This window comes from Schistocerca gregaria, chromosome 3 (assembly GCF_023897955.1).
Source record: "Schistocerca gregaria isolate iqSchGreg1 chromosome 3, iqSchGreg1.2, whole genome shotgun sequence".
NCBI lineage: Eukaryota > Metazoa > Arthropoda > Insecta > Orthoptera > Acrididae > Schistocerca > Schistocerca gregaria.
The window spans coordinates 624,073,268-624,145,356 of record NC_064922.1 but is presented as its reverse complement, the minus strand read 5'-3'; positions in this window follow the sequence as shown (position 1 = coordinate 624,145,356).

The following is a 72,089-nucleotide window of genomic DNA, read 5'->3' as shown; positions in this document are numbered from 1 at the left end:
AATATATGCTTCTCAGCACCCTGTTCCTTGGAACTATATTTTTCGTTATGGAATAACAGAGTATAGATGCATGATAGTAGCGTAGTTTTTGGGTCACACCACGGATTCACATTTATGAAGTCAGATAAAGCGATTAGTTCCCATCACTTTGTTAACCCAAGACCGCATGTTATTAAAAGCGTTTGTCGAATAAAATAGTTTGTGTGGCGTTTCTTTAGCTATCTATTGTCATATGATGTTAAGAATGAGTAAATCAATTGTTATTTAGAACACAACTCCTCCCAGTGTTCTCATTTACATTACCTTTGCCATTTCATTAAAGTCATGATTGCTGAAAGAACCCAGGAGCTTGCAAAGTAACAATGAGGCCACATTAAATTTTGTTTCGGATGGGAATTCAAACCCAGAACCTAATCGGATTGCTAACTAAGCACAATCAAATGTTGGATATCGAATTTTCTTGGCTTAACAAAGGTGTATAGAGTCTGTTGGCGCCTACTAAAAGCCATTGCCTGGAGTGTGAATCGAACCCAGACCCTAAGTATTCCTACCATCAATCAACCAAACCACCCAACTCCACATGTGAGGTGGTAACGCTTTTGTTGTATTATAAGTGCTCCACACTGGAATGAAATTCTGACTCATCTTGGGTATTAATAACGGCTTCAGCTGTATTTAGTCCTTTATTACTGGATCACTACAGGTTTCGTGCTACTAAAAGCGGCATCTTCAGGTGAGCATATGATTTAAACATAAGAGCAGAAAAGGACTAAATACAGCTAAAGCGGTCATTAATGCCCAAGATGAATACCCATAGCTGTGCTTGCCCCACCTACAAGGTTGTATGCAGAAATTCTGAGTTCCTGGCTACCTGGATTGATTTACAGCTGTTCACAACATTCATTTCCTTGTTTTAGCTAGTTACCTCGGCTACCCAATGCTTCTATTCAAGTTCATTTTGTACTCACTGATATGAAATCACATATGGGCCGACTGGGTAGGATGCGGACGTTTTCGCAACAATTGTTACCTTCAACTTGAGCTTCTCTGCTGCGCTATCTGTTCGTGGTATGCGTCACTTGGTGCAAAGGATAATCTGTGTTATTGAATCCGATTTTTCTGTAATTTAGGCAACAACCACCACCTAGCGTGAACCAAGAGGATACCGAGACATGGCGCTTTGAGCCTATGACTTACAGCGAATGTTTCTGCACTCATACTGGCAAGCATAAGATTATTTAATATTGTAGTTTTGATTTCAGGCTGGAACACTTTCGATGAACTGAGAGTACACTATGCTGTAACAACAACATTGTAACCAATGGTCACACAACATCCGACGTGAAAAATATAATACTAACAGGACGACAAAGGTTACTCGTCATCACTGAGTTATCCTAATTTTTGTTATGTGCAGGGCTTGGCCAGGAAGGAAAGCGAGAGAAGTGGTAGCTGCAGATGTCCTGGTATTTAGAAGAAATAGTATTTTATGGCACGTGTCGCGCATGATATGACTCATTTTTACCAGCGTCGTTCCCAGGCAGTGGTTAGCCAATCGGAATGATTGCAGAACGAAAATGTGGGGATCATTCATTCGAGTCCCTATTTATAAAATTAATTTTACTTTTTTATTTTCAATTTTTACGTTACATGTAGAGCCACGCTCCACTTCTTTATATATCCCTCTATCATCAAGTTCTTCCGACCAAGTCAAGTCATCGTCTCACACAAAGATATACTCCTATGAAACTTCCACTACATTTTCGCGTATTTTATTTGCAATCTTAATGTGTTCTTCATTTACTAGTGAAAGATTTTCTGGAGATCAGATAGCTGTCGGCCAAAATATGTAAACTGTAATCCAGTGCTGTTTTTAATCTTTGCTTCATGCTTCACAGTCGATGCCCTCATCGTGTGGGATCAGTGGCTCTTCTACTGATGTTCCAGGCCTCTCAGTGTTTTCATTTGTGTATCAGACATTTTCAATCGACTCAGTATTTTTCACAATTTCGTACTGTGTTTTCACATTATTCCCGGTAAACGTCATGCTAATTGATCAAGGCCTAGCAACCGAATGAAGTTAACAGCCAGTGACTAGGTAGGCAGTGGGACAAAGGGCACTACCGTATGTCATTGATGACGTCATGGTATTTTCCTCTTTGCTCTTCCCCTTCCGCTCCCCCGTTTGACAATGGATATTGTCTTGTGTAGAAAATGGCTGGAAGTTCAAATGTTCAGTGAAAGCCGGCCGTTGTGACCGAGCGGTTCTAGGCGCTTCAGTCTGGAACCGCGCAACCACTACGGTCGCAGGTTCGAATCCTGACTCGGGCATGGATGTGTGTGATATCCTTAGGCTAGTTAGGTTTATGTCGTTCTAGGCTCAAGGGGACTGATGACCTCAGATGTTAAATCCCATAGTGCTCAGAGCCATTTGAGCCATTTTTTCCGTGAAAATAAAAAATGGTGTCAAATTAAAAAAAACCTGCCAAATCGCGCTAGTGTGTGTCTTCCCATTAATATGTGGTAGGACTGTTATCCTAAGTGTAAATTGGCGGGAAATTCAAAAACCCAAGATGGTGCATAGCCATACTGGCTGAGCTGGATTACTGGGACTGGCTCTATGACATACGAATCCAAGACAGTTGACCTAGGCTCTATGACGTCAGGAATCATTTTCTGTAATATTGGCCCTGGCTCTATGACGTCAGAGACATAAGGAGGTTTGTGCAGGTCCACGCCTTTGTTACACAAAGGTCGGCTTACCTACTTAACATATTATTCCCCACCCAGCTATAACTCACTCTGGGGTGTACGGTCACTGCCTACCGGTTATCCTGACTGTATGTTTGGATCTCTACACTTATGTCTTCATATAACCCTACATGAGGGGGGGGGGGGGGGGGGGGGAGGAGAGACAGGGCCTTCCAGATTTGCTCCCATGCTGCCTCCATGACTTATTCCCCAGCGTTACAGTTCAAGCTATATCAAACTAGATGCTGTGTAGCAGTAACACTTGCGTCTTTATTTAAACAAATATCTTGCCAGAGAGAGCTCTCTAGTCTGCGGTCCCAAACTTTATGATCACGACTGAAAAGCCCACAACCTATCTGCAGTACCCCTCTGGGAGCCAAGTCAGAGCGCGCAACTGACGCTCACAGAAGATTGGGCAGAGCCGAACTCTTGGCTGCTAGAGTCACAATAGTACGTAAGACATTCCAGTAGTGCTCGCCCTGCGGTTGCGACAGTATGCATCGGTGACCACTCCGTGCACGGAGATGTCAGACACATACCACTGATTTGATAACTTAAACCAGAGTGGAGCGTAGAAGACGAGATACCCAACGCTAGTTTGCTGTTGTGATGGCACTGCAGCCACATCCTGCATGATCTGAGTTAAAAGGATAGGAAACTACGAATATGAATGATACGCACTTGTACTTTAACCTAAATGACGGCAAGTCAAAATTAATGGAAGGTGAAAATAACATATAACCAGCACGTAAGTTCTGCAAGGAAATCGAAAAATCTAGTGATGCACATTTGTCGTCCTGGTGTTGGACACTTACGTTGTGGGTCTGAAGCCAAGAAGAAAAATATTCAGGTACTATGCTTCTAATGTTCACCTCAAAAACTTGTGTGTGGAATGGAGTGTGGGTATTTCATCAGCTGTAACATTACAGTCACAGGGCCATTAAACACACGAACGTGTATGTACCAGGCACGTAGCAGCAACATCTGATAAACATACACACTTTCACTGACTTTCAAGTCAATAATCCGGCAGATATATATATATATATATATATATATATATATATATATATATATATATATATATATATATATATATATATATGAAGGGATAGTATGATATTTTCTTCCAGAGGAGAGGTCAATGTTCTACTTCTGCTGCAGATTTCGAGACGAAAAGCTGTTGTGCCTTCTCCGGCAGATATTGTTGCCATCTAGTGGACGCAATATGTTGTCACGAGCCTTCCCCCAGCCCTCCTCCCCTCCCCCGCATGCCGTTTCACTTTGAGGGTTCAAAATGGTTCTGAGCACTATGGGACTTAATATCTGTGGTCATCAGTCACCTAGAACTTAGAAATAGTTAAACCTAACTAACCTAAGGACATCACACACATCCATGCCCGAGACAGGATTTGAACCTGCGACCGTAGTAGTCGTGCGGTTCCGGACTGTGCGCCTAGAATCGCTAGAGCACCTCGGCTGTCTCAGTTTGAGGGAAATCCATTAATGCAATATATTTATAGGTTCATACTCAGGTACCACCGCAGGCCGCATTACGACTCTCTGGGGCGGAGAGCTGTCGCCATTGACTCCCGTCACCACTCGCGGCTGCATAAAGGCCTGCAAATTATATACAGTCGCTCTTCTAATGCTTGTAGCTTAGCTGAAGCAGCGCTGAACTCTACAGCGTCCCACTTCACATCAGTTAGGAATACATCGAAATAATTTTGAAAGCATCGAATGTAGTACTGAAACCAATGAAGATCTACATCTACAAGGATACTCTGAAAATATTCAGAGATATGTACTTACAGAAGTATAAAGCCCCCCTCCCTCGCTCCCTCCCCCCCCCCCCCCTTTCCAGGTGAAGTCGTAAGCTTCCATGCTGCAACGATTATTGTACCGACAACATTAAATCTTGCTTAGAAATCATTGAAAATACTACAAAAATTATCAATTGTCCTCGCAAATCGGAAAACTTAACACGTAAAATCTCTCGTTCACCCGCTTGACCGAAGAATAAATTGTAATTACCCATCCAGCAAATGACACATGACAGCAACTACACAACAGAATTCCGAATCTAAGGGTCCCATCTCTCTATGTGCGAAAGCACACGCTATGCCACAACTCGTACGGGACTTGGTGGATTAATCTGCCACGAGTAATGAGTGTGATGGGCAATCATCTATTAGGCACACTACGAATGTAGTAGTGTCGACAATTTGGGACTGTGGGTCTCACGGGGAGCGTGCAAGGGATAAGTCCCTGCAGGCGCACTGTCCTCTGTGCCCTCCGTGGCTCAGATGTACACTGGCACGGTAGCTCAGCGCGTTCGATCAGAGGGTTAGCTACCCTCTATATTAAAAAAAAAAGAAAAAAAAACACTGAGTGGACGGATCAACGAACACACTAAACGGCTGTCATCGGAATTCCGCAAGGAACAAATCAACGAAGAATATGGAACAAGAATGTGTTACATAGTACTGTGACCCCAGCAGATGACGGTTTAGCTCAGACCAACCCTCTGTGAGCGGCAGTTGCGTGCTGTGACTTGGCTCTAACCGGGTTGTTGCAGATAGGCGGGGGGCCCTGTCGACCGGTCTGGTGATCGTGAACTCAGCGATCGTAGAGCAGTGAGCCCTCCCTAGCAAGGTATTTTTATTTTTAATGAAGACGCAGGTGTCCCAGGTACTCAGCATACAGTTTGGACTTAAGGGAACATGTCGGGGTAGCGTCTTTGGGTATGTGTGGAAGGCGCTTTCCGTCCCCGAGTGTGATGTTAAATAATGGCACAAATGGTGAGATCTAATCTTAGGAGGAGTCGTGCACAGTGACTATACACTATACACCTCTGAGAAGATGATATCTGGGGGGAGGGTGATGTTAAGTAGGTTAGCCGACCTTTGCCAAACAGACAGAGCCAGCTCCAATATTCCAGAACTTATCCTCTATCGTCTTATAACGAGGACCAGTATCCTAGATCAGCCATCTTGGATTGTGATGTCACGGAGTCTGCCCTATTATTCCAGGTTAGCCAGCATGGCACTACGCTATCTTGGATTACTAAATTTCCTGCCCGTTTGTTCTTTGAACAACTGTCCCACATTATAGGAATGGGGGGAAACACACTAGTGCAAATGGTCAATTTCTTGAATTTCCCATCGTTTTTTAACTTCCTGCCGATATTTGAATTTCCAGACATTTTATACATAGGAAAACTGACCTTAGACAGATGGGGTTTCAGAGATGTTTCAGTTGCTATCTCTCGATCTCATAACGTGAATTTTACGAGAATGTTATGAGAACATAGTGAGAACACTGTGAAAAATGTCGAGTCGACTAAATGACGGAAAATGTCTGATAGTACAAGTGAAACTACTGAGATGTGTGTAACATCAGTAGAAGAGTAACAGGACCCACACAATATGCCCACCCACAGGTAAGCGTCAAAGCACGACTTGAAATAAAGCTGGATTATAGTAAATATCTTTTGGCAGAAACTGTCTGACCTCTTCAGAAAATTCCGCGGTAATAACAGAAGAACACATTCAAATTGCAAGTAAAATATACGAGAAAGTAGTGGAACTTTCATCGGAGTATACATACTCTTGTGTGGACGGATGAGCTGATTTCGTCGGAAGAATATCATGATCACACGGACTACAAAGAAGGGGAGCACGGCTCTTCGTGAAACACGAGAATTAAAAATAAAAATAAGATTCTGGACAGGGACGCGAACCAACGGCCGTCGAATTTCCGTTCTACCGTCTCTCCGATGGCCAACCGCTGCCTAAAAAAAATGGATCATGCCACGTCTGGCAAGCGCAAAAAAGTCCTATTTTCTCTAAACGCTTGGCCAGTTTGAGAGTAGAAACGTCCGCTGTAGTTCATAGGCTCAAGGTACGATGCGTTTCCGTCACCTGGGTGATGTCAGCTAACGTCAGGCGGCCATAGTCCAGTGGAGCTGAAAATGTTCTGATACGGACGGACAACCGCTAGCTCCTTATCGGGAACTTTTTCTCAGCTTCGGCTATTACTGGTGGCTTAGTAAATGAAGTACATTTTCTTTGAGCTTCCAACAGATTGATACTGTTAGCAAATAGATGAGCTGTGGTTGACTAAACTGTGGAAAAATGGGATTCAGTCGCAACTTTTCCTTTGCAGTGACCCACGTTTATCACGAGCAGATAGTGCAGCAACGATACTCAAGCGGAAGGCAACAATCTCTGCAAAAGTTCCGCATCCTGCAGCGTCAGCTGGGTGTGTGAATACCCGTCATGTGATTTATTTCCGTGAACACAAAATCAAATCAAACATGGGTAGATGAGACAGCTGGATAAAAGAAAAAGGTACTGAATTGAAAATTTTTGGCAGGTGACAATTAATAGCCGTCAAGTAATGTATAAAATGCATCTTTGGCCATCATCTGCTTTTCTTAATCCAATATAATCCAGTCCAGGAGCCAGGGAATCAGAATACTCATCCAGTAGGCGCCTGCTTTACGGCAAAATCATTACGAACTTACATACGGTGTTGGGCAGTCTGGTAGGTTTATGATAAGATCGTATACTTGTGGTATGGGTTCGATTCACACTCCAGGATCTCTGACTTTCTCTTCAGTACTTCTCTGTTTGCACATGTAATTAGTATGGTTACCTTTCAACGTCCTCTGTGGTACACTGGGATTAATGGCGTGACGCCGACCACTATGGCCGAGCGGTTCTAGGGGCCTCAGTCCGGAACCGAGCTGCTGCTACGGTCACAGGTTCGAATCCTGCCTCGGGCATGGATGTGTGTGATGTCCTTAGGTTAGTTAGGTTTAAATAGTTCTAAGTCTAGGGGACTGATGACCTCATATGTTAAGTCCCATAGTGCTTAGAGCCATTTAAACCGTTTGAATGGCGTGATCTACATATGAAATGTGGCCATTATTTATGTAATGACAGATGTGCTGTTTGGCATAAATTTTTTTGACACTAATCCGTGAAGATGGTCTATGACCGAAACTGGTCGATATTTGGGTTTTAAATAAAATTGTAGCTGATAGTCAAACGTACATATTATACAAGACAGTGAATGTTTTGAACGGGGTGTAATCCACTCCAGGAGCCAGGGAGGCAGCATTCTCTTATAGTACGACTCCTGCATTACTACAAAATCATTACCAACTCACATATGGAGTTGGGTGGCCTGGTCGGTTGATGATAAGATTGTGTACTTGTAGTACTGGTTCGACTCACACTTCAGGTGACTGTTTCTAATAGCCACAAACAGACTCTTCATCTCTGGTAAGGCCAAGTGGTAAACATGAGATGAGCCGTTGTCTCATATTCAGATTAAACGTGTTACCCCTTCCCTGCCGACTAGCGTTTAAGTTGGGCCTCGATAGAGGAGGAATTGCTTGCATGTACAAATTTTGTCAGCAGTAACCTTTCTCAGAGGCGTAATTTTGACATCATTTAATGTAACAGGGCAGTTGTTCCATCTTTTATTTGAGCTTAAGATGTTGAGTATGTTAGTTCTGGACTGCGATTCGCAGGATTTTATCCCTTCGTGACAATACAGTTCCGTAAATTCTCTAAGTGCCGAAGATTCTAAACTCCTCAAGATCTATACTTAAGGCTCGTGTCTTCCTTGGAATCCCTGTCCAACATAAAAAAATTTCATGACTTCTTTTCAACTTTCAGCATGAGCACATCCCTCTGTTAGTGAAATATAATTTTGATTTGTAACGTTTCTTCTTTTGTTCTCAATAATAACAATATGTGACGTTTTTATCTTCCGGTGAGACACGGAGCTTCTCGTTACGTCAATTAAAGATGCTAGATACTGGTAAAAAAGATTTCGATAATTAGCGTCTCTTCTTATGCAGTCAACGGTGATATGTGTAGGGATCGATTTCCAGTCAGCCCTGAACCCTTGTCACTATTTCTAGTTCAAACATGCACATATCTTGCTATTGGGAGAGATGACGTCCACTTTCCTTAGGAAATAGCGGCGATAGGTGCAGCGTTCAAGTCCTAAGAAAGCAAAACTTATTCATTCATCTCGTCATTTCTGTTCCAAATATCTCACCACTACCGACAACATTTGGTATCTAACATTTGATTGTGCTTAGTTAACAATCCGAATCCTCGAATCCTAATCCAAAACAAAACTTTACGTGACATCTTTGCAAGTTAGTTACTTGTGAATGAAACAATATTCAACACCTTTCCCAGATCTTTAACAGGGAAAACACCGCCGGATGGGAATCCCGGTCCAGAACAAAGATTTTTCTGATGAAATTTCAGGTTCAGATTTATGCTATTAACCGATACTAGTTAAAGATGAGGTGCATCACTTCTCTGTATGAAGAGTCAACAATGAAGATTTGCCCTGCGTTCGAGTCTCGGTCTCTCGCGAAAATATTGCTTATTTTGCATTGCCTATAGAAAACTGGGTTTAAATCCATATCCAGAACAAAACAGAGGGTCACAACTTTTAAAGTACGAACATACGCACAACTAGCTGCTGAAGACTTTAGTGTTTCTTTGTATTAGATAATAAGTGCTATAGGTGGGTCTCGAACTGCACATAAATCCAAGTGCCAGCACAAGTTTACAGTAAAATTACCTGTGGTTCGTTGCTGGTAGTGAGGTTTCCGTAGAGCACTTGACGCTGTCAATCGCGGTTTTCTATCTGGTCAGTTCATTACCCAGTTTATGTAAATGATGGTTAACAGGTGGATGAAAAAGTTTTTAGAGAGTAAGAATGCTTTAAACTGTCATCCAGATACTCTCTTATTGACAAAGAAGTATAGTTTTGGGAAAGGATTAAGTGATGATCTATGTGGTTAGGTGCACGAGTTTTCACTAAGGCTAACGACAGTGATAAGATTTCAAAGAAATCACCTATTGTAATAAATCTGAGTTCACTAACGTTAAGAACTCTACCAGCTCTAAAAAGGTGTTTCCTAATATTTGTAGTATTGTTGTATCTATTAACATGTGGAATTATTCCATAAAGAGCAGTGTTCTGTACGGTCACTTGCGGCAACCATTTTGTATAGTCAAACGACTCCACCGAAAAGTGATTAGAGATCCTGCAAGACACTTACGTTACGTGGAGCGCATGCAGATCCGAAGGAACGCACATCTTGTCGTTCGAATACTTTTGATCATTATAGTATGTCTCCAAATCAGCCATTTCTAACCCATTTCTTTTAGCACCGTGGTTTATTTGATTGTGCAAAACCATTTCATTAAATTGATCTCGTACTGTTTTTTTTTTTTTTTTTTTTTGTATTTACCACTGGGAGTAAACGTACACAGGCTATGTAACACAGGTTAATTGTACAAGCGTGAGGCACTTCCTTCATGTGGATGATACTGTATTGTTTCCTAGTAGTGCTCATAATCTTCAAAAATGAAACAAAGAACCCAATATATCGAATTTGAATGTAAGCCTAAAAATCCATTACAATTAAATTAAAATATTGTACACTCAACGAATCTAGAGAAAGAAAGTTGTGTTAATTACCTCTGAAGTCGAAGAGGCAGTTGGTGAATTTTTGTGCAAGCATGTAAAGGCAGCTGAAGATCGCTTGAAACAACAAGTCTACTGTTACCAGAGATAATGTCTTTTATTAGAACTAAGAGGGTCAAAAATTTAAACCTCCATCACAAGATGGACTTATGTGAATTAATCGACGTGCATGTGTTAACTTACGACTTTTCGGTAACTTGTGGTACTTTGTCAACCGGTCACATGGTCGTTTTTATGGTGTATGACATTACTTAAAAGTTTACAAAATGCGGATGATGTTGAATTTGATTCATCACTATAAACAAAATCTGTCTGTGTCCAACGATGACCGCAGCTTACCCTAAAGTCGTAAACATGGCACAAACGTGTCGTATTAATTTAAAAAAAAGACCACCTGATAACAAACGCTCAAACCTCTGCAACGCTTAGGAGAAAAAAAAAAACTAATTGTAACTGGTTCCAGTGAGTTTGTTGTTCGATCGCTGTCAGCGACAGTCGTGGTAAAGCTTAATCCACAATATTCGTATTGATAGTTGAAGGCGATAACTGGATAAACAATGACATAAATAAACAGTATAGTAAAAATGGCCTGGAGTAAACTAGAAAGGAAAGTACAGTGTGTTTTACAGTTTTGCTTAATGTCTGTCATACCGAGGTTTTTAACCACTAAAACTGACGCTTGCTAAACTTTACGCCAGACAATCAGGTTTTGAATTACTGGGAGTAAGAGGATACCAAAATGTGGAAAATTGAGCAGACTGTAGTAGATGACAGCTAGGAGAGAGAGAGGTAAACCAGGGAAATTCCCTTGCTGATTTCCAGGAGTTCAGAAATGACTGCAATGATGACCTAATGGAAGTTGTGCAGGTGGCATTAGAAAACCTGACAGAGCAGCACAGATACGTTTGCAAGAAGATCTTAATGCATGGACACGTGCAGAGGAAGTCTTTATCCAGCTGTGGATACCAGATAGGTTATGATAATGATGCTGATTATGTTAATAGTGATGCATGTAGGAGTAAGCTGTCTGCAGACTTTATAGGATCGTGTCTTGTAATGTCCTCGGCATCCTTAAATGTTTACTTCTTTCATATTACTAGGCTGGCTTGCGAGTTATGTGTTCAGCGTCTTTCGTAATCTATTCCCGTCCAAGAACTACAAAAATAACATATTTTGAAACTACTGCCGTCTAATCCAAATCAGGTCAGTAAGATTTAAATGTTTTCTTTCCTAGATTAAACCATCATTATCGGAACGTCCTTGGTCTCATTTATTGTGAGGAATACTTTGGTGTATTCGAAAATGAATCAGAATCTCTCCAGTCGATCTCTGTAGTATAAACGAAACGCTGTCGAGTGTAGTTACATCTGTGCCCATGCTGCTCGAGGCTGCAAATGACCTAATGTGACGTAGGCGGTTCAGCAGGTTTCAAACCACGTGTGGATGTAACGCCTCTGCCACGTAACATAAACTACAACATGAGTCTGTAGCTAACGTCGCTACGAACTGACCAAGACGCTAAAAATGGGACAAAAAATTATAAGTGGAACAGGAACATGAGGCGGCGTCGGTATGTGACTATGTAGGAGCTAGTACCGGTACATACCCTAAATACCACAGAAAATCTTTTGCATTCATTTCATAATTCACTACACAGATTCTCGTCAAGATCTGAGCGCTCTTCACGCCTCGTTTATTATTATTATACGTACTGTGAAATCATTATTCACACTCGTACAGGGGCTTCTATGAACTTTGTGTTATCCTTCCATGTTTCATTACCAGTAGACTGCGCAGAAAAATTTACTATAAACACTGCTCTGAATATTTTAGAAAAGAGGCCTCCGCTACAGCAAAGTTAATAGTTGTATCGAAAGAATAAGCTAACGTTAAAGATAATGTTTTATGGCAGGAGTGAACAGCTGATTCCTCGCTGTTCAAGAAAGACTTTTTTTTTGTTGGCTTCTGAGGAAGTGACCGAAGATAGCACCAGCAATAATATGTAAGTGGTATTATGGAAGATAAGGCGGACACAAGGGGTACGCCGAGAGAGGTTTCGTGTTGCAACAATACTGCAGTCATTGCCCTTTTTACTGTGTTAGTGTTAGTCGAAATTAACGCTACAGAAAACATAAGTACGTAATCGTCCAAATTTACGTCTCCAAACTCTATTTAACTTAAGTTTACAATGTGCCAAAATAAAATACAGAGTGAAAGCTACTATTGCATTTGCATTGTTTCAGGTTGGGTGATCGTTGTTCCTGAACCTTAACTATTTACATACTGCTACTAATTATCAGTAACTACGATGTAGCAACTGTATCATTTCATTGTTTCAATCGAAAGAGTATATATACAAAAGCCAGTAGTTATTCTGACAGATAAATATGTTGTAAACGGAATTATAAGATTTTTTCAAGTAATTAATCGCTAACTGATTCGTGAAATTTCTTGTTAGTTTTGATCCGAGTAATTTAACTAATACGATTTTATTTATTACCTTTTAATCAATACTTACGTGACTTGTAGAAAGAAAATTACAGCGTCAGTTTTGGCAAATGTTCTAGAATTGTATCGATATTGTTTTAAAGACGATTTTTAAAGTTTTACTTAAACTTTATTAACTACTGAAACTGAATAAAACAAGGCAAAATTTACTCAGTACTTAATAAACAATGATAGTCCATGACACCAGCACCTTTACTATTTGAATAACTGTCGGAGCTACTTCAAATTGCGCTGTTAATGTTTCTATATTATTTCTGATGTGATGGTGTATGAGTAAGAGTATGACTTCAATACAAATTATTTCATTGGGATTTTATTCCTTATGGGCAGTCTCACTTCTAGAATATAACCCAATCCCACCTTGCCCCGGCTTGTATTTAATATATCAGTTGTTCTGCATGGAAGGATAGTCATCCCATCTATCACACCACATCAGTTATGAAAACCATCCTTAATTAGAAAAAAAATATCATTGCGGGCACCTTACCAGGCGCTTGCGACTCTTCAGGCTGTAAAAAACCAGCAGAGATCAGAAAAAGTGCAGAACTTTCTATTACTAACATGATAGTTGTGTATCCCACGGGCATCTCACCTGCTAGGCTCTTAGCTTTCTCTAACATCTGAACGAGATGTACTTAATGAATCTGAGTGTGGCGGCACAAAGATATTTTAAAGACTTATTGCCATCATCAAAATAATGAATCCAAAAACGGAAATTAATTTAACGGAAGTCGTTGTACTCAACAATAGCTCAGAAAGGAGTAATAATTATTTCTGTTTATCAGCCATGTTTATTTTAGAAGGAAGGCTGCGAAACCACTTAGGAACGAAGTGATTCTTGATACCCAATATTATTTAAGACTTAGCCTAACCAAGTAAATACATTTGAACAGTAGAAGACCGATACCCACCCGTTTATTAGTCCACATGGCTATCTCGTGTGCCGTGTTGCATTCTCGTATCCTATGAAGGGACTAGATTACGATTTTATCACGACAAAGAATTCGTTAATATCAGCAGAACCATAATACAGTTCAGTTTGTTAACTTTAGGCTAGTTTTCTAATATTCCATTAAAAAAAAGCAGTGTCTAATACCCTGAATTGCCAAAGAAACTGGTATAGGCATGCGTATTCAAGTACAGAGATATGTAAACAGGCAGAATACGGCGCTGCGATCGGCAACACCTATAAACGACAAGTGTTCGGCGCAGTTATTAGACCTGTTACTATTGCTACAATAGCAGTTATTAAGATTAAAGTGAGTTTGAACATGGTGCTACAGTCTGCACTCGAGCGATGGGATACAGCACGTCCGAGGTAGCAAATAAGTGCGGATTTTCCCGTACGATCATTTCACGAGTGTACCGCGAATATCAGGAATCAAGTAAAACATCAAATCTCCGACATCACTACGGACGGAAAAAGATCCTGCAAGAATCGGACCAACGACGACTTAAGAGAACTGTTCAAAGTGACAGAAGTGCAACCCTTCCGCATATTGCTGCAGATTTCAATCCTGGACCATCAACAAGTGTCAGCGTGCGAACCATTCAACGAAACATCATTGATAATGTCATAGAGTGACAATAAAAGGTTTCATGATGGCTCTGACAGAACTATTTGGAGCTACGAATGACATCTCTCTTTAAAAGTAGGCAAATATAATTTAACGTAGACTATTTGGAAAAACATTCTTATAATTTTTGAATGAATTTACACTGCTGGACTCATGCACGTCGATAGTGATACGACGTGAAGATTAACGAGACATTAGCTGTACGGAAAGTTACTTGTCGACTTCAGTTAATCGGAGGTTTATGAAAAAGAGTAGTGCACTTACCGCGTTCAGTGGGCTAGTATGACGCTGTATTGATATGTGCTTTGGTGTTTAGTATCCCCATTAACAAGGAACTCTACCTCATTTTGTTAAGTATAAAAAAGCACGCTTGCAAGATATAAGCCACAGCAATGCATCTCGCTCCAAAGTTTGGGCAATTACTCGTATTGTGACAGTACGCGGTAATGACCTGAATGCACAGCTTTTAAACGTCGCTCGCATCAGTTATCTGTCGCTCACTCCGCCCCACTGCAGCCGCTGAATGGCCGAGTACGAAGTATTGTACAGTAGGGTAACGAACGGAGCCCTCCTATTCGCGGTATGTTCGTGGAAAAGAATGAGGAGGGGCAGGGCGTCACTTCTGCAAAAAGGTTTTTTGAAATCTTGTTCAAGAACACGCCGTTTCATACGAAGAGAGTACTTAATATGTCTACGTCTTTAATGACACACTTCTTAATTTCATTAATTTACGCAGTAATTGTGAATCGCAACATTAACGTGTTCAAGGCCAAGTGAACTCTGGCATCAATTACAAATTAGAAACGACGCACATTAACACAATGAACTAAACACTATAGTTTGCTTATTTATCAACATTATGAACGCGAACGTCTTACAGTCTCTGCTGTACAGCACTTCACGCCTAGCCATAAGGTGGATACTGTGGGCGGACCGAGTGACAAGCAGCAAGTACGTGTGTTGTTTAAGAGCTGTGCACTCAATTTGTAACTGACTACTTTCAGAACTTTGGCCCAAATTTTATCGCGGAATCGATTGCCGGAGCTGATATCTTGCAAGTGTGCTTTTTTCTTCTTTATAAATAGAGATGGGTTGACAATGTTTCCTTATAAGTTATATTACAGCAAGACATCGAAGAAATTCAGAGGTATCTTTGATGGTTACGTTACCGGTCGATTAGACAATGCGACTGTGTCGTGGAACTGCTGCCTAAATATAAAAGGCAATCCTCATAGAGAAGAAGTTTATATCGCTAAACGCTATCGAGAACGTTTAGAGCACCATCATTTGTGAAAAACTGCAGAAAGATTCTTGTACCCCCAACATATGGCCTGAAAATCCAACGTACGATAAGACAGATTACAGTTCGAACGGAAATATTCAAGCAGTCGTTTCCCAACACTACATTTGCGAGTGGGTCAGAGAGGTAAAATCTCCATGGTAATTAAATAACATCATATTCATTTTCAACTTTTTGTCTAAGCTCGATGTTTCCTCCGTCTGTTGGAACTCTTAAGGAGCCTTCTAGTGTCTTCGAATCGATATGTTCAGTCATCTGTGGACACTGGAAGACACCTATGGACGATTCCAGAGGAGACAGCGAAATATCGAGCTCGGAGTAAAAGTTAAGGAGTTATAGTTGTATGACGCGTTCTAACCAGCCAGTAGCCAATGGCAATGCCCACGAAAGCCTAAGACTTAAAGAACTTTGTGAACTTGCTTTTCAGCTAGCTGAACGGAGCAACATCAAACATCCATTTAATACTGAAGCCAAATCTGCTGGAAGAGATTGGTTAAATGGGTTTATTGCACGAAATCCTACCTTAACAATACGAAAACCAGAGGTCACATCAATCGCACGAGTAATGGGGTTTAATCGAGTTGCTGTAGATCGGTTTCTCGATGTGTTAGAAAGTCAATTAGGCACAAGTTTACGGGAGACAAAATTTTCAGTTGCGATGAGACTGGTTTAACAGTCATTCCAAAAGGTCACACAAAAGGTGGTAGCTTTGAAAGGGCGCAGACAGGTGGGAGCAGTTTCTTCAGTAGAAAGAGGCCAGACTGTGACTGCAGAAATCTGTGTTTCAGCGTCGGGGTGCTACGTACCACCTATGTTAATTTATCCTCGAAAACGAATGCAACAAGGGTATGAGACTGGCCTGCCCCATGGTGCCTGGGCAGAAGTCCAAGATACTGGTTGGATGACGAAAGAACTATTTTTGACTTGGTTTAAGAAGTTTATTGCATTTACTGGAGCGTCGAAGAAAAGACCAATACGTATCATATTTGACGGCCACAAAACGCACACCAAGAATTTAGAGCTGGTAGATGTGGCCCGCGAAAATGAGGTTGTCTTGCTGTGTTCGCCACCACACTGCTCACACCGTCTTCAACCACTGGACTTGGCATTTATGAAACATCTCAGTAAATTTTACGAAAATGAAGTAAGATCATGGCTTCGCACCCATCCCGGAATAGTTGCTACTCTGCTTCAGATCGCACGCTTATTCGGCAAAGCCTTCATTCATTCAGCTACAGTGTTCACAGCAGTGAACGGGTTTCGGAAAACAGGCATTTGGCCTGTAAACAGAAATGTGTTTCAAGAAAGTGATTAACTTCCCTGTTCAACTACAGACATTCATCAAGCTCTGGAGTTACAGAAACGGAAGACCAGATACCAGAGATGTTGTCAAGACGTAAAACACCTCAACAATTAACGACTAACGATGAAGCCTCAGTTTCGTCTAAGTTTCAGGTTACCAGCCCTGAAATGGTGTTAGCTATTCCAAAGGTGGATAAAATACCAAAAGGAAACCATCTAACAGGCGTGGAAAACCCGTTGATTTAACCGAATCACCATATAGGAGTGAACAATCTGAAGAAATTAAACGAAAAGGAGTCCCCAAACGTGCTGAGTGTAAACGAAAACTCTTCTCAAAGACGTTTAATAAACCTGGGATACCACCAAAAAGACATAATGACAACGAAAAAGTGACGAACATTACGGACGTCTGAACCACCCCTGCTCAAGGGATAATAAACTGAGGTCGAATGACAGCGAGGAAGAGAGTTAAGACTGTTTATACTGCTATGACTTCTCTTAAGGAGGCTGGATACGGTGTATTAGCTGAGGACGCTGGGCCCGCGACACTTGTGTAGGGATAGAAAGTGATGATGATGAGGCTGTCCACACTTATGTACTATGTGAAAGTAAGAGCCATAAATAAAACGTAATACGTGACTCTACAATTTGCAGAACCATGTTTAGAAACCTTATTACCACATGATTTCCTTATTCCAGTCCTTATTTAAGCTTTAGAGATGAATTCATGCTAGTTCGCCATCTTACCCCGCATATGGGGCAAGACGGGGAATTGGTAGTTTATGTTTCAAATCGAGATATTTCTAACTAAATGTAATAAGTTTGCAGGTTTCTTTGGATGCTATTGTAATTCAATGGTTAAGTAAATAAATGATAATCAAAACTACTTGAATTTGTTTACTTTTGTCCCTTTTGTAAGGGTTTAGTTAGCTTCCCCATCTTGCCCCGCCTTCCCCTACTACCCTAGTTATGAGTGTACAAGTATTATAAATGTAGACATATCGATCAGGTCCTCAAGTAAGTGGGCTCAAATTTCTCCCCAAGGCCTATGATGTGGGGTTATGATGGACTACTGGCGTATTTTGTTGCTGATGTGAGACGAAGGTCCTTTGCACGGTGAGATATTTGGGCTGACTTGTCTGAACAGACAGTGTTTCCACAGACAAATCGTTGTGTGTGACTGAGTCGCCGTCTTAAAAACTTGCCTGATTCGCTGTCTGTGTTCGGCCTTTGCAAAGCCTGGTGACGCAGACAAGACTTCATGTATTGTACAACATGTTTCCAAAATGATGTTGGACGCTGAACGTGATGATCACAGCATCCTGCCGCAGGGCGGTCGGCGCGGCGCGCACTCCCTGCCACCAGAGCCACGGCTGCGCTCGGCGCTGTCTCTGCCAAGGACTCCGCTGTCCCGCCCTCCCGCCCGCTGCAGTAATTTACACCGGCAATAAACGCGTCTGCAAGCCGCGTTCGCCTGTGAACTAACTTTTAAATACATGTTTCTTTGTACTCCGGCGCGACCATTCACATAGCGAGATACGGAGACCTCTATCTGCGGAGCAAATTAAAGCTCTTTGGCTACCTGGCACTCAACAAGGACTCTTACAGGCCTGCGCGGTAATTGCCTTCTCCTTTCCAGCAAAGCGTACATTTGATTTGTACATATCTTCTGTGCTAATCAGCCTGTCTATTCTACAGGGGGTGTTCAGTAAGTAATGAAACACCCTTTTTTTGGCTCGGCGAATTTCACTTCAAACAAAAACCGGAATCTGTTGCAGCACATCGTGGAATATTCCCGCTTCATCCCTTGTAGTTCCATGAAGTTCCCACGGATGGCTGCGCTATACGTAGCCTTTGAAGTGGTGCGTTTCAAGAAGAGACCTGTCATGGAATTTATTTTGTCGGAAAACCAGAGAATCGTAGATGTTCACAGGCGCTTGTGGCATGTCTACGGAACCGTGGTACTGGACAGAAGCACGGTGAGTCGTTGGACGAGGCGTCTGTCATCATCACAAGAAGGTCGCACAAACCTGTCCGATCACCCACACACAGCTGTGATTCCAGTGATGTTGGAGCGTGCGGACACACTCGCTGCTCAACTGGACGTCTCTGGTGGCTGTGCTAACACACTCGTCCAGCCGTTCGGGTACTCACAGGTATGCGGCCTCTGGCTCCCTAGCCTCCTACCAGAATACCATAACGCGCAACGAAGGACCAACTGTGCGATGTGGCCGATCGTGACACATTTTTGTCTAACATCGTCACAGTCGATGAAACATGGGTTCATCACTTCGAATCTGAAACAAAACGGCACTCCATGTAGTACCCCCCCCCCCCCCCCCCCCACCATCTTTCCTAAGGAGAAAACGTTCAAAGCCGCAACCACAGCCGGTAAAGTTATGGTGACGGTTGTCTGGGAGTCAAAAGCGGTTACATAAACTCTACAGTCTTTTATACTACCCTCGGGAAACTGTAAAATAACATCAGCTTGGCCGAGATGTTCTAGGCGCTTCAGACTGGAACCGCGCGATCTCTACGGTCGCAGGTTCGAATCCTACCTCGTGCATGGATGTGTGTGGTGTCCTTAGGTTAGTTAGGGGACTGATGACCTCAGATGTTTAGTCTCATAGTGCTCAGAGCCATTTGAACCATTTTTGGAAGGGATGCCAGTGGCTGATAGTTGATCACCACTGTAGCTACAGAGACTCCATCCTGATGGTTCATTTGTGACGTGTTTGGAGATGAAGACATTGGAAAGAGCACGCCGAGAAACTGCTTTTATAGTTTTAAGGGCATTCGCTTCGACATTAGTGACTCTCCACCTTAGCCGGCCGCTGTGATCGAGCGGTTCTAGGCGCTTCAGTCCGAAACTGCGCTCCTGCTACGGTCGCAGATTCGAATCCTGCCTTGGGCGTGGATGAGTGTGATGTCCTTAGGTTAAAATGGCTCTGAGCACTATGAGACTTAACTTCATAAACCTAACTAACCTAAGGACATCACACACTCCCATTCCCGAGGCAGGATTCGATCCTGCAACCGTAGCGGTCGCTCGGCTCCAGACTGTAGCGCCTAGAACCTCACGTGCCACTCCATTAGTTAGGTTTAAGCAGTTCTAAGTTCTAGGGGACTGATGACCTCAGATGTTAAGTACCATAGTGCTCTGAGGCATTTTTTGAACATCAGCTTGTTTTTTGCCACAAAAATGCAAAATAACTTTTCCTCCCTCATGTCAACGCATGGAACGTAACAAGTCTGCGCACCCAGGAGGAGCTCACAAAACCTCATTCAACTGTTCTTCCTCATCTACTCCACAGTCCGATCTCGCACCTACCGACTTCCATCTGTTTCGCCCGATGGAGGATGCATTCCACGGGAAGCAGTACTTGGGTGACGGGGGGGTTACTAATGTGGCAAGTCGTTGCTCCGAAGTCGACTAGTACAGGGCTATTACAAATGATTGAAGCGATTTCACAAATTCACTGTAGCTCCATTCATTGACATATGGTCACGACACACTACAGATACGTAGAAAAACTCATATAAAGTTTTGTTCGGCTGAAGCCGCACTTCAGGTTTCTGCCGCCAGAGCGCTCGAGATCGCAGTGAGACAAAATGGCTACAGGAGCCGAGAAAGCGTATGTCGTACTTCAAATGCACTCACATCAGTCAGTCATAATAGTGCAACGACACTTTAGGACGAAGTTCAATTAAGATCCACCAACTGCTAACTCCATTTGGCGATGGTATGCGCAGTTTAAAGCTTCTGGATGCCTCTGTAAGGGGAAATCAACGGGTCGGCCTGCAGTGAGCGAAGAAACGGTTGAATGCGTGCGGGCAAGTTTCACGTGTAGCCCGCGGAAGTCGACGAATAAATCAAGCAGGGAGCTAAACGTACCACAGCCGACAGTTTGGAAAATCTTACGGAAAAGGCTAAAGCCGAAGCCTTACCGTTTACAATTGCTACAAGCCGTGACACCCGATGACAAACGCCTTGAATTTTCGGAGCGGTTGCAATAGCTCATGGAAGAGGATGCGTTCAGTGCGAAACTTGTTTTCAGGGATGAAGCAACATTTTTTTAAATGGTGAAGTGAACAGACACAATGTGCGAATCTGGGCGGTAGAGAATCCTCAAGCATTCGTGCAGCAAATTCACAATTCATCAAAAGTTAACGTGTTTTGTGCAATCTCACGGTCTAAAGTTTACGGCCCCTTTTTCTTCTGCGAAAAAAAAAAAAAAACGTTACAGGACACGTGTATCTGGACATGCTGGAAATATGGCTCATGCCACAACTGGAGACCGACAGCGCCAACTTCATCTTTCAACAGGATGGTGCTCCACCGCACTTCCATCATGATGTTCGGCATTTCTTAAACAGGAGACTGGAAAACCGATGGATCGGTCGTAGTGGAGATCATGATCAGCAATTCATGTCATGGCCTCCACGCTCTCCCGACTTAACCCCATGCGATTTCTTTCTGTAGGGTTATGTGAAAGATTCAGTGTTTAAACCTCCTCTACCAACAAACGTGCCAGAACTGCGTTACTCGCATCAACGATGCTCTCGAACTCATTGATGGGGACATGCTGCTCCGAGTGTAGGAGGAACTTGATTATCGGCTTGATGTCTGCCGAATCACTAAAGGGGCACACATCGAACATTTGTGAATGCCTAAAAAAAACTTTTTGAGTTTTTGTATGTGTGTGCAAAGCATTGTGAAAATATCTCAAATAATAAAGTTATTGTAGAGCTGTGAAATCGCTTCAGTTATTTGTAGTAACCCTGTATTGTGACACTATGCGTGCGTACAGACCCTCCCAGTAAGGCGGCGTAAGGCCAAAGCACTGAACGGAGATTTTGTTGAAGAAAAAGGTTTTGTAGACAAAAGACTAGAGAGTAATATAGTGTACTGGAATACAGAATACGCTCGACGTAAATCTACATCTACATCCAAGTACTATAAAGCATTGCAAAATGCACCGCATAGGGTACTTAAATGGTTACTTCCCCTTCTAGGCGCGTATGGAGCTTAAGAAAAGTGTGTGCTCAAACGATTCCATGGTGTAATTCATTTCATCCTGTGATGTCACTCAGGGATCTGAAAACTACCTCTAGATTCTTCAACGACACTGGTTTTTGAAACGTCGTAAGAAGGATTTTGTGCAATAATTGACATCTGTCTTTAACGAACAGTAGCTCCGTCTACAAACTCCGGCGAGCCCATCGGCACAGACCGACTGCCGTGTCATCCTTTGCCAGTAGCGTCATTGGATGCTGTATGGAAAGGTACGGCGTCGCTCAACGCTTTCTCACGCTTCTTGAGTTTCGTCACCTGGGGCCTTTACTAGTCGGTCAAGCAGCTCCTCAACTGGCCTCACGAAGATGAGTGCATCCTGTTCCAGTCCTCCCACCAAGGAAAAATCACTGGCAGTACCGGCAGTCAAGCCCGGGTCCCAAGTTTGGCAGCCAAATGCGCTGACTACCCAGCCAACTTAACTTCAAAAAGCGTCTGCTTGTGAAGGCCTCCCAAGATTTCTGTGGCATTGAGACTCCTCTGATCATAAGAGTGCCCCACCTCTGAGTACTTCCAGTATCCGCCGCTCTTAGTCCTGTACTGCCAGGGATTTTCTCTTGTTAGGACGGGCGTATTGTTACGGGAAGTGTTCAACTTCTTGAGGCCAACTGATGAACTACTCGGACTATTAGTAGTGCTTCCAAAGTCAAAAAACCCGACGACGAGAGGCAGAGCAATGTTGTCACCAAATGCCCCCTCCTACCGCATTCGATGACGTCACTGGCCGAGGAAAACACAGCGATCGGTTAGACCCTGGCTCGTCAGGGCCAGAAAGCGAAACTTTGCTCACAAACTGTTATACAAAGGTATCTGTATGTCACCATTGATTCCATCTGTGACTCAGTTACGTTCTAGACTTAGGATACAATTTTGTGAAGTTCGTCATTTTTTATTTCTTTACAATTTAAGCAAGTTGCCAGTCTTAGTACCATTTTGATTTTTTGTTTGGTTTTGCATCATCAGTCGCCTGACTGATTTGATGCTGCTCAGCAAGGATTTCTCCTATGCCAACCTTTTCATTTCAGAGTAGCAGCTGCAACCTACATCCTCAATTATTTGTTGGATGTATTCCAATCTCTGTCTCCCTCTACAGTTTTTACCATCTACAGCTCCCTCAAGAACCATGAATGTTATTCCCTGACGTCTTAACAGAGGTCCTGTCGACCTGTCCTTCCTACTTTTCAGTGTTCCTTTCCTCACCGATTCTGCGGAAAATCTCCTCATTCCTTACCTCATTTTCAACATTCTTCTGTAGCACCACATCTCAAAGGCTTCGATTCTCTTCTACACTTTCACTGGGATAGCAGTGTCATCAGTGGATCTTACCACTGATATCTTTTCACACTGTATTTTAATCCCACTCTTAACCTTTCTTTTACTTACCTCATTGCATCTTCGATATAAAGATTCAATTTTAGGGGCGGGCCGAGGTGGCCGAGCGGCTCTAGGTGCTACAGTCTGGAACCGCGTGACTGCTACGGTCGCAGGTCGAATTCTGCCTCTGGCATGGATGTGTGTGATGTCCTTAGGTTAGTTAGGTTTAAGTAGTTCTAAGTTCCAGTCTTATAGTTCTCTCTTGGTTCTTGTGCATATTATACGTTATGTAAGTAGGCTGTTTAGGCTTTCTTATTGTTAACGCCACATAGCGCTCTGTATGAAAAGTCACTGGCTGTGTTGAGCGCAGTCTGTGGCTAGTTTGCATTGTTGTCTGCCATTGTAGTGTTGGGATGCAGCAGCTGGATGCTAACAGCGCGTAGCGTTGCGCAGTTGGAGGTGAGCCGCCAGCAATGGTGGACGTAGGGAGAGAGATGGCGGAGTTTTGAAATTTGAAAGAATTGGTGTCATGAACTGCTATATATATTATGACTAGTGAGGTAAATACATTGTTTGTTCTCTATTAAAATCTTTCATTTGTTAACTATGCCTATCAGTAGTTAGTGCCTTCAGTAGTTTGAATCTTTTATTTAGCTGGCAGTAGTGGCGCTCGCTGTATTGCAGTAGCTTGAGTAACGAAGATTTTTGTGAGGTAAGTGATTTGTGAAACGTATAGGTTAATGCTAGTCAGGGCCATTCTTTCGTAGGGATTTTTGGAAGTCAGATTGCGTTGCGCTAAAGATATTGTGTGTCAGTTTAAGCACAGTCTTGTAAAATAGTTCTAAGGGGACGTTTCATTTGTCGACCCTTAGCCGAGGATACCTCACTGGAATCTTCTGATTTTTTCTTGTAGTTTGTGTAATTAATGTAGATTTTTTTATTGCTAGCGCGTAATCATAGAGAGAATTTTCTTTGTAGTTGCAGTCTTTCATTGTTGTACAGTAAAATAGTTGTGGCATGCATGTAGTTTTGCACGAAGTATTTCGCAGCTGCGCTTGCAATTAACTAGATATTATTTTCAGTGCTATGTTAATGTGTTCTCTTATTTTTGTTCTTCAAATTGTGTTTTTCTGTGTTGTCGTGTGAAAAATTGTGACAATAATGGCGTGTGAAAAACGTAACACTAGGCTCCAAAGTAAACTGAGAAATGACAGTGAAGACGAAAGCAGTGTGTGAGCGTCACCATGTAATGAATTCACTAACGTTCAAAGTAGTAATTTGGTAATAGCGCATAGGGAAATGGAGCGGGTTGCAAATAATGGTGTAGGCAATGAAACAATTAGTGAACAGGGAAGCATTATCTATCGATCGATCGGCAACAGCTCGCCTCAAGATTCCGAAATGACAGGACACAATCTTGCAAATACTGTAGATTCAGATTTTGCGTCCTCACCGTTTACTCAAATAAATCAAGACACATTTTCTGCTTTTCAAACTGCGAATATTGCCGGTTCAAATGCATTGCCGAATAGCACTGAGGAACATGTTTCAGACACCAGTGCATTGTTATTACAATTAATGTAACAAATGGGACGAAAGCTTTAAAAGTTAGACACAATGGAACAAAATCTTCAAAAGTTAGACACAATGGAACAAAATCAGAGACAAACACAGCAAAAGCTTCAAAAGTTAGACACAATGGAACAACACCAGAGACAAACACAGCAACAGTTAGACATAATAGAACAAAATCTTCGGAAGTTAGACACCACACTTGAATAAACACGTGAAGATTTAACTACTGAGTTACATAACATTGAATCGAAATGTCAAAAAATCTGTAATGACGTAAAAACACAAATTTGTGAGCATTTTCAACCTATTTTTTCGCGGCATGAAAATACATTACAGAATCACGAAGCAGCCATAAAAGAACTGCAAACTATTGTTCGTTAAAATCACGACACCTTGCAAGCTAAAATGGACTCATTTGCATCCACCGATTCGGTTATGCAACTTGCAAGAACTCAGGAAAACGTAAAGGACACATTCGATTTCAACACAAATGGACACTCTAAAACTAGGTTCAGAAAAACACACTGAGGAAATGTGTTCACTATCGGTAGATGATGATCTGAATGACACAAGACCTGTAGCAATCACTGGCACAGAAGAGTATGAACAAATTAAGAAATTCAAACAAAATCAGAGTCAAATTAATACGCAATACAAAAGAGAAATCCGGGAAGTACAAGATCAGTTGACGCCGGTAATACAAAAATTACATATTTCAGAAGACACTCGCGCTCCAACACGTGAAGAGGAACTTAGAAATACGGAAAAGCCACAAAATAATAACACAGGGCATTTCGGAAACCATTAAAGAAATTGGCAAGGTGCACCGAATTTTGAGATGGAACCGCCGACACGACGTAACAATGACCGATATGCTACTCGCCGACACGAAGATTTTGACTATAAGCTGTTCATTACTGCACGTAAATTCAAAACATTTAAGAATTCTGGCAACGACATTCATCCACAAGCGTGGCTCCATCAATTCTCTCATTGTTTTCCTCCCAACTGGTCATTAGAGCACAGATTAGAATTCATGTGTGGCTACTTAGAGAGTGAACCAGCTGTAAGTATGCGATCGGTCATTCACGATTGTCATAGTGAAGGAGAATTTTATCATGCCTTCCTCTCAGCATATTGGTCTCAAGCTACACAAGACCGAGTAAAACATAGCATCATAATGATGAAACATTTCGAACAATCTGAATTTTCCAGTCCTATGAAATATTTTGAAGACATGTTACATAAGAATCAGTATCTTTCAAACCCATACAGCCCGTCAGAACTCATCCACATTTGCTTAATCAAATTGCCTGAACATTTACGGCATATTATTTTGGCAGGCCGTTGCAAAGACGACATTGAAGCTTTTCAGGGACTCTTACAAGAATTAGAAATTGACACTGACAATCGCGGAACGCGAAAAGAGGAACACAACAATTACAGGTCACATCCGTCGCAATTCCGCGATGAAAGAAATAATAACTGGACACGACAAGGCTATTCTCACAACAAAAATCGTGACCAAAACAGACACCACCCGTAAGACAACCGTTGGCAGAGAGTTATTTGGTTATGCTACGTATCTGTTATGATGAAATATTGAAGAAGTGTCGACGAATAAGGTAAGGAATAATAGGTAGTGGTTAGGAACTCTGGTTTGTGGAAAAGGTTGTTGGAAACCAAGAATCGTACTTTAAGAGTTATGAAATGTATGTAAATGCGTAAATGTATTACAATGCCGACGAAAATTTTTGGACACTGTTACATCAATAGGATTTTGTTTCTACTGATGTGTAAGGCAAATTCTTGAACTGTGAATTTTTTTATATGAGACTGCCACTGTAGCGGAAACTGGTGTCGTAAATATTTCGATAAGACAGTTAAGTGACCACCTGCACGTAATGCGTCGTGGGCACCCAGCTGCGCGACAACCACCTGACAAAAGAAAGCCATTAGTGTGTGCCTGTCAGAGGCACAGGTGGAGAAAAAAAAAAGAGGCCATTATCCTCGCTATTGAGATTCCTTTGTAGAAAGCATCGCAAATACTACACGCCCAAACTTGAAAACATATGATTACACTGTGCAGCTCTTAATTTATGATATTTACTAAAATGCCTAATGAAACGACGAGAAACATTTCATGGCTATTGTCCTGCTAGTTGAGAGAAATGCCATGTGGCTTGCTTTATGCATTTATTTACTCATTTTGTTTAATATCTAGTTTCTAACTGCACTGAAGCATTGGTTAAAATAAATTTTACGGATGTACTAATATAAATATTTTATGCCTACAGATCCAGTAAATAATAACTTTATGATGTACTTAAAAAAAATGAAGTATCACAAAAAGACATTTCCCTTCACAGAAATTGCATACAGAATTGTCTTTTCAAGTACATGGTAATATTTTTTTTACAATAAATTTTTGTGGTGCACCACTTTAATTGCATAGACATTAAGATGTGAATAGACATTGTCCTTATCTGCATTGTTGTCTTTAGTGTAACATTTTTTCTGATTGAGCTTTGTCATGTTTAGGTATAAGTTATAGCATTTGCTGATGCTGTTTGCCATTCATAGTGCTACTGAATGTCACTTTGTATTACTAGGTTAAGCCAATTTTATTACTGATTTATTTTTCTTGTTTGCTGCGCATTGCCTTATATTAGTTGTAATATAGCTGCCTTTTTTTGCCAATTTCCATTTTTTAACATTGCTGTTTGTGTAAATTGTTTTGTGCTGCTGCATTGCCTCGTCCCTTAGTTAAGAATCTGAGCTCAGTAGATTTAAGTTAGCTTAAGAGGGGGTAGCCTATATAAGAGAATGATTTGCGATGGATTGGAAGAAATGCATTGAGAAGTTATACGAAAAAAGTACAGAAATCAGGTATAGATAGGACTTTTTGGAAATAATGAAGAACGAAGGGAGATCTCCAAGAAGTAAAGAAAGTTTTGTTTGCAAAATACTGCAGTAAAATAAACCCTGTCCTTTCCTTGTGTTATCCCACTATGTGTTTGTGTACCCTTGTGTATTTATGTTCTTCCTGTCTTTATATGTTTATCTGATAAGACTTATGCTGCAGAATTTTTCTAATACTAAGCTACATTCACTATGATGAGGAATACTGTAATCCTCAAATATAATTTGCATTAATAACATGTTATTTACTTTGTAAAGATGTTTACACTTTATTTATTCTGTTTTGTTCTAATGCTCATTCGTGAAGTTGATGTTTCGAAATTTATTCTGATTTTTTATGTATGTGCTCGTGTCATAATTCCTGTAACACTGATGTATATGTTATTTCGATTCTTTTGTAAAGCCTGTATTATTGCAAAAGTTATCTGTACTATTATGTTCTTTAATGATATTTTTTGTACCTTTGTTATTGTATTCTCATGTTATAAAATTGTAATTGACACCTGTTCATCAAATTAAGTAACTTGTAAATTACATTTCACTGCACACGTTTCTGTTGGTCATAGTATATGCACAATATGTGAGAAGTAGGGATTGATAGTGTTTGCAAGTGTATTGATAATTCAGCAAGGGGCTGGTTAACAGCATTGCTGGTTCTAAGGAAAATTCCAAAAACTTTATGAGTGGACAAGTGGTGGGTTATGGACTTGCTATATTATCTGCAAGACTCTTCAATGGTGATTGTGCGCCTGCACAGTCAAACAGATGGCTGCTGGCCATCTCTACAAGGACTACAGTGGGTCTACACCTTTGATGACCCACCAATACCATTATTTCTACAAGGACTGCAGTGGGTCTGCACTTCTGGTGGCCCACCAATACCGTAATCTCTACCAGGACTACAATGGGTCTACTCTGTGACGACCTACCTAACAATATTCTTTAAAACTTCGACTGACTCTGCTGTGGGTTTGCTCCATTGTGGCCCATTACCTGTCTGCATGTCAAGAGTCAGCACTGTCTTTCCGTTGAAAGGACAACGTTACTTCTTCAAGACTGCATGGAAATCCATTACTTCCGTGTGCATTTTCTTTTACTACTCAGACTTTGAGAAACACACTGCAATTTTACTTTGATGAATGATCAGGACTGTCTTTATGGACTGTGAGAAAATTTTAGCTTTTGACCAACATTGTATCGATAAATGTGTGCATTTCATTTCTTTGTCAATGTAATTATGAAAAAATTTTTCAAATCTGTATTGGCCACTGCCCAAAACAATTTGTAAATTTTTTGTGGGGAGCATGGGGGCTATGTAAGTAGGCTGTGTAGGTTTTCTTATTGTTAACGCCACATAGCGCTCTGTATGAAAAATCACTGGCTGTGCTGTGTGCAGTCTGTGGCTAGTTGTTGCATTGTTGTCCGCCATTGTAGTGTTGGGCAGCAGCAGCTGGATGCTAACAGCGCGTAGCGTTCCGCAGTTGGAGGTGAGCCGCCAGCAGTGGTGGACGTGGGGAGAGAGATGGCGCAGTTTTGAAATTTGTAAGAATTGGTGTCATGAACTGCTATATATATTATGACTAGTGAGGTAAATACATTGTTTGTTCTCTATTAAAATCTTTCATTTGCTAACTATGCCTATCAGTAGTTAGTGCCTTCAGTAGTTTGAATCTTTTATTTAGCTGGCAGTAGTGGCGCTTGCTGTATTGCAGTAGCTTGAGTAACGAAGATTTTTGTGAGGTAAGTGATTTGTGAAACGTATAGGTTAATGCTAGTCAGGGCCATTTTTCGTATGGATTTTTGGAAGTCAGACTGCGTTGCGCTAAAGATATTGTGTGTCAGTTTAAGCACAGTCTTGTAAAATAGTTCTAAGGGGACGTTTCAGTTACCTGTCTTTCCCTATAGTTTAACTCTATCTCTCTTAGAATTCTGAACATCTTGCACCATTTGATATTGTCAAACGTCTTTTCCAGGTCGACAAATCCAACTAACGGTTCTCGATTTTTCTTCAGTCTTGCTTCCACTATCCATGTAAGGACAGCCTCTTTGGGTACTTTACGTTTCCTAAAGCACCCTCAACTTTCTTTTCGATTTTTCTATATATTATTCTTGTCATAAGCCTGGATACATGAGCTGTTATCGCGATTGTGTGATAATTCTCGTACTTGTCGGCTCTCCCTATCATCGGAACTCTGTGAATAATGTTTTTTTCTGAAAATTTGATGGTATATCGACAGTTTCATATCTTCTATCCAACAACCTGAATAGTCGTTTTGTTGCTACTAACACCAATGATGAAATGATGACAGGAATTCCCTTAGCATGTTATCCATCCCTTCTGCCTTATTTGATCTTAAGTGTTCCAAAGCTTTCTTAAATTCTGATTCTAATATTGGATCCACTATCTCTTCACTGTCGACTCCTGTTTGTTGTATCACATCGTCAGATAACTCTTCTTTCTCGTAGAGGACTTCAGTGTACTCTTGCCATCTATCCGATTCGTCCTGTGCATTTGATAGTGGAATTCCCATTGTGTTCTTAATCTTGCCACCCTTGTTTTTAATTTCACCGAAGGATGTTTTGACGTTTTTATATCCACTGTCTGTGCTTCCGACAATCACATTTCTTCCGATTTCTTCACATTTTTCGTGCAGATATTTTGCCTTAGTTCCCCTACATTTCCTGTTTATTTCACCCCTAGCGTCTCATTCGATACTTATCAGGGAATATACACTGAAGAGCCAAAAAAACTGGTACACCTGCCTAGTATCGTGTAGGGCCAGCGCGAGCACACAGAAGTGCCGTAACACGACGTGGTATGGACTCGACTAATGTCTGAAGTAGTTCGGAAAGTAACAGACACAATCCTGCAGGACTGTTTACAAATCCGTAGGAGTACGATGGGGTGGAGACCTCTTCTGAACAGAACGTTGCAAGGTATCCTAGATATGCTCAATAATGTTCATGTCTGGGGAGTCTGGTGGCCAGAGGAAGTGTTATACTCAGAGGAGTGTTCCGGGAACCACTCTGTAGCAATTCTGTATGTGTTGAGTGTCGCATTATCCTGCTGGAATTGTCCAAGTCCGTCGGAATGCACAATGGACGTGAACGGATGCAGGTTACCAGACAGGAAGCAAAAGTACGTGCCACCTGTCAGAGTCGTATCTAGACGTATCAGTGGTCGCATATCACTCCAACTACACACGCCCCACTCCATTACAGAGTTTCCACCAGCTTGAACAGTAGCCGCTGACATGCAGGGACCGTGGATTCATGAAGCTGTCTCCATGCCCGTACACGTAGATTCGATCGATTCAATTTGAAACGAGACTCGTCTTTTCAAGCAACATGTTTCCCGTCATCTACAGTCTAATGTCGGTGCTGACGGGTCCAGGCGAGGCGAAACACTTTGTGTCACGCAGTCATCAAGGGTACACGATTGGGGCCTTCGGCTCCGAAAGTCCATATCAATGATGTTTCGTTGAATGGTTCACACGCTGACACTTGTTGATGGCCCAGGATTGAAATCTGCAGTAACATCAAATCTCAGACATCGCGGCGGCTGGAAAAAGATCCTGGAAGAACGACGACTGAAGAGAATCGTTCAGTTTAACAGAAGTGCAACCCTTCCGAAAACTGCTGCAAATTTCAATGCCATCAACAAGTGTCAGCGTGCTAACCATACAACGAAACATCGGAGCCGAAAGCCCACTCGTGTACCCTTGGCTACTGCACGACACAAATCTTTACGCCTCGCCTGAGCCCGTCAACACCGAAACTGGACATATGACGACTTCGGAACATGTTACCTGATAGAATTTCAAATTGTATGGAGCAGATGGATGTGTACGGCTATGGAGACAACCTCAAGAATTCATGGATCCTGCATGTCAGCAGGGGACTGTTCATGCTGGCGGAGGCTTTGTAATGGTGTGACTGGAGTGATATGCGACCCCTGATACGTCTAGATACGATTCGGAAAGATGACACGTAAGCACCCTCTCGATCACCTGCATCCATTCATGTGCATTGTGCATTCCAACGGACTTGCGCAATTCCAGCAGCACAGTGGGACATCCCAAACGTCCAGAATTGCTGCAGAGTGGCTCCAGGAACACTCTTCTGAGTTTAAACACTTCCGCTGGTCACCAAACTCTTCAGACATGAGAATTATTGAGAACATCTGGGCTGCCTTGCAACGCGCTGTTGAGAAGACACCTCCACGTCCTGTTGAAGCACTTTTGCGTGCTCGCGCAGGCCCTACATGATAATAATAAGGTGTACCACTTTCTTTGGCTCTTCAGTTTATAAGGAAGTACGCTGTCCTTAGCCCAGTGGCTTCGCACTCATCGATGGACAATAAAATTCGTGATAAACTCAAATTAAGGAAGGAACTTATGCAACAGAGTACCTAAATTGTAAGCTCACCACAGAGTGTTGACTACTAGGGCGTGCTGAAAAGTTATGCCTCCGAATCGTATATGTGAATATTGGTACAGAATTTTAAATAAAACAGACGTTATTAATATTGTACATTTTTATTCTTCGTGTCCATCTATTTTAAGCACTCGGTCGCTGTAAATGTAACGTGTGTAACAAGGCGGCATGTAGCGTAGCTACGTCGGTGCGTGAGTGGTGTAGTTCATTTTCGAATTCGAGAAGTTCGTCTACACATGTAACTCCCTCTCCTTCAGCATGACAGTGCCAGACCACACATGAGATCTGTGACATCTGCAACAATCCAGCGCCTTGGGTTTACTGTCATCGATCATCCTCCATAGACTCCTGACTTGGCCCCATCCGTTTCCAAAACTTAAAGAACGCATTCGAGAACTTCGATAATGATGAAGCAGGTTCTGACTCCCTCAACACAGTGAAACATTCTACAGTGATGGCATCAAGAACCTGGTCTCTCGTTGGGAAAAATTTGTTCGTCGCCAGGGTGACTGTGTTGAGAAATAAATGCACTACTGGCCACTAAAATTGCTACACCAAGAAGAAACGCAGATGATAAACGGGTATTCAATGGACAAATATATTATACTAGAACTGACATGTGACTACATTTCCACGCAGTTTGGGTGCATAGATCCTGAGAAATCAGTACCCAGAACAACCACCTCTGGCTGTAATAACGGCCTTGATACGCCTGGGCATTGAGTCAAACAGAACTTGGATGGCGTGTACAGGTGTACAGCAGGCCATGCAGCTTCAACACAATACCACAGGTCATCAAGAGTACTGACTGGCGTATTGTGACGAGCCAGGTGCTCGGCCACCATTGACCAGACGATTTCAGTTGGCGAAAAATCTGGAGAATGTGCTGGCCAGGGCAGCAGCCGAACATTTTCTGTATCCAGAAAGGCCCGTACAGGATTTGCAACATGCGGTCGTGCATTATCCTTCTGAAAAGTAGGGTTTCGCAGGGATCGAATGAAGGGTAGAGCCACGGGTCGTAACAAATCTGAAATGTAACGTCCACTGTTCAGAGTGCCATCAATGTGAACAAGAGGTGACCGAGACGTGTAACCAATGGCACCCCATACCATCACGCCGGGTGATACGCCAGTATGGTGATGACGAATAGACGCTTCCAATGTGCCTTCTCCGCGATCTCGCCAAATACGGAAGAGACCATCATGATGGTGTAAACAGAACCTGGATTCATCCGAAAAAATGACGTTTTGCCATTCGTGCACCCAGGTTCGTCGTTGAGTACACCATAGCAGGCTCTCCTGTCTGTGATGCAGGGTCAAGGGTAACCGCATCCATGGTCCCCGAGCTGATAGTCCGTGCTGCTGCAAACGTCGTCGAACTGTTCGTGCAGATGGTTGTTGTCTTCCTAACGTCCCCATCTGTTGACTCAGGGATCGAGGCGTGGCTGCCCGATCCGTTACAACCATGCGGATAAGATGCCTGTCATCTCAGTGATGCGAGGCCGTTGGCATCCAGCACGGCGTTCCGTATTACCCTCCTGAACCCACCGATTCCATATTCTGCTAACAGTCATTGGATCTCGACCGACGCGAGCAGTAATGTCGCGATACGATTAACCGCAATCGCGATAGGCTACAATCCGACATTTATCGAAGTCGGAAACGCGATGGAACGCATTTCTCCTCCTTACACGAGGCATCACAACAACGTTTCACCAGGCAACGTCGGTCAACTGCTGTTTGTGTATGAGAAATCGGTTGGAAACTTTCCTCTTGTCGGCACGTTGTAGGTGTCGCCACCGGCGCCAGCCTTGTGTGAATGCTCTGAAAAGCTAATCATTTGCATATCACAGCATCTTCTTCCTGTCCGTTAAATTTCGCGTCTGTCGCACGTCATCTTCGTGGTGTAATACTTTTAATGGCCAGTAGTGTATATAGACATGAAGAATAAAGATGTAGAATATTAATAACGTTTGTTTTATTTAAAAAGCTTGAAGAGCTTTCACATGAAAAATTCTGGGGCGCTACTGTTCAGTACAACGTTTTACATAAATCAATTTCGTCGAAAAGCCTTTACAAACTGCTAATCAGTGTCAATTTGACATATATATTGGTGGAGCGGTATTTCTCGTGGTCTACAAGCGTTTCACGCATCATTTTTTGTACTAGACACACAAATTTCCGCTTCAAACAAACTTCAACGCTTTTGCTTTCACACGCTTGCTCCACTCACGTCAAAGTCAGGGCATTTTATTTTTCAAAACCTTCTATTTGCTTCTTGTTTGGACTGTTTATCGCCGGCCGCGGTGGTCTAGCGGTTCTAGGCGCTCAGTCCGGAACCGTGCGACTGCTACGGTCGCAGGTTCGAATCCTGCCTTGGGCATGGATGTGTGTGATGTCGTTAATTTTAAGTAGGTCTAAGTTCTAGGAGACTAATGACCACAGATGTTAAGTCCCATAGTGCTCAGAGCCATTTGAACCATTTGACTGTTTATCGCCCACGTTTCACTTCCATACAATGCTGCATTCCAGACTGTCCTAATGAACTCCCTGCAACTAAAAATAAATTAAGAACCATACCGATGTGAAAAAAGCTGTATGATACAGAAGGAAACTGAGAACAGTCTGAAGTCAGCTTTAAAAACTAATTAAGAAATATTTATTTTCAATCAACTGATAATCTCTAGAGTATCTCTTCCTCTCTTCTATGGAAGCCAGGCAAATTTTGTCCCCGATTCCATTATAAAATAAGCTGTATGAGATAGAAGAAAACTGAAAATAGTCTTAAATCAGCATGAAAAGATAAATACGAAATATTGATTTTCAGCCAATAGGTAATCTCCAGGCAGCGGTTTCACTCCCTCGCTTTAGAGGAAGCCAAGCATATTCTGTCGTCCCTGTTGAAGGCACCTCGTGGTCAGGGAGGGAATCTGGAGCGCGGTATGCGATCTCAGTGAAAACTGGCCAGAAAACAGGCTTTCCCTGTCTCTGGAGTCGCCGCGTTACGTAAGGCTTGTCGCTTACCTTGCGGGGTGGGCCATCCTGCGCTAGCGCCAGCGCCCGTTGTACTTTTCCGACTCTTGAGGTCGCGACCGCGACCACGCACTTCGCACGCAGCCAGGCTGGCGCGCGTCGCCGGCCTTCGCCCTGGTCAAGATCGTTACCTCGCTCTTGGGGAACTGCGTGTTGGTCACGTGGGAACCTACAGCTTCTCTGAGCATTCCACTGGACAGGTGGCAGTCGAATGCTTACAGCATCGAGGAACGCAGTTCGTTGCCGCATCCAGTGCGTTACAACGTGTGTCCAAAGCTCTCGGTTTTGGAAATACGAGGGCCGGAATTTAAAATAGTGGCAACTATTTATTCACAACCGATACAAAAGAGTTACATGTTTGCACCTGTTACTGTCCTTCAAAGAAGTCACCAGCGTTGTGTAGAACCCGTTGCCAGCGATGTGGAAGGCGCAGTATACCGTTAACAAAGCCTGTTCTGTTGATGGTGCGAATAGAGCGGTCTACTGCCTGGCGAATCTCTGGAACAGTTCTGAAGCGAATGCCACGAAGTGGTCCCTTCATCTTCGGAACCAAGTCAAAGTCACAAGGACTTAAGTCTGGGGGGTATGGTGGATGGTACAGTACTTCCCAGTCCCATCGACCGAACAGAACAGCTACAGCTTGCGCTGTATGCACCCGCGCATTGTCGTGCAGAATGATGGATGGGTTGCGCTGCTTCTTTATCAAAGCTGGTCGCAGGTGATGCTCCAAAAACGAACAATAATACCGTGCATTGACGGCCTGATCTTGATCCAACTCCGTTGTTCCTGTTTCGAAAACATAGCAACACCATTACGTTAGAACGCTCGCTCACAAGTGACTGTGTTTCCTTGGATTGTGCGCACGCAGGTGACGTGGAACGGGCGAGTCCATTTGCTCGTATGTAAGGTAGGTATGTCAATAACGTGTGCTATCAGCGACGATAGTTGATTCCATGGCATAGTGTCTCCACAGCGGTGTTGCCACTATTTAAGTTCCAGCCTACGTACGTGTCTGATTCTACCAAGTATCTACTTGGTTTAACGATTAGGCCTTCAGATTCCCAGTACAATACTGACGATTAGACTCTGGGCTAGATCATGCCGATTAACCTAGTGACGTTATTCTCGTTGTGGTCTTCAGTATAAAGGCTAGTTTAATGCAGCTGTAGACGCTAGGGTATTCTGTGCATGGCTCTTCATTCCTACATAGCAAGTGGAACATGTTGTGGCGGTCTTCAGTCCGAAGATTGGTTTGATACAGTTCTCTGTGCTACTCTATCTTGTGCAAGCTTTTTCAGTCCCGAATAATTACTGCAAGCTTCATCCGTTTGAACCTGAACTGTTTGTCGTCTGCTTTCACGTTCTATACAACTCAAATCTATATTCGATATTAACAAATTTCTCTTCTTCAGAAATACGTTCCTTGCCCTTGTCAGTCTACATTTTATATCTTCTCTACTTCGACCATCATTAGCTATTCTGCCGCCAAAATAGCAATTCTCATCTAATGCTCTTTGCGTCTCATGTCCTAATCTAACTTCTTCAGTACTGTTTGATTCAATTCGACTATATTCAATTACCCTTGTTTTGCTTTTGTTTATGTTCACTTTATATAGTTGTTTCAAGACACTTCCCTTTAATATCATCAGCAAACCTCGAAGTACCTATTTCTTATCCTTAAAATTTAACTCCTCCAAATTTTTTCTTCTGTTTCGCTTACTGCTTTCTCAATGTATAGAGTGAATAACATCTGGGACAGGCTGCAGCCGTGTCTGACTCTCTTCTCAATCACTGCTCCACTTTAATACCATTCGACTCTTATAACTGACGCCTTGCTTCTGTACAAGTTCTATATAAGCTTTTCCTTTCTGTATTTTACCGTTGCCACTTTCAGAATTTCAAAGATTCTGAAAATTTATCTCCAAGTCTACAAATGTTATAAATGTTTCCCTAACATACCCTCTATGGTAAGTCTAAGGGTCAGTACTGCCTCGCGTGTTCCTAAAATGATCTTGTCCAAGGACAGTTTGCACCAGTTTTTCATTCTTCTGGAAATAATACTTCTAGTAGACTGCAGTCATGACCTGTTACACTGATAGTTCGGTAATATTCACGTCTTTCACAACCTGTTAATGCAACATACATCCTCGAGTTTTTGATGTTCTGATTTACGAGTAAGATTCCAGCAAGTTGGAGATCATCTAACCGTGCCATCGGAGCCGCTGCCACTAGTCAATCACGCCTAGTACTCATGCCTCCATTGCTGTCTCGTTGATTTCTCTTCGGGTCTGGACTGCGCACCACTACAGTCTATGCGCTCTCTCTTCGCTGATGATTCCGTCTGTCATTTTTTCTATAATGTTCTGCCATAATCCATGAGGATTCTTCCCACGCGAGTTACTCCCTTTCTTTCGGGGTCGATGGCTCGCTTGCCAAATTCGTATTGAATGGTACCTGTTGCAACGGTCCGTAGTGGAGAGCACGAAATGGTACCGGTTTCCTAACATCTGCTTTGCTATTATATCCAAGTTCGTCCAATAAATGCGAGAACATTCCGATATCGTTCATGATTCAACCTGAAATCGAAATATCTTCTGTATTTTCTTTCTTTGACAGTTTTCTATTACTTATTTCTGCTCAAATGGTGCGTCCAGCAACTGAAGGGGTTTCACCATCTCTTTACAGTACTGAATCGGGTTGCGATTTTGCGATTCAGAATAACATTCCAGCGCTGAAATTTCCAATTTCAAGCCTTCTTGTTTCTCTTTCACCCAGTACTCATGTAAAAGAACTTGTTTGCCCGTGACTACTCACATCATGGCTGCTGCTGCTTCTTCTTACAGATGCGCAAATTAAATTTATTTTGCAACCTCCCAGCCATAACTTTGGAAGACCATCTTGGATTTGTTAGATCCAAATGTTTACACGTCGACTGTTCAACCGCTCAAGGAATAGCACATATTGTGATAACGTAGATTTTCCCGGCGTTTCAAATACTGATGATTGAGTGCACAATCTCACCTGAAGATGGCGGCCAGATGGTCCCACCGAAATATCGTGTTGTCGTCAGGACGATAGAACCCGGCTGCAAACCCGTGAAAATCATCAATAGCACATATATTTGTACCGATACAAAAATGAGATCGACAGGAATTGCAAAATGGCTAAGCAGGGATGGCTAGAGGACAAATGTAAGGATGTAGAGGCTTATCTCACTAGGGGTAAGATAGATACTGCCTACAGGAAAATTAAAGAAACCCTTGAAGAAAAGAGAAGCACTGGAATGAACATCAAGAGATCCGATGGAAACCCAGTTCTAAGCAAAGAAAGGAAAGCAGAAAGGTGGAAGGAGTATATAGGAGTATATAGAGGGTCTATACGAGGGCGATGTACTTGAGGACAATATTATGGAAATGGAAGAGGATGTAGATGAAGATGAAATGGGAGATATGATACTGCATGAAGAGTTTGACAGAGCACTGAAAGACCTGAGTCGAAACAAGGCCCCCGGAGTAGACAACATTCCATTGGAACTACTGATGGCCTTGGGAGAGCCCGTCCTGACAAAACTCTACCATCTGGTGAGCAAGATGTATGAAACAGGCGAAATACCCTCAGACTTCAAGAAGAATATAATAATTCCAATCCCAAAGAAAGCAGGTGCTGACAGATGTGAAAATTACCGAACAATTCGTTTAATAAGCCACAGCTGCAAAATACTAACACGAATTCTTTACAGGCGAATGGAAAAACTAGTAGAAGCCGACCTCGGAGAAGATCAGTTTTGGATTCCGTAGGAATACTGGAACACCTGAGGCAATACTGACCTTACGACTAATCATAGAAGAAAGATTAAGGAAAGGCAAACCTTCGTTTCTAGCATTTGTAGGCTTGGAGAAAGCTTTTGACAATGTTAGCTGGAATACTCGCTTTCAAATTCTAAAGGTGGCAGGGGTAAAATACAGGTAGCGAAAGGCTATTTACAATATGTACAGAAACCAGATGGCAGTTATTAGAGTCGAGGGGCATGAAAGGGAAGCAGTGATTGGGAAGGGAGTAAGACAGGGTTGTAGCCTCTCCCCGATGTTATTCAATCTGTATATTGAGCAAGCAGTAAAGGAAACAAAAGAAAAAATCGGAGTAGGTATTAAAATCCATGGAGAAGAAATAAAAACTTTTAGGTTCGCCGATGACATTGTAATTCTGTCAGAGACAGCAAAGGACTTGGAAGAGCAGTTGAATGGAATGGAAACTGTCTTGAAATGAAGATATAAGATGAACATCAACAAAAGCAAATCGAGGATAATGGAATTTAGTAGAAATAAGTCGGGTGATGCTGAGGGAATTAGATTAGGAATTGAGACACTTAAAGTAGTAAATGAGTTTTGCTACTTGGGGAGCAAAATAACTTATCATGGTCGAAGTAGAGGGGATATAAAATGTAGACTGGCAATGGCAAGGAAAGCGTTGCTGCAGAAGAGAAATTTGTTAACATCGAGTATAGATTTAAGTGTCAGGAAGTCATTTCTCAAAGTATTTGTATGCAGTGTAGCTATGTATGGAAGTGAAACATGAACGATAAATAGTTTGGACAAGAAGATAATAGAAGTTTTCGAATGTGGTGCTACAGAAGAATGCTGAATATTAGATGGGTAGATCACATAACTAATGAGGAATTATTGAATAGGATTGGGGAGAAGAGAAGTTTGTGGCACAACTTGACCAGAAGAAGGGATCGGTTGGTAGGAAATGTTCTGAGGCATCAAGGGATCACCAATTTAGTATTGGAGGGCAGCGTGGAGAGTAAACGTCGTAGAGGAAGACCAAGAGAGGATACACTAAGCAGATTCAGAAGGATGTAGGTTGCAGTAGGTACTGGGAGATGAAGAAGCTTGCACAGGATAGAGTGGCATGGAGAGCTGCATCAAACCAGTCTCAAGACTGAAGACCACAACAACAAACAACACAATTTTGGTTCAAATGACTCTGAGCTCTATGGGACTTAACATATATGGTCATCAGTCCCCTAGAACTTAAAACTACTTAAACCTAACTAACCTAAGGACATCACACAACACCCAGTCATCACGAGACCGAGAAATCCCTGACCCCGCCGGGAATCGAACCCGGGAACCCGGGCGTGGGAAGCGAGAACGCTACAAAATTTTGGGACTTGGTATCCCATTGCTACAGGTACTGCTGACTGTCGATTCACAGGTGATTTCTCTGGATGGCATTATGAACATCTGTCAGCTGACATAATTCTTCTCTTTCCATTCGCTTACCTTCTTTGACCATTATTGCTTCGCCAATTTTAAACCAACGCTTCGTTCGCTTTCCTTGAATAATTATACTACCTGTCGGTTACATCCGTCTCAGCCTTGAATAAGAATAAATTTTTAATATCTTTCTGCTTTCTCAAGTTCTCTGGCACCCTCCTATATGTTTCCACGTCACTTCGTAATGACAACTGCTCGATTTGTCCCTCCACCTGCGTTGCCTCGTCCGATACTTCATTCTTCTATTCTCTGATAATGTCTCTGTCCTCGCGCTGCACATTTGTCGTGCCATTCACTTCATGAGACAACTACCCACTTGTTCATAATTCATTTGTGTTGCTTTAACTTCGGACTTTTTGATTTCTTCCCCGTTTGCTTTTTCAATTCTACTACCCTTACGTAAACCGCTAGTCTTGATTCTGTCTTCTTGAAATGTTCCATACCGTCTTCAAACTCTTCCTCCAGCTCCGTGTAGCACACGTCGTTTTTCGCGTCTCGCTGTTTATTGATTAACGCTCGTGTACGAATTTTCTTTCGTCCTTGTGAAATGTTCTTCCGTTTTTTTTTGTTTTTTTTTGGGGCTGCTCTTCCGTCCTTTTATACTGTCTTTTGTGGTGTTTCTTATCTTACAGCACCATTTCAATCAGAAAGATTGAAAATCAGATGGTGCTAGTGACAGAGGAGTTGGCGCACAACCCGTAACACACTTTGTCTCTTCCTAGCGTCCAACGGCTACAGCGTTTTCCCTTGCCTGCGACAGTGCCACATTCTCCTCGACGCAGCTTTGGATTATGTTCTACTAAATTGCATTTTATCTTATTCACTATCTGTAACTGCAAATTGGAATTTTTGACTTGCGAACTGTTCTTCTTGACCACAGTCAATTCACTATCAGCAGTTTATGATGGACTACACAGTTCTCTTTGAGTTTCGCTCATTTTCTCCAAACCAGGAGAACTAGCGTGAGTAATGTCGACATACCCATGTGTTACCTTCCACCTGTTACGAAATTTCTAAACTCTGTACACCACGAAACACAATAAAATGTTACCCCCAAAAGCACAACGTTGAGACTTTGGACAATGCTGGATCCTACGTACCTGTCCTCTTCTTGCTGCAAGAGAAGCACCAATTAGCACAACGTATAGAACTTGAGTTTAATTTGCACGAAGTATATTATTATTATGATGTTCGCATGTACTTTTCCGGTCAAAAATACAAGATATGTAAATTGTAGGCGAGAAATTCTTATGCATCGACCTATAGAAGTAACTGCACGACTCAGAGGGTCGCAAGTTTTCAAAATTTTATCCTGGCAGGATTCCAAATACCAATGTGAAATATCTGTTGAACATTTAGCGAGCCCCTGTGATAGAGAACTCTACACAGCATCTTATGACTCAAAAGAAACAGAGCCACAAAATGGGAAACCGCTTGTCTGTGTGACCCAGTTAAACATAAGAGATGCGTACCGCACCTAACACAGACATATAACATACAACAAACTACAAAAAGAAACTAAGGGTCACTGTAACAGTCAGATCTATTGCTAAAAGACACAAAAAGTTTTATCCAATGAATGAAGAATATAATTAATCATCAGGCGAACGAAGCATTGAAAACATGTAAGACAGAATTGGCATAAGTGGGTGGATTTATGATAGACCAATAACGGAAAGATAAGTTAATAAGCTAAAGGAAAGTTCAGAAAAAGCATGAACAAGCAGCAGTACTTCTACCTAAGCGCTTGATCAGTGCAGCTAATTGGCTGTGAAAATTAGAGCACAAGAAAGAAATCTTGAACGAAGATTAGTGACTTAACACTCTCCTCGTCTTGTTCAATGAAAATATGCCCCATGCTTGCCACTTACGAGAAAAGAGGATGGTTGTAGTATTTTTTAAAAGCCTTCTTTTAAGTCTTGTGACTGATCTCATGTGGCCTGCCACGAATCTTCTTTAAGTATTTGCTGCCAGCCGTTGTGGACGAGCGGTTCTAGGCGATTCAGTCTGCAGCCGCACGAACTCCACGGTCGCAGGTTCGAATCCTGCCTCGGGCATGGATGTGTGTGATGTCCTTAGGTTAGTTGGGTTTAATTAGTTCTAAGTTCTAGGGGACTGATGACCTAAGATGTTAAGTCCCATAGTGCTTAGAGCCATTTGAACCATTTCATCCCCGGCATCTGAGTTCTGCACTAAGTTGGAGACATCTTGCTCTGCAATTATAAATGGTTCAAATGGCTCTGAGCGCTATGGGACTTAACATCTGAGGTCATCAGTCCCCTAGAACTTAGAGTTACGTAAACCTAACTAACCTAAGGACATCACACACATCCATGCCCGAGACAGGACTTGAACGCGGTCGCGCGGTTCCAGACTGAAGCGCCTAGAGTCGTTCAGCCACTGCGGCTGGCAATGATAATTTCATGTAGATCCCAGCAAATTCCCTACGCTTACAGATTCTGGCATGATTAACCAGTGAAATACAATTCTCCTCGTAGAGTGGTAGAATGGAAAAAAATCTGCTTCACTATATAACGAATACGTAGTAACGGCCTGTGAGATGTAGTGTACATACACACGTGCAGAACTTTCCACCGCTTCCAGAATGAATGCTGTTGCCTAGTCAGACATCTTGTTACTAAATTTTGAACGAAAATTCCAACTGACCTCCTTTCGGCCAAAAGGCTGGAAACGGCTCTAGTAGCATCATATTTTCTCTTGTCCTTTGTTAAGGCATTCACTGTTTACTAGATTTTGTAAATAGCACATGTCAAGTTTGTGACGTAAATACATGTGATTTTGTAAAAACGAATATAATATAAATAGATACGTAATTAGTGTCGCAAATGTGCGAAACAAGTTGTGAACAAAGGAAGTTTCTGCTCCAACACAAACTCTCAGAACGTAACTTTAATCTTGTTCTTTAATTTATTTACGTCTTGCAAAGCATGTGGAAGTTGTTATTTGTTTTGTAAAATTAACGTCACTGGAAGACATATGTTATGATATCCAAACCAATGTGTGCACCAAGAACAAACCAACAGATACCACTAACTGTAAGTAATGCAACTAAATCGACTTCGTAAGTGGCTAGCACACTGGACTCGCATTCTGGAGGACGACGACGGTTCAATCCCGCGTCCGGCCATCCTGATTAATGTTTTCCGTGATTTCCCTAGATCACTTCCTTTGAAAGGGCACGGCCGATTTCGTTCCCCATCCTTCCCTAATCCGAGCTTGTTCTTCGTCACTAATGACCTCGTTGGCGACGGGACGTTAAACACGAATCTCCTCCTCCCCGACTTCATAATGAGAATAAATCTCTCTACATTCAGTGCTTAAATGTTTCGTTCTGAGTTTTTGTCGCTGCTACACGACCTCCGTAATGTTGCAAACATGCCATGAATGTGTACCATCTGACTATGGTTATAGTAAATAAAAATTGAATAATAAAGCAAAAGAGGCTAGTTCCAGTAATTTGTGGAAACCTTTATTCATCACAGCAGCAGTGTTCCACATCCATAATGGATAAAAGTTTTACTCTCTGTGCTTCGCGCACAATGAAACTTCAGTCTGTGTCGCCTTTGCCTGTAGCACTTGCTGCATCCGACCGGAAGAGCGCTCTTTTCTGTGTGTAACTGTCTGAAACTCTGGTGCGCCCACTAGTGGCTGTTGCCTTTTACCAGCCAGCTAAAAGTCACAGGCTGCAGCACTTTATAAAACTTCTTCGTCGTACCACAACGAAAAGAGAGCTAATTCGGACTGCAGTCATTGGCATTTGTTATTATTGCTTGCAGTTTTCATGTAGCTTTAGTGATCTGATTTGATGTACCAGTCGGATCTGCAATCTGCATTATTAAACAGGTCACGTAGCAGTGAGGGTAAAAACTGGCATTTAACAGTAGCCGCAGTGTTGATTCAGTAATGATACAACGGTTTTCTTTGATTTTTCCTCAATTGTCATCAGACACTGACCACGTGCAAAATTTTCATTTTTGTCAAAAATTCCTATAAAGTTAGATGATTACCTAAACATATGTCAGATATCGTCAAAATTTTGTAATTTGTTACAGAACATTATTTTCTCTGTGCTTCAGCTGGAAATGCCTAGCTGGGTGAAACAACAGTGGATTCTACAAGTAACTTAAAAGAAAAAGGTGACGATTATGCCTTTAAAAATTTTAATTTGAGGTCTTAAGCTCCTTGTTTGTTTCAAGAAATAGTATACCTAGCATATACAAACAGGGGTGGAAGTGTAAATTTTAGACATTTCCCTGACAGTTGAATGCTCGATACTCGGTTGTCGTTTATTAGCATATATGATCTTACACTTACGCTCCTGCTGGATTTCTTCGGGTAAGCCGTCAAAGACTGGATGATGTATGAGAGTTACAGATTTTCATACAACAGAAATGATCGTAAAATTCGTTTCGTCTATGGCAGCAATTTGCTGGTCCATCTTTGCTTCTGAAGGAAAAAAATGGGACATTTGACCCATACATACAAGAAATCAATATAGTTACCCAGTGTATCCGTGAAGATAACAACTTCTAAATATTGAATAAATAATACTCAACGATTTCAAGGCCTAAAAAGTAATAAACGCAATACAGCTATTGTCTCATTATAAAATTTATCACCGTGTCAGTGACACAGAAAATTTCTAGAAATTATGCTGATTTTAAAATTTAATTTAAAACTTTGTTTCCCTATTCGAAGTCTACCTGTAACGAAATTTACACAAGAGTAAATAAATTTTCTAGGAGATCATCTCAGTCATTTCTCTTGCATGGTATTCAGCAGCGCTTCTCTTCTTGTGATGTAACTCGTAAAAAAAGAAAAAAAATGAAATCAAGCTTTTTAATTATACCTAACGAATTTTACAACACTGATTTTCATTTAGTACTTGCAAAAGAGTTTCCTTAAAATTTAACTTTCAATTTTATAATGACATGACAGTTTTTGCTCTAAGTTCGAGGACAAGACCCCGTCACATAGCTTATTTGAGTCTCCGTAGCATCTGAAACGTCAGTAACAGGAAGGAACTAAAATCTTGTGTCAGGTATGCTCACGATAAGGTTCTGCAATATTCCTTCCAGTTATAAATAAACGTAGCAACAACCATATGTTTCACTATGAAGGATGTTACATAACGAGATTCAATTGCAGCCCCAGATGAGTAAGATACCAGAGTGGGAAGTTTAATATACCTCCGTGCCATTTTTCGCCATTTTATTTTGACAAATCATACTAAACGCAATGCGTTTTCCTTGACTCTTTAATGTATCGGTGACTATAAACACATCTCCGTTGCCCGCAGGTTGTAACACAAAAGCCACTAAGCACCTGTGGAGCGACAGAATGAATTATGGCGTGTGTAGCATCCGTTCTCCGTCAGCTAACCACAGCACACGGTATGGCGTGCCTTTAGTAAAAAAAAAAAAAAAAAAAGAGTGGTCACTAAAGTAATGAGTCAGGGCTATTTAGTTACGGGTATGTGACTTGACAGTGATGTACGCATACGATTTCAAGTTTAGTTATCACTTCATCGCTGAGTTACACTTTCTCTAAGATTCTCCATGTCCCACACTTTTCAGCCAGAAGTATCTATGTCATCCTTGTTGTTCTAATATCATCTACCCTCCGATCGGATCTTCGTTTAGCTACTGTTACTTCTCGTGAAATATAGCATTTAACTTCCTTACTCATGAGTCGTGTTTGAGTAGCGTAGTTGGTAGGCCACTTGTCCGCTAAAGACATTAAAGCCACAACTTCGAGGCTCGGTCCAGAACATAGTTTTAATCCGCTAGGTAGCTTCTCTATGAGTACCTGTTACATAGTTCGTTGGTCCATGTTTGGAACGCAGTAAAGCAGAGATGCTGCTTGGTAAGGATTGGGAAAGTAATAGTTAGGTTTCCAGAGCTATGTGGTACAAGGTTTCTTCACATAGCTCACGCAGTTACCGAAATTAAGAGCCGGTGGTTTGCGAAGGCGTAGATGGAGCATGACAGCTTTCGGGATGTGTTCCATCATTTGCAGGTGAGGCCAAAGCATCAATATGGGTTCGCTACAAGACTCCTCAAACCACTGTAGCAAGATTCTAGCCTTGTGACACTGACAGTTATCCTGCAGGGGGAACGCATAGCCATCGGGTAAGACATCAAGGAAAAGGGTTATAGGTGGTCCGAAATAATGTTCAGATAGGCCACAGACGTCACGGTAACCTCGTCAGTAACTACCGCTGGTCCCACGGAAGACGCCTATCCTCGTGCCCTCCAGCATATTACTGCTTCCACCAGCCTGCGTCTGTGGTGCGGTACATGTATCGAACAATCATTCGCCTGAATGACGGTATATCCAGTCACGACAGTCGGCTTGATTAAGAGTAAGTCTTAATGCAACAGACCTTGTGACACGGTCCAATCTCATTGATCCCAAGCCCACTGCAGAGGTAACTGACAATATCACGTAGGAACTCTCAGTCGCCCTTTTCTGTGGAATACCGAGTTCAGCAATGTACGCTGAACGGCGTGTTCCCAAACATTTGTGCCTGTATCACCATTGCACTCTGTCGTTCGGTCTGCCACAGATCGCCACCTATCCACCTTTACAGATCAGTGAAACCTGCGACCTCCACTTTCCGTGATGTGACGTTTACGTCCAACCCCTAGTGTTTTCAACATTCTTCAAACACTTTCCGTAGATGCTCACGACAGTAGCACTTGGACAACCGACCAAATCCGTTTTTTTCCGAGATGCTCGGTGATACCGGGGCCGTGGGACATAGTCTGCCGTTTGTCAAAGTAACTTAATGCAGTGAATTCCTCCATCTGCGGGTCTCGTCGCTAGAGCACTTCCCTATGAGGATTTGCTACGCTCATATACACTGTCCAGTCAGATCAGCGTTAAAACTGTCAAACGTCTGAATAACCATCTTTTGCAGTGCGGACTGCTGCAAGACGGGCAGGAATAGGGTTAGTGAGGCTCTGGAAGATACCGACAGGGATATGAAGCCCTGGCGATTGAAGTGCCGTGGCCTCCTACGCAAGAAATCTGGTCCCACAAACCCTCGACTGGGTTTAAATCCGGGGTTTGGTGATAAGGAGCCTACTGTAAATTCATCCTAGTGCTCCTCGAACCACGCTCTTACACGGTTAGCCTATGGTGCGTTGCATTGTCTGCTGGTAGATGCCATCGCGCCGCGGAAAAGCAAACTACATTTAGGTGTGGATTTGGTCAGCATAGACAGATGCACAGTTGTGCTCATCCACCGCGCCTCCCGGAATGACGAGATCATTGCCCAGATCATAGTCCACGTTCCACCAGCTTCGATCCTTCTGACGATTGTTGGAGGCCACAAATATCATGGCATCTGCGTCGATTACTACCAACGGTGCTATGGAAGACGTTTCACCCCCCCCCCCCCCCCCCGCGCACCCCGCCTACCCCGCCAGCACATTACTGCCTCCACCAGCCTGTCAAACGGAGCATGAAACGTGAATCATCTGAAAAGGCCATCTGTCGTCTCTCAGTGGACTTCCAGCCTTTGTCGACGGAGGATAGTAGTCAATATGGGTGCGTGAGCCAGGCGCCTGCTGCGGAGGCGCATATGCATCAACGGGGACGTGGCTAAATGGTCGTTGAGGAGTCACTATTGGCAGCCCATTGGTTCATCTGCACGGTCAGCTGTTCAGCATTTCCACTTCTGTTCGCCTTGACGTGTACCCAGCAGTCGCCATTCAACCCTATCATCTATCGCCCGTGGTTCACCACAGTTGCCTCAGAGCCTATTTTAGATAGCGCCATTAACCCAGGGATGGTATACTTCAACTGCGACGGCACATTAACGGTTTTCAGACTTACCCCTTTCAGAAAGGGTTCCATTCTTGACCCGAAAACCAATGAGTGTGCCTTTTTTTGTGGTATGTTACAATACAGCATCACCGGTCTATTGCGGTCTAACTGTGTTGGTGAGGCAGTAAATTTATCCACAGGGCTGTGACTGCGTCACTGCAATTCACTTTGGAGGTGTGACGGTGGGACTTGTAGTCCCGCACCACCCTCTGACAGTGACAGTACTACATGAGTCAGGCTGAAAAATTTAGCCTAACGTGGGGAGGTATGATTGGAAAGTATTGGACGTAGAATGGGGGATAGTCCCGCCAAAGGATGCGTCCGTGGTGGGCGTGCCAGACCTATCGTTAGCCATGGTCGGAATCCGATTCCTCTAAGATGGTTAGGGGAACCGGATGTCGATGCCAGCGGCTTGGAAGTGTGGTCCCAACGTGGCGTAACCCATGGACAGTGTCCCGCAAGGCATCCACTTTCTCATTGAGCCGCCGCGCGTTGTTGCGTATGGTCGTCTTTAGGGGGACGATATCCGCTTTCTCGTGGAGAGTGACAGTTCTCGTGAGTGGCGGGGCGTGCAGGCTCCACCTGAGCACCTTGTTCTGCAGGCGCTGCAACGTCCGCATCCTGGTGACACTAATCGTGGCCCGTGCAGCAGATCCATACGTGAGGGCAGGCAGGATAACTGTTCGATAAATGCGGAGCTTGGTATGCGCGTTAAGTTCCCTGCTGCGAAAGAGCGGGTACAAAGCCCAGGTTAGCTTTTGCCACTTGTTGGTGACATACTCCGCATGATAGTGGAAGAGCAACTTGTGGTCCATCTGCCTTTTGGACGTCAGATAAATCACTCAGTTTCCGCATTACGACTGCGACTGCAATTGTTCCCTCATCCCCTTGACACGCATTACGTATCCTCCACTGCTAGTGGTACAATCTGCCTCCTGTGAATGCTTATTGCACGTTGACGTCGAACATAAGCGGTGGTCACATTAACTTGATTGGACCGTGTGGTTTCCTTACTGCATCAGTGCACACAACGCTACCAGACGGCATTGACTCTCGTTTTGGTCTTTGTTCGTAATGTTTCGGATCATTAGTGGATATCTCCAGTGATCACTGAGAAATCTTCGGTATCTGAATGTTTTTCTCATTAAAATATCACGTCTCATTGCTATAAATCAAAACTAGTATTACACAATGGTTGAAGATTATTTTCCAGACACGTCAGAAGCAGACACAATAACGTAATCCGCCTTATTTAGTTGATTTCTAAATGCCCTCTCTTTTATTACTTGCTGAGTAGCAGGAGCATTCCAAGCCCTCCTTCATAAATGGCTCTGAGCACTATGGGACTTAACATCTGTGGTCATCAGTCCCCTAGAACTTAGAACTACTTAAACCTAACTAACCTAAAAATATCACACACATCCATGCCCGAGGCAGGATTCGAACTTGCGACCGTATCAGTCGTACGGTTCCGGACTGAGCGCCTAGAACCGCTAGACCACCACGGCCGGCTAAGCCCTCTTTCTGTATCCTCTCTAATACTTCCCTGTTCCCTTGTGCAATGCGTCAACGACACATCAAGTGGTGGGAAATAAATACCCCATGTCATGCTCCGAACAGCGACCTGCAAATAATACTACGTATACTATCTATGAATCTTTGACTGCAACTCTCAATCGTATACAACTGACCTGACATGTGAATGCAGAAAGAAGCGCTCCTGATGCTAAATAAATACGGGCAAGAATTTATTGGCACTACTGAAAATGGTAATCTTAAAACCTTCAGCAACTGTAAGGCTACCGTTAATGGAGAACTTCAAATTTTATTCATTTCATCCCGACTCTCATCCTCTGCCGGCCGGAATCGCCGAGCGGTTCTAGGCGCTTGAGTCTGGAACCACGCGACTGCTACGGTCGCAGGTTCGAATCCTGCCTCGGGCGTCGATGTGTGTGATGTCCTTAGGTTAGTTAGGGTTAAGTAGTTCTAAGTTCTAGGTGACTGATGGCCTCAGATGTTAAGTCCCATAGTGCTCAGAGCCATTTGAACCATTTCTTATCCTCTGCTGCAGCAGCACCAGTTCGAAAACAGGTCTACTACCAGAATATTTGTTGCATCTTTTTATTTTAACAACAGGCTCCCTAACATTGATGGTAGCTGCCTCACTTGTGGTATCACATCCCTCAAAGTGTTTGGTGTTGTCCTTTGTATCTTTCCGTGTAGTGATAAGCTTTTGTATTTTACCATTAATAACTTTTCACGTGCCTATGCTGCTGCTACTGAATTTCTCTACTGCTTGATGTGACAGTTACTAAGTTTTGGATGCTTTAAGATATATCACATTCCCCTGTCTCTACTCTTGGGATAAGTTGTCATTTACTTCTTTACTACCATAGTCTTTCTAGTACTGGTTCACTCGTATATTATTTAATTATTTCAATTCTAGAATCGTTAATTTTTTTCCATTTTTCCTACTGCCCATGTTGCGCTTCAGGAAATATTATGTTGGTGTGTAAGTTTGTGGTGTCTTCGTTAAGTTGGAGATCGTTCAAATGGCTCTAAGCACTATGGGACTTAACATCTGAGGTCATCAGTCCCCTAGAATTAGAACTACTGAAGCCTAACTAACCCAAGGACATCACACACATTAATGACCGAGGCAGGATTCGAACCTGCAACCGTATCAGCATCGCGGTTCCGTACTGAAGAACCTAGAACCGCTCGATCACAGCGGCAGGCTAAGGATGAAAGTCACGAATGTCGAATTGAATGCCCTTGAAACTATAAAACCAGTATCTTGGCAAGCTCTGTCCAATGTATTCATTCCCAAACACGCTGCAAATGCTTCTGGTGCCTTTGCTACTGTCACGCCTCCTCTGAACAGAACCAGAAGAATATATCTGAAGTGTTTCGATTTTTCGACTTGGTTCTCCATTTTATAGCGTCCACAGCTCCACTCACTATCTCTACATGACAAAATGACAATATTTAAACTCAAATAAAAACAGTGAACTGCAAATAAGAATGACAATCGATAAATATACTCATAGCAGCTGGAATACCAACATACAAAACAAAAATGCTACGAGCTTATTTACGAACCTAAGAGTGTGCTGAACAATTCTCAGGACTTGCTTTTTAGCTATATGCTAATATAACAGAAATATTATATTGTTGGAGAGTACTGAGCAAACATATCAGTAATACTTGCTTTGATTAAGAGTGTTGTCTTCGCCTACAATCTAGTTCTGGTATATTGATTATTTTGTCCATATTGCACAGTTTCTTATTCTTCTGCTATTTCCAATGTTCACTGGTCACTTGGATTTTTTATTAATATTTCATCTCCTTCTCATATCTTTTAACTTCCAACTCTCCTTCGTATTAGGGCTACGGGACAAGAAAACTCATCTCCACCTTCAACTTCCTTAGCAGAAAACGTATAGTCCACTCAATGCTATTCAACAAACCTCAATTTTTTTTCTTGGGTTTATTGTCTACAAGCTTAGTATCGGCTGCCTTTCATAATTTCGGTTCCTTTCTAGAATTATCCTTCACCGCCTTACTGATGAATGACTGCAAAACATGCGTTCAGTAAATATCAGGTAAAATCAAGCAACACCGAGCGAAGTGGGGCAATGATAACAAACACACTGTACTCACATGCGGGAGGACAGTGGTTCAAGTACCTGTCCAGCAGTCTAGATTTAATTTTTGAATGGTTTATGTAAATCGTTTAAGGCAAACACCATGATCGGTGCTTTGGAAAGGACATGGCCGATTACCTGCCTCATTATTCCTCTTGCTAGTATTCAGATTCAGCCTTTAATGACGTCTTGGGCGGGATTTTAAGCCCTAATCTTCCTTCCTTCGTTCCAAAACCTAATAGAGCAGTAGACCTTTTATTTGCTTAGTGTCACGTATGTACATACGCAAAAACCTAGGTGGCACTAATGTTTGTGTGAAGTGATTACAAGATTTCCATATATACACTAATGGAAATTGAAATAAGAACACCGTGAATTCATTGTCCCAGGAAGGGGAAACCTTATTGACACATTCCTGGGGTCAGATACATCACATGATCACACTGACAGAACCACAGGCACATAGACACAGGCAACAGAGCATGCACAATGTCGGCACTAGCACAGTGTATATCCACCTTTCGCAGCAATGCAGGCTGCTATTCTCCCATGGAGACGATCGTAGAGATGCTGAATGTAGTCCTGTGGAACGGCTTGCCATGCCATTTCCACCTGGCGCCTCAGTTGGACCAGCGTTCGTGCTGGACGTGCAGACCACGTGAGACGACGATTCATCCAGTCCCAAACATGCTCAATGGGGGACAGTTCCGGAGATCTTGCTGGTCAGGATAGTTGACTTACACCTTCTAGAGCACGTTGGGTGGCACGGGATACATGCGGACGTGCATTGTCCTGTTGGAACAGCAAGTTTCCTTGCCGGTCTAGGAATGGTACAACGATGGGTTCGATGACGGTTTGGATGTACCGTGCACTATTCAATGTCCCCTCGACGATCACCAGAGGTGTACGGCCCATGTAGGAGATCGCTCCCCACACCATGATGCCGGGTGTTGGCCCTGTGTGCCTCGGTCTTCTGCAGTCCTGATTGTAGCGCTCACATGCACGGCGCTAAACACGCAAACGACCATCATTGGCACCAAGGCAGAAGCGACTCTCATCGCTGAAGACGACACGTCTCCATTCGTCCCTCCATTCACGCCTGTCGCGAGACCACTGGAGGCGGGCTGCACGATGTTGGGGCGTGAGAGGAAGACGGCCTAACGGTGTGCGGGACCGTAGCCCGGCTTCATGGAGACGGTTGCGAATGATCCTCGCCGATACCCCAGGAGCAACAGTGTCCCTAATTTGCTGGGAAGTGGCGGTGCGGTCCCCTACGGCACTGCGTAGGATCCTACGGTCTTGGCGTGCATCCGTGCGTCGCTGCGGTCCGGTCCCAGGTCGACGGGCACGTGCACCTTCCGCCGACCACTGGCGACAACATCGATGTACTGTGGAGACCTCACGCCCCACGTGTTGAGAAATTCGGCGGTACGTCCACCCGGCCTCCCGCATGCCCACTATACGCCCTCGCTCAAAGTCCGTCAACTGCACATACGGTTTACGTCCACGCTGTCGCGGCATGCTACCAGTATTAAAGACTGCGATGGAGCTCCGTATGCCACGGCAAACTGGCTGACACTGACGGCGGCGGTGCACAAATGCTGCGCAGCTAGCGCCATTCGACGGCCAACACCGCGGTTCCTGGTGTGTCCGCTGTGCCGTGCGTGTGATCGTTGCTTGTACAGCCCTCTCTCAGTGTCCGGAGCAAGTATGGTGGGTCTGACACACCGGTGTCAATGTCTTCTTTTTTCCATTTCCAGGAGTGTATGTTTATATTCAGTTTGGAAAAAGTATTACCTACGTAGGTATTTGTTGATTTCTATGGAAGCATCTTATAAAGTACATTAACTGTTTACAAGCTCGACGAAATTACATAAAACTCTTTTCACCCGAGTCATTTAGTAGAGTTCTTATGCTGCTCCATAAAAGCCTACTCGTCGTGCCAGCCAAGAATTAACCATTCCTTAAAGGTCTGTCGTGGTTTGTTTAACGGAAATTTTGTGTTCTCTCTGAATTTAACTTCATTTTCCACATTTCACCTAGTACTTGCTCCATTAATATATCTGCACATTCAGTAACATGATAGATACGCCGCATACCTTTCTCACTCCCTTTTCAACTACTGCCTTCCTTTCATGTTCACTGTGTATTACAACTGCAGTCTGGTTTCAAGACAAAAGTCGTAGACTTCGCCACCTGTGTTTTATGCCTGATAACTTCAGGACAGTATATTCTGCCCTATTTTTCTTTTATTTTTCATTTCCAAAAGACTGGGAGAATGGCCCTAAGAGATTTGTACACAATAAATGTGTATTAAAGTGGAGCAGAAATGAAATGAATTGCAGAAAGATTACTACAAGTAGATTCTTCTTTTGCTAACGAAAAGATTCATGTTAACATGATACTGAGTTAACGAAGAGGCGTCGGACGAAGTAGTAACTCAGAAGCAAATGCCTATATAAGTTCGTGACGTAATCACAGAGTGCAGTTCCAGTGAGCGAGAACTTTTGGATGGAGCAAAATTAAGAGACTCTTGGATAAGTGTTTCACCGATTTCTTGCTGCGTCAGAGTTGTACCGGGTGGTTATAATTAAAGGGAACATACTCATGGACGCTCAGTGTAGGCTATAATTATTGCGTAACAGCGAAGCTTAATAGATACGATAAAGCGTTACTGTGGGACCGATTTACACTGGAAAAAAATTAGTTCCAGTTTTGGCCAACAGATGCAAATCTCGTGCTAAACAGCATCTTGTCGACATCTCCGGTGCTGATATTGAACACACTGTGTAAGCAGCGGTTAGTACCAAAATCAAAATTATACCTTTTTCACTTGGTGGACCTTTTCTGCCCGTGTCCCCTTCCTAATTTTTTACGCATGGAAGCGTTTGCATATGTCTGTCTTGCAATCACTCCGCCAGATTTGGACCTGGAGCCAAAATTGAAACTAACTTTTTTTCCGGTGTAAATTGGTACCGCATTGACGCAATAGCATATCTGAAAAATTTCGCTGCCGTTCGACAATTACAGCCCACACTGGACGTCTGTGACTATTCGTACTTTAATCAAATGGTTCAAATGGCTCTGAGCACTATGGGACTCAACTGCTGTGGTCATTAGTCCCCTAGAACTTAGAACTACTTAAACCTAACTAACCTAAGGACATCACACACATCCATGCCCGAGGCAGGATTCGAACCTGCGACCGTAGCAGTCGCACGGTTCCGGACTGCGCGCCTAGAACCGCGAGACCACCGCGGCCGCCTGTACTTTAATCACAGCTACCGTAATATGTAAGTTCTAGCTTTCTTCAACTTACTCTGTCGTTTTCGTCGGGCGTTCTGTAGGCCATACGGTACATTATTTAGCTACGATGTCACAGAACTTCCGTTGTAGACATTTACGTACTCTCTCGTATCATATGGAAGTTCCACGACTTCGTGATGTGTCCGTGACACAATTCAGCCTACTAAATAAAGAACCATATTGCCTACGAAGCTGCTCACATGACTACAAAGGAATCAATCGAAAGCTTGAAGTATATATCTGACGTGACAAGAAATCCACGAAACACGTATCCAAGAATATCGCTACAAAAGCTACATTCTCAGATGACAGAACTCTTCTAAATACGTGTACCATAGCTCCACATTTCGGCTTGGACAAAGCATGATAATACGGCAGTGATGCTTGCGTGGAACCGGTGGACAAAAAAGGGCCTTACATAGTGACGAGATGGTACCATGCCACTCTGTTTGACCACAGCCCGATTTCACCATCATCTGCATTGGCGTAAAACCCCGAGCAGCTTCATCCACGGTGTTATCTCTACAACAGAGCACTGCAACGCGCGTAGTTCAGCCCACACGGTCAGCAAAGGGCGTGGCTTGTGACACGGATGCTATTGCGTCGGCTTCCTTTGTCCAGAAACCACAAAGGCTGAGACTGCAATTGCTGGGCACGATGACGTAGCTAGTTCCTCAATGGTGGCCGAAATAAAACCTTTTGGGCTTGGTCTGCTCGTAACTGCTCACACCGACAGCCACATACGCGCTCAAGATACAGAACAATTTTTTTTCTTTCTCAGTTTGGACTACCATTTTTAGCATCATGCTGCAATACCTCTCGCAACGTGCTCCATTAAGTTTTAACACGCGAGATGTAAAAGAGATTCATCCGATTTCACAAGGCAATATCTTGTGCGTGAATGAAAAGAACCACCCGATTTAAAAAAAAAAATACATATCTTGTACATACGTTTAGGGTCAAAGTTTTCGTTTACACTTTAAGAAGTGTTCAATGTGCTCTCAATAGGACACATTATAAACATCGAGACTGGTTTCGCTAAGTTCCACCTGGGAGTACTGCTGCGTCACCTCATAAAATACCAAAAAATCCGACTTTTCGACCGTGTTGCAGCGGTCTTCCTACTTGCAAACATTACTTGCGGGGTTGTTTACAAAAACTGGATAGTTGCAAAATTGTGATTTTTCAGGAATAAAAAACATTCCACAATTTAAACTGAAGCATGAAAAGCACCCAAAAGATATTCATAACATGTTAAATAGGAACACATCCCTTTCACTAAGAAGATATTTTCCTTTGGACTTGTCCGCTATTTGTAGAAATTATGGAAAAATACTCAAATATTTTCGACTGAACTAACTGATTTTGTTTTCAAATATGCTGTCTGGGAGTATGTAACAATGAACAAAAAGCAATATCATGTTCTCTGCAACAAAATAAAAATAAAAATTTAGTTACTCCTAATTTTCTCATTATTAGGTGTTACTCATCTTCTCACGCATCATCATCATCAACATCGTCTCCTTCTCTTCATTACAATTTTTATCATAGGTACCATGAAGGACGTCCTTGTAGAAGACTTTGTTTTGTTCTTCCAGGAACTGCATCAGAGTACAAATATCGCTGGTTTTGACTGGCTGAATAACGGGATTCTTGACGCACAATTAATGTGCATTGAAAATAGTACAGTATATTGCGTAGTGGTGCTGTTCTTAACAATGATACACTCCTGGAAATGGAAAAAAGAACACATTGGCACCGGTGTGTCAGACCCACCATACTTGCTCCGGACACTGCGAGAGGGTTGTACAAGCAATGATCACACGCACGGCACAGCGGACACACCAGGAACCGCGGTGTTGGCCGTCGAATGGCGCTAGCTGCGCAGCATTTGTGCACCGCCGCCGTCAGTGTCAGCCAGTTTGCCGTGGCATACGGAGCTCCATCGCAGTCTTTAACACTGGTAGCATGCCGCGACAGCGTGGACGTGAACCGTATGTGCAGTTGATGGACTTTGAGCGAGGGCGTATAGTGGGCATGCGGGAGTCCGGGTGGACATACCGCCGAATTGTCAACACGTGGGGCGTGAGGTCTCCACAGTACATCGATGTTGTCGCCAGTGGTCGGCGGAAGGTGCACGTACCCGTCGACCTGGCACCGGATCGCAGCGACGCACGGATGCACGCCAAGACCGTAGGATCCTACGCAGTGCCGTAGGGGACCGCACCGCCACTTCCCAGCAAATTAGGGACACTGTTGCTCCTGGGGTATCGGCGAGGACCATTCACAACCGTCTCCATGAAGCTGGGCTACGGTCCCGCACACCGTTAGGCCGTCTTCCGCTCACGCCCCAACATCGTGCAGCCTGCCTCCAGTGGTGTCGCGACAGGCGTGAATGGAGGGACGAATGGAGACGTGTCGTCTTCAGCGATGAGAGTCGCTTCTGCCTTGGTGCCAATGATGGTCGTATGCGTGTTTGGCGCCGTGCAGGTGAGCGCCACAATCAGGACTGCATACGACCGAGGCACACAGGGCCAACACCCGGCATCATGGTGTGGGGAGCGATCTCCTACACTGGCCGTACACCTCTGGTGATCGTCGAGGGGACACTGAATAGTGCACGGTACATCCAAACCGTCATCGAACCCATCGTTCTATCATTCCTAGACCGGCAAGGGAACTTGCTGTTCCAACAGGACAATGCACGTCCGCATGTATCCCGTGCCACCCAACGTGCTGTAGAAGGTGTAAGTCAACTACCCTGGCCAGCAAGATCTCCGGATCTGTCCCCCATTGAGCATGTTTGGGACTGGATGAAGCGTCGTCTCACGCTGTCTGCACGACCAGCACGAACGCTGGTCCAACTGAGGCGCCAGGTGGAAATGGCATGGCAAGCCGTTCCACAGGACTACATCCAGCATCTCTACGATCGTCTCCATGGGAGAATAGCAGCCTGCATTGCTGCGAAAGGTGGATATACACTGTACTAGTGCCGACATTGTGCATGCTCTGTTGCCTGTGTCTATGTGCCTGTGGTTCTGTCAGTGTGATCATGCGATATATCTGACCCCAGGAATGTGTCAATAAAGTTTCCCCTTCCTGGGACAATGAATTCACGGTGTTCTTATTTCAATTTCCAGGAGTGTATATCTGTTCCATGGGCCAAAGTAAGAGTATTGCAATGACACACAAAACCTGTCTTCCACGTTATTGCAAATCAGCTGTAAATGCTGTCCGCCTCCGTAGCGTAGCGCTAGCATTGCCGCTTACTACGCAGGGGGCCCGGGTTCGATTCCCGGCAGCGGACTGGGTGTTGTGCGTCTTTCATCATCATTGACGCGCAAGTTGCCGAAGTGGTGTTAACTTAAGGACTTCCAATACGGCCGCCGAACTCCACCGAATTGTTCCTCCCGGCCAACAATGCCGTATGGTCATTTCATTTTTATCCGTACCTGCTGCATATTTGAGTGGAGGTTTAGGTGTTTTCAAACGGAATGGCTCAGTTACACGTTGAGTGCGTACGAAATCATTATATTTCATTATTATCACCGGGAATGGATAAATTTCAACACTTTCCCCTGATCCAAGTTTCAGGAATTTCTGCTGTCTTTGGCTTTCCGCTTCTTATGCCCCGTCAACGAGAAGTGTTCATCATTTAGTGAATGACTGTGTCCTGACACTGGAAAAAATGTGTGATACTTTTGTAGACTTTCAAGACATACACTTGACTGTACAAGAACTGAATAGTAACTTTATTTTAGTTCATTCCAGGACACACATCAGTAAGCGGTACGAATTCATCTTTTCCATTTTTAATGAAATTTTGTTTAAGTAACTCACACTAATGGATGTGACTTCATTAGGACATTTCCTTCCTTCATTTTGAAGTTAGCGGTGAACTGAAACCGAGTCTTCCGCCAAACGGTGAATCCCAAAAACACTGTACGACATTGTCTTATATGGTAAACGGCATTTAACTGAAAGTGCGGTAGAGGCAAGTTGTGCTTCCAATTGAATGAAGTATAATTATTGAGCCCTCGTTTTGCTTTTATATTACAGTTTCGTATCATGCTTAAAAAATCTTCTGCGCTTTTCACGTACAATATCTTTTGCACTACTAACTGAGTCTCCTCAAAACCTCTTTCCTCAGATTTTATTTTGCTATTCAGTGAATAACATATAATACATGTATCGGACAAGGGACATCCATAATGGACGTTAAAAGTTTTACACACTGTACATGTTTTAAAGGAAGATTGGTGTACACTTGAGTAAAAATTCAAGATGCATATCATTTCTGGTTAAACCTTCTGTCAGATATTTTCGATTATGGTTATCACGTAGAGAGTAGTGTGACTGCCTTGCACTGAAGTACGTTGTATGATATTCATTCAACAAAAGAATTGGCCTTGATATCTTCTTTGATTTGTTTTTGTGGAAACCTCTTTAACTTTTGGAGACTGTTCACACATTACAATACTGTTCTAGATTATATACAGTCTGTGCTTGGTTATTCTATGAAGGAGTGCTACTTTAGAAACTTGAATATCCCTACCTTAAATACTCAACACGTTTGAAAAAGCATCTTCATGGTTACAACGTCCTTCTTCGTCTGCAGTCCTGGGAAGTTTCCACTGAAAGTGGTGCATAGAAATCAGTCCACCAAGATCAGAACAGGAAACCTACGAATCCTGGACTTGTTCGGCTTTTTAGAATTAACAAGGGACTAGTATATCTTCTGTAGAACAGCAAGATTTTCGAAAGGATATTTCTTTGGTTCTGTATGACCTTTGCCGAAACAAATTCAGCTACGAAACAGATGTGATGACAAAGAAGAGCGAGGCAGTATTTGCTCAAAAAGTCCGTTTATGGACTTTTTGGGTTTTTGTAATAAGCCTCTTAATTGTTTAGAGAGCGGATTTTCAATACATGGCTTTTCTAACGGAGTCAGCAGACCACCGTCTTTATAAATGATACATTTTATTGGCACTACAATAATATCGGTATGTGTTAAAGTGAGAGGCAGGCTACCCGTGAGTTACATGGTTTCCTCGCAATTGGTAGCTCGCTACGAATCAGCGACAACCTTCTGGGAGCCGTGTTTCCCTGGTGTTAGTTGCGGAGAGACGACGCCAGCTGTTGACACGCTTTCAGTAGCCGGTCGTCGCAGTGCACGGCGAGGTCACTGCCCTATGGTCAGGCTGGGTGCTCCGTGTCAGGTTTGCTGTCAACCATGCCATCAGGATCAAAATCCGTCTTCCATACTGATGTTACCAGGCTGCTTCAAAATTACAATTGTTTCTCTCCCAGGTAATTCGTGTTGACCTCAGGAAGGCCGTTGTAAAACTGCAGAAATGTCGTACTGTTTTCATATTTTAACTATTTTATAAGTTGATGCAACAGTACACCCAAAATAATTTTGATGAGACTAACAAAAGTCACGGAAGCGTGTCTACACATAAACTTTAAAGCCTCGAGTCGCGTTTTTTCCGTCTGTATTTGAAGACTAATCTTAGGAACTACTGTAGACACTTTGATAAGGAAAGGTTTGAGTTTATAATTTGTTATTGCTACACTAGAGACGTCGGTGCCTCTATAGGGTGATTTTGCCACGTTCTACAAACGCTAGGAATTGATAGATCGGAGGATAGGGAACAAAAACTGAACTTATCTCGGGAAATGCATAGTTTCCATGCTAGACACCATTTATTAAATCACAATTCCTAACAGAGACTGCGGGCCAATACACGTTGTACAGTATGAATGGTTTCCTCCTAGAGGGAGGTACTGTTCCTCATACGTCATGTTCTAGAGCCCTCTCGCGCCATAGTGAATGGCCCGCTACGAATTCCTCTTCTGTGTAAGCTACTCATATCAGAGTAGCAATTATAAACTCCATCCTTGGTTATTTGCTAGATGTATTCCAGTCTCCGTCTTCCTTTACAGTTTTTACCCTCTGCAGCTCCCTCTTCTACCATGGAAGTCATTTCATGATGTCTTAACAGATGTCCTATCATCCTGTCCGTTCTTCTTGTCGGTGTTTTCCACATGTTCCTTTCCTCGCCGATTCTGCGGAGAGCCTCGTCATTCCTTACCTCATCAAAGCACCTAATTTTCAACCTACATCTGTAGCACCACGTATCGAATGCTTCAATTATCTTCTGTTCTGGCTGTTTCGATTTTCCCACAGTCCATCTTTCGCTACCATACAATGCTGAGCTCTAAACGAACGTTCTTAGAGATTACTTCTTCGAATTAAGGTCTACGTTCGACGCTAGTAGACTTCTCTTGGACAGCAAGCACTGGTACAGATTCGAACTGGAGATTAAAGACAATTATCGGAGAACTTGACTAGAGGAAACTATAGGTAGCCAGAACACATCCAGAAGGCATGAAGTAATAGTAAATTTAGTAACTGAGCAAAGTGGCGAGGGGTGATATAAGTTGTGGAGGATGTTGAGTGCAGAAAACAATTTCATGTGGATCAAGTTGCCGTATTTATGCAGAGGTGCAGAACAGTATTCGGAGTAAAAGACACAAGAATTTGTAAATGTGCAGTTTTCTATTGCACACTAAAATATTAATTTCAAATGTAAAAGGAAATGTAACGCAATATTAACCGATTGCTGATTGATGAGAGAAGGGCGACATGTAGGAAGAACTTGTATTAATCTGTCTCTAAAAGTTTGTTACAACGGGTAAAAGAGCACCCAACATCACATTCCGGGCGATGGAGTACACAGAAAACTCATGTGTAGTAACAGTCAGAGATTAAAAGCTTTCGCATCATCAACTAGCCGTTGTTTCCTAAAGAGTTTAAAATGTCAATTCAATACGGTCATGCTTTGCAGTGCATCCATTCGGTACTCCCAGTTTCTCGTTTTTTTTTTCGCCAGAACAGGGCTGTTGTATTAATCACTGATTATTATTCAAGCTGTAAGGACAGGCATGTCTCTGAGGCGCAGTGATTACAGTATTAAAGAAAGACTTTAATATATTTTTAATGGACATTGGTGATTTATTTCCGTAGTGTGCAGTTTTTAAACGTGAGAGTGAAGTTAGAGCAATCATTTATTCCTTGTGTTTGCCATTTTGGTTGAACTGTTTTATGAGCTGTGCCAGAGCGTCGGAATATTTTTGATGTTGCTAATAATGTAGGGCCCCAGTGACTATATTTATACTGGTTAACATAATTTTCCCAGAGATTTACAATCAAGCCTCTTAATGCGGTGGTTCTGTCAAACTAAATTATAAACACTAACTCACGTTCCTCCTGAAACGTTGCGCTCGGTACTGTAGGCTATCTAACCGAGCGAGGTGGCGCAGTTGTTACTACAAGGGACTCACATTGTAGAGGATGATTGTTCAAATCCGCGTCCGGCCATCCAGATTTAGGGTTTCCGTAATTTTCCTAAAACCAGTGTCGGCAAAAGGTTCCTTTGAAAAGCTACGACCGATTTCCTTACTCATCCTCGAATCACTCCAAGTTTGTGCTCCGTCTCTAATGACCTCGTTGTCGAGAGGACGTTGAAACCAAGTCTTCATTTCTGGGCTATAGGTGTGCATGCGACAGCATGCGCTAACAGTGTGTTCCAAAACGTCGCGCATGTTTTTCCGGGACTCATACCTCGGGTTCTATTGGTGGGAGGGGGGATCAGTTTTTTACATAGCCCTTGATCTAGGGACCATTTGCATACCCAACAGTAGAATCGTCTAAGTGCAATTATCCTTCAGCACAGGGTCAAACTTTCAACATTTCACACTTCTCTCAGCTAAGGCAAATTAGCAATTCGGTTGGGTCTATTTTCATTACTACTCTATCCTGTGCAAGCTTCTTCATCTCCCAGTACCTGCTGCAACCTACATCCTTCTGAATCTGCTTAGTGTATTCACCTCTTGGTCTCCCTCTACGATTTTTACCCTCCACAATGCCCTCCACTACTAAATTGAGCACGCATCTTGTGGTCTCGTGGTCGTGCGGTAGCGTTCCTGGGTTCGATTCCCGGCGGGGGTCAGGGATTTTCTCTGCCTCGTGATGGCTGGTTGTTGTGTGATGTCCTTAGGTTAGTTAGGTTTAAGTAATTCTAAGTTCTAGGGGACTGATGACCATAGATGTTAAGTCCCATACTGCTCAGAGCCATTTGAACCATTTTTTACTAAATTGGCGATCCCTTGGTGCCTCAGAACATGTCCTACCAACCGATCCCTTCTTCTACTCAAGTTGTGCCACAAACTTCTCTTATCCCCAATTCTATACAAGACCTCCTCATTAGCACTTCATCTGCGGTTGATGCTTATAAGTTTCACAGCAAGCCACGAGCCAGTGCGGCAGACGCTGATAAGCGTCCGTGCTCACTGTCGGATTACTCAGTCTAGTTGCAGCGTCTAAGCTAGCATCAAAGTGTGTAAACTTCTGTTTTGTGTGGTCGGTCAGTTATCGAACTATATTTGTCGTAATGGCGGTAATGGACCTTCCAATATGAAAAGGAGCAGGAAAAGAGTTTCGCTAACTAATTTCTACACATCCGGGCGTCCCCTGGGCGTCTATGATAAATGTAGGCGGCTAATTCTCTCACATCAGGAGCATACATGCTACTAAATTGACGACCTCTATCAGAGTGAATCTTAAAAATGCGCATTTAAAGTAAATATAATTTCAAATGAATCCAGTTTCATGTTTCTTCTTAAGAATATGCGTTTTGGAATCCAAATTGTATTTTTTGTTACATTATCAACAAATCACGAACATTTGAATGACGCCTCTGACCCCTACAGGTGTCAGATAACAAACAGACTTTAAAACATGTCCAAAATACAGTGGAAGCTTATTGGAAGTAATTCTTCTAAGGTGTCATCATTAGGTCAGTATAGAACATGATCCTACAGATCTTACAAGGTCTTGACGTCAGCCTGAAGCTGAGGTGTGCTTAGGAGCATCGTTTTAGCATGTTGCCGGCCCGCACTCGAGCGTTACCGGCCCGCACTCGCAATTGCCGGGCCGCACTGGAGAGTTGCTCGCCTGCACTGATGCCTCAGCGAAAGTGTTAGTTATGTGATCTGCCCATCTAATCTTCAACATTCTTCTGTAGCACCACATTTCGAAAGCTTCTATTCTCTTCTTGTCTAAGCTGTTTATCGTCCACGTTTCACTTCCATACAAGGCTACACATCATACAAATACCTTTAGAAACGACTTCCTCACCTTTAAATCTATACTCGATGTTAACAAATTCCTCTTTTTCAGAAACGCTTTCCTTGCCATTGCCAGTCTACATTTTATATCCTCTCTACTTCGACCAGCATCAGATCTTTTGCTCCCCAAATAGCAAAACTCCTTTACTACTTTAAGTGTCTCATTTCCTAATCTAATTCCCTCAGCATCACACGACCTAATTCGACTACATTCCATTATTCTCGTTTTGCTTTTGTTGATGTTCATCTTATACCCTCCGTTCAAGACGCTGTCCATTCCGTTCAACTGCTCTTCCAAGTCCTTTGCCGTCTCTGACAGAATTTCGATGTCATCGGCAAACCTCAAAGTATTTATTTCTTCTCCATGGATTTTAATACCTACTCCGAATTTTCTTTTCTTTGCTTCACTACTTGCTAAATATACAGACTGAATAACATCGGGGAGAGGCTACAACCCTGTCTCACTCCCTTCCCAACCATCAGCAAAAGGTAGGCTGAATAACTGAGTGAGAACAAGCAAGTGGGATTGGATGAGTATGAGCGACTACTGTGTGCGATCGAGTTACAGTTGGGGGAGCTTGAAGGAGTCTGAGGTGAGATGCACATTAAAAAGAGCGCAAATATTTTCCCACGCCAAAAATTTTTGGAAAGGTGCCGAGTAAGAATTAGGCAGCTGTCACCCCACTATTTAAAACAGGAGCATTTTCGCCTATTTGTGCTCGCATAGGAGAATTTTTACGCAGGTCTAGCTATACTGAGACGAAAGCCTTTTTTTAAAAAAGATAAAAAAGACAGAGATAGAACAAAACTTTTACTTCAGGATTCGCTATGTATTGCAGGTATTTTGAACGGATTCCAGTTGAACCGAAAAAAGTGGTCTCCTCTGGAATCAAAAATTACTTGACGTTACTGTTGGTGTCCCGGAAAGAAGGGCTGTTTTGCTCACGAGCCAGCGTCGTCAGTTAAGAAGGCCTCAAGAGCAACGATTTCTGCAGGCGGCGAAAATGCAGTTCCACGTGCCGCCCCTGGTGAGTGCGAGCGGCAGGCGTGACGCAAGGCTGCGCGCCCGGGAAAGTGGGTCAGGCGGGCAGGACGGGACCTGCCCCGCGCCCGCGTCTGCTTGCGGCCGCCGCCGCCGCCGCCGCTCCAGCCACCGGCCGCCTCCAGGCTCCCGGCCTCACGCCGCGCCACGCGCGCTCCAGCCAGCCACTCACTCGTGCCTTTTAACAGCCACCGCACGCCAAGTTCAAGGCCGACGTTGTCCACTGCCGCTTTCATCTCCACCTCTGGCGCCTCGCAGACAACATAGCGCACAAGTGGAAGCGGGATTTCCGTGCGACGTCCATAACGGGGTTTGTGTATATTCATTCTGAAGTTGAAGAAGACGTGTTGCACCAGCTAGTGGACAAAATTGCACTACGCTCTGGGATTAAAAAAGTAACATGGGAGACCTCCTACTATCGTGTCAGACCTCTAAAAGCCCGGCATACTCGATCTGGCGTAGGCTCAATATGTCTCTCTAGGTCCCCTGCAGAAATATTGAGTGACGCTGCGTCTGTAGAGGTCCCTAATTGCGGAATTGCTGCGGGTGCAGATTTTGTGCACGAACTGACCTCTCGATTACGTCCCATAAATGTTGGATGGGATTCATGTCCGGAGATGTTGGTGGCCAAAACCTTCACTCAAAATCTACACAATGTTTTTCAAACCAAAAGCCAGCAATTGTGGCTTGGTGACATGGAGCATAGCTGTTTCTACATCTACATCTACATCCATACTCCGCAAGCCACCTGACGGTGTGTGTCGGAAGGTACCTTAAATACCTCTATTGGTTCTCCCTTCTATTCCAGGCTCGTATTGTTCGTGGAAAGAAGGATTGTCGGTATGCCTCTGGGCGGGCTCTAATCTCTCTGGTTTTATCCTCATGGCCTCTTCGCGAGATATACGTAGCAGGGAGCAATATACTGCTTGACTCATCGGTGAAGGTATGTTCTCGAAACTTCAACAAAAGCACGTACCGAGCTACTGAGCGTCTCTCCTGCAGAGTCTTCCACTGGAGTTTATCTGTGATCTCCGTAACGCTTCCGCGATTACTAAATGATCCTGTAACGAAGGACGCTGCTCTCCATTGGATCTTCTCTATTTCTTCTATCAACCCTATCTGGCACGGATCCCACACTGCGGAGCAGTGTTCAAGCAGTGGGCGAACAAGCGTACTGTAACCTACTTCCTTTGTTTTCGGATTTCATTTCCTTAGGATTCGTCCAATGAATCTCAGTCTGGCATCTGCTTTACCGACGATCAACTTTATATGATCCCTCCATTTTAAATCACTCCTAATGCGTACTCCCAGATAATTTATGGAATTAACTGCTTCCAGTTGCTGACCTGCTATATTGTAGCTAAATGATAAAGGTTCTTTCTTTCTGTGTATTCGCAGCACATTACACTTGTCTACATTGAGATTCAATTGCCATTCCCAGCACCATGCGTCAATTCGGTGCAGATCCTCCTGCATTTCAGTGCAATTTTCCATTGTTACAACCTCTGGATATACCACGGCATCATCCGCAAAAAGCCTCAGTCAATTTCCGATGTCATCCACAAGGTCATTTATATATATTGTGAAATCACTCTTACTTCGGAAGACTTCTCTCCATTGAGAATGACATGCTGCGTTCTGTTATCTAGGAAATTTTCAATCCAATCACACAATTGTTCTGATAGTACATATGCTCTTACTTTGTTCATTAAACGATTGTGGGGAACTGTATCGAACGCCTTGCGGAAGTCAAGAAACACAGCATCTACCTGGGAACCCGTGTCTATGGCCCTCTGAGTCTCGTGGAAACCCATGCTGATTCCTACAGAGTAGATTTCTTGTCTCCAGAACAGTCATTACACTCGAACATAATACGTGTTCCAAAATTCTACAACTGATAGACGTTAGAGATATTGGTGTATAGTTCTGCACATTTGTTCGACGTCCCTTCTTGAAAACGGGGATGACCTGTGCCCTTTTCCAATCCTTTGGATCGCTACGCTCTTCTAGGGACCTAAGGTACATCGCTGCAAGAAGGGGGGCAAGTTCCTTCACGTGCTCTGTGTAAAATCGAACTGGTATCCCATCAGGTCCAGCGGCCTTTCCTCTTTTGAGCGAATTTAATTGTTTCTCTGTCCCTCTGTCGTCTATTTCGATATCTACCATTTTGTCGTCTGTGCGACAATCTAGAGAAGGAACTACAGTGCAGTCTTCTTCTGTGAAACAGCTTTGGAAAAAGACATTTAGTATTTTGGCCTTTAGTCTGTCATCCTCTGTTTCAGTACCATTTTGGTCACAGAGTGTCTGGATATTTTGTTTTGATCCACCTACCACTTTGACGTAAGACCAAAATTTCTTAGGATTTTCTTCCAAGTCAGTACATAGAACGTTACTTTCGAATTCATTGAACCCCTCTCGCATAGCCCTCCTCATGCTACATTTCGCTTCGTTATTTTTGTTTGTCTGCAAGGCTTTGGCTATGTTTATGTTTGCTGTGAAATTCCCTTTGCTTCCGCAACAGTTTTCTAACTCGGTTGCTGTACCACGGTGGGTCTTTTCCATCTCTTACGATCTTGCTTGGCACATACTCATCTAACACATATTGTAGGATGGTTTTGAACTCTGTCCACTGATCCTCAACACTATCTGTACTTGAGACAAAACTTTTGTGTTGAGCTATAAGGCACTCTGAAATCTGCTTTTTGTCACTTTTGCTAAACAGAAGAATCTTCCTACTCTTTTTAATATTTCTACTTACGGCTGAAATCATCGATGCAGTAACCGCTTTATGATCGCTGATTCCCTGTTCTGCGTTAACTGTTTCAAATAGTTCGGGACTGTTTGTCACCAGAAGGTCTAACATGTTATAGCCACGAGTCGGTTATCTGTTTAACTGCTCAAGGTAGTATTCAAGTAAAGCACTTAAAAAAATTTCACTGGATTCTTTGTCCCTGCCACCCGTTATTAACGTTTGAGTCTCCCAGTCTATATCCGGCAAATTAAAATATCCGCCCAGACCTATAACATGGGGGGAAATCTACTCGAAAATTTTTCCAAATTATGCTTCAGGTGCTCAGCCACAACAGCTGCTGAGCCAGGGGGCCTATACAAACACCCAATTACCATGTCTGAGCCTGGTTTAACCGTGACCTTCACCCAAATTATTTCACATTTCGGACCACCGTCAATTTCCTTCGATACTATTGCACTTCTTATCGCTATAAACACGCCCCCCCCCCCCCCCCCCCCCCTTCACTGTCCATCCTGTCTCTGCGGTATACATTCCAATCTGAGTTTGGTAACATGGGTCCCTGAACGGCTGCAAATGGTCTCCAAGGTGCCGAACGTAACCATTTCCAGTCAATGATCGGATTAGTTGGGCCAGAGGGCCCAGTCCATTCCATGTAAACATTGCCCGCACCGCTGTGGAGCGACCGCCATCTTGCACAGTGCCTTGTTGACAACATGGGTCCATGGGTTCGTGGGGTCTGCGCCACACTCGAACCCTACCATCAGTTCTTACCAACTGAAAACGGGACTCATCTGAGCAGGCCACCCATTTCCAGCCGATATGATCGCGAGCGAAGGAGAGGCACTTCAGGCGATGTGCTGTTAGGAAAAGCACTCGCGTCGGTCATCTGCTGCCATAGCCCAGTAACACCAGATTTCACTACACTGTCCTAAAGGATATGTTAGTCGTACGTCCCACATTGATTTCTGCTGTTATTTCACGCAGTACTGTTTGGCTGTTAGCTCTGACAACTCAAAGCAAACGCCTCTGCTCTCGGTCGTTAAGTGAAGAGCGTGGGACACTGTGTTGTCCGTTGTAAGACGTAATGTCAGAAATTTGGTATTCTCGGAGCACTCTTGACACAGTGGAATTTGAAATATTGAATTTACTAACCATTTACGAAACGGAATGTCCCTTGTGCCTAGCACCCCAACTACTGTTCCGCGTTCGAAGTCTGTTGATTCCCGTCGTGCGGGCATAATAATGTCGGACGCCTCTTCACTTAGGTCATCTGAGTATAAATGACAGCTACGCTAGTGCCGTTCCCTTTTATATCTTGTGTACTCGTTACTACCGCCATCTGTATATGTGCGCATCGCTATTGCATTACTCTTGTCACTTCAATGTATATAGCAGTGTTATTATACGAGTGCCTTTGCAGGAATCACTACACTGAAAAAAGGGGCATGGATGTGCCTGCGTCAGGCATGGATTTGTGTGATGTCCTTAGGTTAGTTGCGTTTAAGTAGTTCTAAGTTCTAGGGGACTGATGACCTCAGCAGTTAAGTCCCATAGTGCTCAGAGCCATTTGAACCATTTAAGAGAGAGAGAGAGAGGGGGGGGGGGGATGTCTCTATGACATCAGAATGCAGAATCCAAGTTTGTCTGACCTAGAATACTCGTGCAGCCTGCATCATGTCCAGATTTCCTGGGTGTTCCATCCAAGACTAAGGTTTTTTATTTTCTTTTAGGTACAAACCTCTCTGTTAGACAAAGGATGCCAGTCTGGTGACATACTTAACATGTTTCTAAGCAATTGCTCTGTGAGGGGTGCCTGGTTACTTTTATAATAGTCGGGTCACTTATAGAATTCCTGCACACTGCTTCTCCTTACATCAGTTTGAATCTTTCCACTTGTACTATGTTTATGTCTTTTACGCATTACCATAATGCATTACCCTTAATAAACCAGCTTCAGAGTACAACAAAGTCAAGAGGCTGTATCGCCTGCACAGACGATCTGCTAACTATAGCACCCGCAAACACAAAGGCTAAATTAGAGAAAAATATTAGAGTAGTTCTTGAAATACGTGCGTAGAAAACAAACTAATGACAACAGTACACCAAAAAGTTTGTATGTTGCGAAAACGAACAATATCAACGAGTAACTGCGGCACAAGCTGAACTCGTGGACAGTTAAAATAACACTTAATGAACTACAAGCCTACATGGCTGAGAGACAACGAAGAAAAATCTCCCTATCTTTACGCCTTGGATGACAAATCAGCTAAACGCCAGGCATTTTTGAGTTGTACCGCAACGAGCTAGGTGCCAGCTATCGAGTCAAATGAGGACTCTAGTTTGCTTCTGGTATCAAGTACAATACCGTAATGTAGAGTTGCATAGTAACGTAGTCCAGAATTGTAAGTTGTAATCCAACAATGCAGCGTAATGTAGTGGAGCAGTAACATGTGCATTCTGGTTTCCGGATGAAAACATATCTTTGTTCCAGAAGGCAAATGGTAGTATGTAAACTTCCTTTAACTTTGTAAAAAAAATTATTAGTTTTTTCCTTTATATGTTAAAATAGTACGTGCTATGCTCATTCCAAATAATGTTCTTTCTTTTGCCGAGATAACAGACTGAAAGAAACACCAATCAATAAAGGAAACCGAGCAAAAATTAGGAAAGTGAATTAAAGTTATGACTATGATAATGACGTAGCCAATAAGTTAAAGTAGTCTGGAATATTTTACGGCAGTGTGGATAGAACATTAACCAATAAACCCAGGAAAGACGCAAAGACAAAACTGTACAAAGTAATGCATCACCAATGTTGGCGCACGGAAGTGAGACGTGGACAATAACTAAGAAAGAATGAAACGGGTACAGTTTCTTGAGATGAATTTTTTATAGAAAGTACAAAGATGTCCTCTGAGAGATCAAATACAGAATTATGAAATAAGGAAGGCATCAAATATATTTTGCACGGAAGATAGAACAGAATACTTGGTAAAAAACGAAGAATCACATTGATTGCTGGCAGAAAAGAATAGTCAGAAACGTAATAGACTTCAGACCTAAAGGTAAGAGATATATAGAAAAAAAAAAAAAAAAACAGGGAAAAGGTGTCTTTTGTGGCGACGGAACAGGCTTTAAGACTACTTCTTGAATTATAATTAATAGAGGAGAAATAAAAACCTTGAAGTGCAACGGTGTCTTTGCAATTTCATAAGGAATGGGTATGGAGTTGGAGCATTAGTTGAAGGGTGTGGTATAATTCGGCACCATGTTCCCGGCCCATACGATAGGTTCGATCACTTGACAGTGATTGGGATATCTATGAACTTCTGTTTACCACAGACCCGGCAGTGTCACATGAACCCAGGGAAAGCTATGTTCCATGCAATCTATCAGGAGATTTTGTGTGTACGCACGTATTCCATTACAGCAGCAGTCGTCTCCGAGTTCGAGTCTCGGCCCGGCACACGGTTTTAATGTGTCAGGAAGTTTCTTATCAGCGCACACTCCGCTGCAGGGTGAAAATATCATTCTGGAAACATCCCCAGGTAAGACCATGTCTTCGCAGTGTCCTTTCTTCCAGTAGTGCTAGTTTTGCAAGGTTTGCAGGAGAATTTCTGAAAAGTTTGGAAGTTAGGAAACGAGGTACTGGCGGAACTAAAGCTATGAGGACGGGTCATCAGTCGTGCTTGGGT